This window comes from Canis aureus, chromosome 13 (assembly GCF_053574225.1).
Source record: "Canis aureus isolate CA01 chromosome 13, VMU_Caureus_v.1.0, whole genome shotgun sequence".
NCBI lineage: Eukaryota > Metazoa > Chordata > Mammalia > Carnivora > Canidae > Canis > Canis aureus.
The window spans coordinates 49326678-49398766 of NC_135623.1; the positions used below are offsets into that span (position 1 = coordinate 49326678).

General features: G+C 39.2%; 1 protein-coding gene across 1 annotated transcript; it reads left to right on the top strand.

Moving 5' to 3' along the window:
* Window positions 1–18912: 18912 nt before the first annotated feature.
* On the top strand, window positions 18913–59410 carry SMARCA5 (SNF2 related chromatin remodeling ATPase 5). The gene is made up of 24 exons (XM_077846152.1): window positions 18913–19552; window positions 22987–23061; window positions 27954–28120; window positions 32056–32156; window positions 34300–34400; window positions 35133–35312; window positions 36422–36577; window positions 36668–36799; window positions 38259–38327; window positions 41168–41277; window positions 43431–43657; window positions 45661–45782; window positions 45866–46018; window positions 47376–47508; window positions 50316–50464; window positions 50661–50780; window positions 51609–51719; window positions 52047–52160; window positions 52560–52682; window positions 53434–53566; window positions 54386–54504; window positions 54913–55125; window positions 57320–57427; window positions 58150–59410. The coding sequence occupies exons 1-24, from the start codon at window positions 19376–19378 to the stop codon at window positions 58213–58215; spliced, it is 3159 nt and encodes a 1052-aa protein (XP_077702278.1). The 5' UTR covers window positions 18913–19375; the 3' UTR covers window positions 58216–59410.
* Window positions 59411–72089: the final 12679 nt, after the last annotated feature.

Genomic DNA, 72089 nt, shown 5'->3' on the forward strand with positions numbered 1-72089 from the left:
ACTGGGATCTGGGGAGGGGATAGGATGTCACGGATTTGACCCCGACTGGGGTCCGGGAGGGGATGGGACATCGCGACCAACCACACCTGGGGTCCCCAAGGAAGAGGGTATGTCGTGGCAGACCCCACCTGGTTTCCCCGAGACAGGATGTCCTGGTAGACCCAAATCGGGGTCCCGGGAGGGGACAGGACATCGCATCTGGTCCCACCAGGGGTCCTGAGAGGGGACAGGATGTCATGGCCAACCCCCACCAGGGTTCCAGGAGAGGACTGGAAGTTGTGGTTGACTTTGACCGGGGTTCCAGGAGGGGACGGGACATCCTGGCCAATCCCAACCAGGGCTCCAGTAGGGGATGGGACGTCCTGGCAGACCCTGACTGAGGCCCCAGGAGGGGACAGGACATTGCATCTGGTCCCACCAGGGGTCCTGAGAGGAGACTGGACATCGCGGCCAACCCTGACCAGGGCCCGGGGACTGGATGTTGCGGCCGACCCCGACTGAGGTCCCGGAAGGGGTCGGGATGTCATGGCCAACACAACCGGGGTCCCCAGAGAGGAGGGGACATAGCGGTCAAACCCACCCAGAAGGGATGAGACATCCCAGCCAACCCAGAAAGGGTGCTGGGCGTGGACTGGACTTCATGTCCAACCCCGATCGGGGTCCTGGAAGGAGACAAGACGTCGTGACTGACACCACCCGTGGACCTGGGAGAGGACAGGATGACACGACCAACACTGACTGGGTTCCCTGGAGGAGGGCATATCACAGCCGAACCTGTCCAGTGTCCATGGAGACGACAGGATGTCATGGCTGACACCGACTGGGGTCCCAGGTGGGATGAGACGGCATGGCTGATGCTGACTGGGGTGCTTGGAGAGGAGGGGATGTTGCAGCTGACCCTGCCAGGAGTCGCGGGAGGGGTCAGGACGTCATGCCCAACCCCAAACGGGGTCCCAGGAGGGGACGGGATGGGACATCGCAGTCCATTTTTCCCAGGGTCCCCAGAGAAAAGGGGACATCGCGGACGACATTGCCCATGATCTGAGGGGAGGAGGGGGTGTCGCGGCCGACCACGACTGGGTTCCCGAGAGGGGATGGGATTTCGTGCCCAACCCTACTCAGGTGCCCGAGGAGGAGGGTATATCGCAGCCGACCCTGACTGGGGTCCTGGGAGGGGTCGGGAGTTTACAGCTGACCGCGCCCGGGGTCCTGGGAAGGAACAGGTCGACGCAAACAACCCCGACCAAGGTCCCAGGAGGGGTTGAGCCATCATGACCAACCCCAACCGTGGTCCCTGGAAGGGTCAGGATGTTATGGCCAACACCGACTGGGGCCCAGTAGGGGACAGGATGTCGCAGCAGACCCTGACCAGGGTCCCTGGAAAGGAGTTGACCTCACGGCCCACCCCACCCAGGGTCCCCAGAGAGGAAAGGAATTCGCAGCCTACCCTGCCCGGGGTCCCTGGAGAGGGGGGGATGTCATGGCTGACCCTGAATGGGGACCCTGGAGAGGAAGGGACGTCATCACAGGTGACCCTGCCAGGGTGATGTCGTATCTGGCATGCCTGGGGCCCCCAGAGAGGAGGAGATGTCATGGCTGACCACGACTGGTGTCCCTGGAGAGGAGGGGACAGTGTGGCCGACACAGACCAGGATCCCGGGAAAGGAGGTGACAGTGCAACTGACACTCCCTGGGGTCTGGAGAGGGGAGGGGATAGTGCAGGACACTGCCCAGGGTCCAGGGAGAGGAGGGGACAGCACAGCTGACATTCCCCTGGGTCCTGTGAAGGAGGGACCACAAGGCCGACACTGTCCAATGTCCCAGAGAGGAGGGGACAGCATGCCAAGAATTTCCAAGGTCAAGAGGAGGGAACAATTCATCCCACACTGCCTGGGTTCCTGGGAGAAGAGGGGACAACACAGCCAACACTCCCAGGTGTCCTGGGAGGAGGAGACAGCACGTTCAACACTCCCCTGGGTCCCGGGAGAAGAGGGGACATTGCTTCTGACACTACCTGTGGTCCTGGGAGAAGAGTGACAGCGCAGCTGACATAGCACAGTGTCCTGATAGAGGAGGGGACAGCCTGACTGACACTTTCTGGTGTCCTGGGAAAGGAGGGGACATCACAGGTGACACTGCCTTGTGTACCTGAAGTGGAGGGGACAGTGCTCATGATATGTCCGGTATCCTGGGATAGGAGGGGACAGTGCTTGACACTGACTGGTGTCCCCAGAGAGGAGGGGACAACATGGCTGACACTGGTGTCCCAGGAGAGGAATGGACAACACAGTGACAGTGTCCAGTGTCCTTGTAGAGGAAGGGACAGTGTGACTAACACTGTTCAGTGTCCCGGGAAAGAAGGGGACAATGATGCCTACACTACCCTATATGCCCAGAGAGGAGGTTCCTGCGCAGCTGACACTACACAGTGTCCTGTGATAGGAATGACAACACTGCTCGGTGTCCCCGAAATGGAGGGGAGAGCAAGGCCGACACAGTCCGGTGCCCCAGGATAGGAGGGAACAGCACAGCAGACACTGACTGGTGTCCTCAGAGAGGAGGGAACAGCACAACCAACACTAACCGATGTCCCCAGAGAGGAGGAGACAGCATGGCCAACACTGATCGGTATCCCTGGAGAGAAGGGGACGGCATGGCAGACACAGACAGCGTCCCCGTAGAGGAGGGGACTGCATGGCCGACATTGATGGGGTCCATGTAATGGACTAGACAGCGCTGCTGACTCTGCCTGGGGTCCCAGGGAAGAGGGGACAGTGTGTTACACTGCACAGGCTTCCAGGAGAGGAGAGGACAGCATGGTTGACACTACCCAGTGTCATGTGACAGGAGGTGACAGCACTGGCAACGGTGCCTGTTGTTGCAGAAGTGGAGTGGACAAGATGGCCAACACTGCTTGGTGTCCCCAGGAACTAGGGAACAGCACAGCCGACATGAGCAGTGTCCCTGGAGAGGACAGGACAGTGCGCCCGGCACTGTCTGGTGACCCGGCAGAGGAGGGGACAGCGTGCTCAACACTTGCAGGAGTCCCGAGAAAGGAGGGGACAGCGCGGCCAACACTGCCCAAGGTTCTGGGAGAGAAGTTGACAGCGCAGCAGACACTCCCGGGGGTCCCAGGAGAGGACGGTACGGCAGAGCCAACACTGCCTGGGGATCTGGGAGAGGAGAGGACAGCGTGGCTGACACTACCCAGTGTCACATGACAGGAGGTGACAGTGCAGAAGACATTGCCCATTGTTCCTGAAGTGGAGGGGACAGCACGGATGGCCAGAAGGCTTGCGTCTCGGTGTTCAGGGCAGCACCTTTCCATGGCACCTCCTCGCCTAGCGTGAAGCTAGCTTCTAACTCCCATAGGTGAGAGGCTAGTTGTAAGCTATAGTTGAAGATTTTCTTCGAAGAGTTGAGGGGAGTACCTGTCCCAAGGGACCCAGCAGCTACTGTGGACATACCTTCTAACATAACTTCTAACTTAGAGTCTTGTCAGTGGCTCCTTGCAAGGAGCGCTTGTTTCACAGTGTGCGGTAGGCGACATTGCCCGCGAGTGTCTACCAGTGTATTTATTCTAGGTTCCAGGACTGGTAGGTGAGAGCGTAGAGCAAAGCTGCTCTCCAGGAACGCTGGTTGCTCACGGTTCACTCCATGGTATCTCCACGGGCCCTCCACTCCTGTGGGCCTGGCTTGTACCTCCCATGGATGAGAGGCAAGCGACAAGCTGCAGGCACTGAATGCTTGTGTTTCCGAGTTCAGTACAGCGCCTTTCCATGGCACTCACTGGCCTAGTGGAGCTGGCTTCTAACTCCCATAGGCGAGAGGCTAGTTGAAAGCTGCATTCAAGGGATACTGCTTTCTTAGAGGAGAGTGCAGAGCCTATCCTTTGGGCCTCCACACCTACTGTGGATATAATTTCTAACTCCTTTATGTTAGAGGCTCGTCAGAAGCTGCATGCAAGAAAGCTTATTTCTCAGAGTGCCGTAGGGCACATTACCCTCGAGTCTCACAACGTGCTTTTGACCTAGGTTCTAAATCCTGTAGGTGATACGGTCGTGGGAAGCTGCTCTTCAGGAATGCTGTTTGGTCACAGTTCACTATAGAGCACATTCATGGGCTCTCTACTCCTATGGAGCTAGCTTCTACATCCCATGGGTGACAGGCTAGTGACAAGCTGCAGACCTGGAATGCTTGTGTCTCTGTGTTCAGTACAGCGCCTTTGCATGGCACCTCCTCACCTAGATTGGAGCTGGCTTCTAATTCCCATATTTGAGAGCCTCGTTGAAAGCTGCGTTCAAGGAATCCTTCTAAGAGTTGAGCACAGGGCCTCTCCCTCGGGGCTCCACACCTACTGTGGACATAGCTTCCAACTGCCCTATGGTAGAGTCCTGTCGGAAGCTATCTCTAGGAAACGCCTGCATCTCCGAGCGCAGCCACCCGCGTTTCCTGCAAGCCTCCCCACGTGCTGTTGACCTAGGTTCTAAGGCCTGTCGGTGAGGTGAGAGGGTAGTCGAAGCTGCTCCGCAGGAGCGCTGGCTGCTCACAGTTCACTACATAGCATTTCCATGGGCCTCCACTCCCGTGCAGCTAGCTCGTACCTCCTGGGGCTCAGTGGCTAAGGGCAGGCTGCAGGCCCGAATGCTTGTCTCAGAGGTCAGCACAGAGCCTTTCCATTCCACATCCTCACCTACAGTAGAGGCAGCTTCTAACTCCGATACTTTAGGTACTAGTTTAAAATTACGTCCAAGGAATGCTTCTTTCTGAGAGTTGAGCAAAGGGCCTGTCCCTTGGGCCTCCACACATACTGTGGAAATAGCTTCTAACTTCCTTGGTTAGAAGCTAGTCAGAAGCTGACTGCAAGGAACGCTTGTTTCTCAGGTCCTGAGAGAGGAGGGGACAGCACGGCCGGCGCTGCCCAGTATTCTGGTAGAGACAGCACACCATCGTCGACAATGCACGGTGTCTTGGGATGATTGGCATCATGACTTACCCTGTACAGTGTCGTGGGAGAGGAGGGGACAGCACTGCTGAGACTGGCCAGTGTCCTGGGAGTGTAGGGGACAGCACGACCGACAATGCCTGGTGTCTTGGGAGAGTAGGGGACAGCATGGGCGACACTGCCCAGTGTACTGAGAGAGGAAGGGATCCCTCAGCTGACACTGCCCATTGTCCTTTTAGGAGTGTGGACAGCATGGCTGTCACTACCCAGTGTCCAGGGAGAGAAAGGGACAGCAGAGGAGACACTGCCCGTTGTCCTAGAGAGGAGAGGACAGCATGGCTGACATTGCCTGGGGTCCCGAGAGAGGATGGGACAGCAAGGTCGACACTGCTGCTTTCCTGGGAGAGGAGGAGACAGCACAGCTGACGCTGACCAGTGTCCTGGGAGAAGAGGGGACAGTGTGGCTGACACTCCCTGGGGTCCTGGGAGAGGAGGGGAAAGCACGGCTGACACTGCTCAGGGTCTCAAGAGATGAGGGGACAGCAGGGCCGACACTGCTCAGGGTCCTGGGAGAGGAGAACCATCACGGCCGACATTGCACAGGGTCCCAGGAGAGGAAGGGACAGCACGGCTGACACTCCTGGGTGTTCAGGGAGAGGTGGGGACTTCGTGGTCGACACAGACCAGGGTCCCGGAAGAGGAGGGGACAGGAGGCTGACACTAACCGGTATCCCATGACAGGAGGTGACAGTACAGACAACACTCCCCAGTGCCCCTGAAATGGAGGAGAGAGACCAGGCAACAATCTCCAGTGTCCCGAGAGAGGAGGGGACAGTGCAGCCAACACTGACTGGTGTCCCCAGAGAGGAAGGTAGAGTGTGGCTGGCTGTCCTTGTCCTGTGGTAGGAGGGGACAGTGTGAACAGTACTCCCCGGGCTCCTGGGAGAGGAGGGGACAGCGTGGCCAACACTACCCAATGTCCCGTGATAGGAGGTGACAGCGCAGTTGAAACTGCCCAGTGTTCCATGACAGGAGGTGACAGCGTGGAAGACACTGCCTGGTATCCACGAAGTGGATGGGACAGCAGGGCTGACACTGTCTGGTGTCCCAGGAGAGGAGGGGAGAGCACAGCCCCCACTACTGGTGTCCGTGGAGAGAAGGGGACAGCATGCATGACACTGTGGTGTCCTGGGAGAGGAGGGGACACCGCCACCACTACTGACCACTGTCCCCAGAGAGAAGAAAACGGCACGGACAACACTCTCCGGTGTTCCAGAAGTGGAGGAAATAGCCCGGATGACACTGCCCGGGGTTATGGGAGAGGAAGGGACAGCACGGCCAACAGTGCTCAGTGTCCAAGGAGGGAAGGGGACAGTGCGGCCGATACGCCAGGGGTTCTGGGTGAGGAGGGGACAGCGCGGCTGATACTACCCAGTGTCCCGTGACAGGAGGTGACAGTGTGAACCACATTGTCCGGTGACCCCTTAGTGGAGGGGAGAGCATGGTTGACACTCTCTGGGGTCCCGGGAGACTAGATTACAGCCCGACTGACACTGCACAGGGTCCCGAGAGAGGGGATAGCATGGCCAACACTCCCAGGGGTCCAGGGAGAGGTGGGGACATTGCAGCCCACACTTACCATATCCCCTGAGAGAAAGGGACAGCCTGTTTGACACTGTGTAGTGTCTGGGAGAGGATGGGACAGCACTGCCGCCACTGACTGGTGTCCATCGAGAAAAGGGGACAGCGTAGATAACATTCCCTGGGGTCCCGGGAGTGGATGGGACAATGCAGCTGACACTGACCACTGTCCCCGGAAAGGAGGGGACAGGGCAGCCAACATTGTCCAGTTTCCATCATAGGAGGGGACAGCATGGCCGACATTGCCTAACGTCCTGGCAGAGGAGGGGAGAGCACGGTCCAGGGAAAGGAGAGGAAAGCGTGGCAGACACTGCTTGGTGTCCCAGGAGGGGAAGGGACACTGCCTGGTGTGCCAGGAGAGGAGGGTACTGCACAGCTGACACTACCCAGTGTCCCAAGATAGGTGGTGACCACACGGATGACACTGCCCATGGTCCCAGGAGAGGAGGGGAAAGCGCGGCAGACACTGACCAGTTTCCCCAGAGAGGAGCGGTAAAGCATGGCCAAGAATGCCTGGGGTCCCAAGTGGGGAGGGGACAATGCATCCAACACTGCCCGTGGTCCCAAGATAAGAGGGGATAGCACTTCTGACACAGCCCTGAGTCCCGGGAGAGGAGGGGACAGCATGGCTGACACTAATCAGTGTCCCGTGACTGGAGGGGACTGTGCGGATGACACTCCCCAGTGTCCCATGACAGGAGTTGACAACATGGACGATATTGCCTGGTGTCCCCGAAGTGGATGGGACAGCGCAGCTGACACTGTCCAGTGTCCCGGGAGAGGAGAGGACAGTGTGGCCAACACTCCCCGGGGGCCTGCAAGAAAGGGATAGCACGGTGACACTTCCCCAGGTCACGGGAGATGGCGTCCTAGGAGGGGAAGGGACAGCACAGCCGACACTTCCAGTATGCCGTGGAGGAGGGGACTATGCAGCTGACACTACCCGGTGTCCCGTGATAGGAGGTGAAAGCGTGGACAACAATCCCCAGTGTTCCTGAATTGGAGGAGAGAGTGCGGCCAACACTATCTGGCGTCGCAGGAGAGGAAGGGACAACACGGCTGAACCCGAACAGGTGTCCTTAGAGGAGGTACGGCGCGGCTGACACAGTCAGATGTCCCAGGAGAGGAGGGGATAGCATGGACAGACTGGTCTCTCCGGAGAGGAGCGCAGCAGAGAATGCCCTGGGTCCAGGGATAAGAGGGAACAATGCATCCAACAATGCCTGGGGGCCCAGGAGAAGAGACAGCACGGCCAACACTCCTGGGTGTCCCGGGAGGAGGAGACAGTGCCGTCGACACTGTCCTGCGTCACTGGAGAGGACGGGACTGCATGGATGATAGTACCCAGTGTCCCGTGACAGGAGGTGACAAAGAAGATAACACTACCTGGTGTCCCTGAAGTGGAGGAGATATAGTGGCTGACACTCCTGGGTGTCCAGTGAGAGGAGGGGACAGTGTGGCCGACACTGCCTGGGTCCCGGGAGAAGAGGGGACGGCGCAGATGACACCGCCCGGTGTACTCAAATTGGAGGGGCAGCATGGCCGACACTGTCCAGTGTTCCAGGAGAGGAAGGGACAGCGCGGCAGACACTGCCCTGTATGCTGGTGAAAGAGGACACTATGCAGCTGACACTACCCAGTGTCCCGTGATTGGAGGTGACAGAATGGACGACAGTCCTGGCATTCCTAAATGGGAGGGGAGAGTGCGGCCGACACTGGTGTTCTGGGAGAGGAGGGGACAGCACTACCAATACTGACCGGTGTCCTGAAGTGGAGGGGACAGCGCGGCCGACACAGTCCGTTGTTCTGGGAGAGGAGGGTACAGCGCAGCTGACAATGACCAGTGTCCCCGGAAAGGAGGGGACAGTGCGGCCAACGCTGCCCAGTATCTCGGAGGAGGAGAGACAGCACGAATGACACTAACCAGCGTCACGTGACAGGAGGTGACAGTGCAGACGACTCTACCTGGTGTCCCCGAAGTGGAGGGGAAAGCACAGCCGACACTGAGCAGTGTCCCGGGAAAGGAGGTGACAGCACGGCCGACACTGAGCGGTGTCCCTGCAGAGGAAAGGGCAGTGCAACCGACACTGTCCAGTGTCCCGGGAGAGGAGGGGACAGCACATCAGACACTCTCCGGGGTCCTGGGGGAAAAGAGACAGTGCAGATGACACTGCCTGGTGTCCCCAAAGTTGAGGATGCAGTGCCGCTAACACTACCATTTTCCCGGGAGAGAAAGGTACAGCATGGCTGACACTGCCCGGTGTCCTGGGAAAGAAGACAGAGCGGCCGACACTGCCCTGTGTCCCAGGAGAGAAGGGGATAGCTCGGCTGACACTACCCAGTGCCCCATGATATGCACAGACAACATGTGTTGGTGTCCCTGAAGTGGAGGGGACAGTGCGGCTGACACTGCCCATGGTTCCATGACAGGAGGTGACAGCGAGGCTGACACTGCCCATTTACCCCGAAGTGGAGGGGACAGCGAGGTGGACACTGCCTGGGGTCCCAGAAGAGGAAGGGATAATGTGGCTGACACTACCCAGTGTCCCATGACAGTAGGTGAAAGCGAGAACGACCCTACCTGGTGTCTCCGAAGTGGAGGTGACAGCGCAAAAGACACTGCTGGGGTCCCTGGAGGACGGGAAAGCACAGCTGACACTGCCCAGGGTGCTGAGAGGAGAGGACAGCAGAGCCTACACTGTGTACTGTCCTGGGAAAGGGGGGACAGCACAGCTGACACTGACCATTGTCCCTGGAGAGGAGGGGAAACCAGGGCTGACACTGTCTGGTGTCCCAGGAGAGGAGTGGACAGCGAGCTGACACTTACCAGCGTCCCCTGAGAGGAGGGGACAGCATGGTTGACTCTGACCAGTGTCCCCAGAGAGTATGGGACAGCGAGGCTGATACTGCCCGTGGTCCTGGGAGAGAAGGGGACAGCGTGGCTGACACTACCCAGTGTCCTATGACAGGAGGTTACAGCGTGGTGGACTCTGCCCTGTGTCTCCGAAGTGAGATTACTGTACGGCTGACGCTGTCTACTGTTCCCGGAGAGAAGGGGACAGAGCGGACAACACTGGCTGATGTCCCCGGAGAGTTAGGATAGAGTGGCAGACACTGGCCATTGTCCCCAGAGAGGTGGGGACAGCGTGGCTGACACTGACTGGTGTCCCCAGAGAGGAGGGGACAGCATGGCTGACACTGCCCGTGGTCCCATAAGAGGAGGGGACAGTGTGGCAGACACTGACCGGTGTTGTGGAGGGGAGGAGACAGTGCGGCTGTCACTGCCCGGGGTCCCAGAAGAGGAGGGCATAATGTGGCTGACACTACTCAGTGTCCTATGACAGTAGGTGAAAGTGAGGACGACCTTGCCTGGTGTCCCCGAAGTGGAGGCGACAGCACAGATGACACTGCCCGGTGTCAATGAAGTGGAGTGTACAGTGGCCAACGATGTATGGCATCCCAGGAGAGGAGAAGACAGCATGGTCAACACTAACTGCTGTCCTCAGAGAGGAAGGGACAGCACAGCAGACACTGATCAGTGTCCTCTGAGGAGGGGACAGCATGGTCAACTCTGACCAGTGTCCCCAGAGAGGAGGGGACAAGACAGCCAAAACTGTCCATGATCCCAGGAAAGGAGGGGACAGTGAAGCTCACACTACCCATTGTCCCGAGACAGGTGATGACAGCGTGGACAACACTGCCCAGTGTTCCTGAAGTGGAGGGTACAGTGCAGATGACACGGCCCAGTGTCCCATGACAGGAGGTGACAGTACAGACTAAACTGCCCGGTGTCCCTGAAGTGGAGAGGACAGCACATAAGACACTGTCCAGAGTTCATGACAGGAGGTAACAGCATGGCCAGAACTGTCTTCTGTCCCAGGAGATGACAGTGGGACTGACACTGACTGGGGTATTGGGAGAGGAATGTACAGAACGGCTGACACTGCCCAGTTTCCCATGACAGGAGGTGACAGCACAGATGACACTACCCAGTGTCCTTGAAGTAGAGGACAGCACAGCCGAACTGCCCTGGGTCCAAGGAGAGGAGGGGACAGTGTGGCAGAAACCAACTGGTGTCGCCAGAGAGGAGGGGACAGCACGGCTGACTCTGCCCGGGGTCCCAGGAGAGGAGAGGAGAGCACGGGTGACACTACCCAGTATCCTGTGACAGGAGGTGACATCGTGGATGACACTGCTTGGTGTCTCCGAAATGGAGGAGACAGCATGGCCGATACCGTGTGGTGTCTGGGAGAGGGGGGACAGCATGGCTATCACTGTCCAGTTTTCCCAGAGAAGAGGGGACAGCCGGCTAACACTGTCCGGTGTCCTGGGAGAGGAGGGTACAGCGCTACTGACACTACACAGTGTCCTGTGACAGGAGATGACAGCGTGGCTGACACTGACTTGTCCACAGAGAGGAGGGGAAAGTGCGGCCAACACTGTTCAGTGTCCTGGGAGAGGAGTGGCTGACACTGGCCACTGACCCGGAGATGAGGAGACAGTGTGGCTGACACTTCCCGGGGTCTGCTAAGTGGAGGGGACAGCGCGGCCAACACTGTCTAGAGGGTAATCCTCTTGGTTATGAGTATATTAAGTTCTGTATGTTAGAAGATGCTCAGTCCCAAATTTCTGTAAACCAGAAAGACTTGTAGAGTCCCCAACATTGACCACCAAAACATAAATGAGATAAAAGAGGGGGACAAATGGGAATGGGGAATCTCACAGAATGAACCGGCACAGCATACCACTTGGTTCTGGGTGCGTGCTGGTTATGTTTTAGAAGGTATAAACTTCTGCCATTGTAGAGCAAAATGAGGCAGAGAAAACAGAAAACAGAAAACAACAACAACAAAAAAACCTATTTGGTATATCTCCCAAAATTAAGTTGAGTATGTTGAAGGGTATCTAGAAGTGGAAAATATATCTAGGACATGTAGTTGTAGAAATATGAAAGTCAAAAAAGGTAGAAACTTAAAAATCAAGAGGTGGTAAAATATCGTAGTTAAGATGGGAAAAGAGAAAAAAATTTGAAAATTTAAAGTCTGATATAAAAATGAGGTATACTGGAAAAAGGAAGAAAAAAATAGGAGGGGTACCCTCTGGTCTATATACTATATATCCCTCAGACTTCCCCTGGAGGTTTCCAGTGCTGCTTGGTCAAGAACTTGCTCTTCCTATTGGGACTTAAGATAAAAAGCTTCTGCACAGCAAAAGAAACAGTCAACAAAACTCAAAGACAACCTACAGAATGGGAGAAGATATTTGCAAATGACACATCAGATAAAGGGCTAGTTTCCAAGATCTATAAAGAACTTCTTAAACTCAACACCAAAGAAACAAACAATCCAATCATGAAATGGGCAAAAGACATGAACAGAAATCTCACAGAGGAAGACATAGACATGGCCAACTTGCACATGAGAAAATGCTCTGCATCACTTGCCATCAGGGAAATACAAATCAAAACCACAATGAGATACCACCTCACCCCAGTGAGAATGGGGCAAATTAACAAGGCAGGAAACCACAAATGTTGGAGAGGATGCGGAGAAAAGGGAACCCTCTTACACTGTTGGTGGGAATGTGAACTGGTGCAGCCACTCTGAAAAACTGTGTGGAGGTTCCTCAAACAGTTAAAAATAGACCTGCCCTACGACCCAGCAATTGCACTGCTGGGGATTTACCCCAAAGATATAGATGCAATGAAACGCCAGGACACCTGCACCCCAATGTTCATAGCAGCAAGGTCCACAACAGCCAAACTCGGTGTCCACCAAAAGATGGATGGATAAAGTAGATGTGGTCTATATCTACAATGGGATATTACTCAGCCATTAGAAAGGATGAATACTCACCATTTGCTTTAATGTGGATGGAACTGGAGGGTATTATGCTGAGTGAATAAGTCAATCAGAGAAGGACAAACATCAATATAGAATATAAGAAATAGTGAAAGGGTTTATAAGGGAAAGGAAGGGAACTGAGTGGGAAATATTATAGAGGGAGACAAACCATGAGAGACTCCTAACTGGGAAACAACCAAAGGATTGCAACAGGGGAAGTGGGTGGGGGGATGGGATAGCTGGGTGAGGGGCACTGAAGGGCACTTGATGGGATGAGAACTGGGTGTTATACTCTATGTTGACAAATTGAATTTAAATTAAAAAATTAAAAAAAATCCAGTTACAATTAATATAACTGATTGAGAGTATACTTAGGAGCCATAGTTTCAGAGAAATAAAATTGTGCTTTTGTTTTTCAAGGAAAAAAGTAGTCTTTTCCAAAAATAGCCATTCTCAGTGTTTTTTTGGTCTATAAACTCTGCACTACATTTCCACCAGCAGTGTCTGGTTCAGTTTCTCTTTATTCTCAGCAGTATTTGATGTTATCATTCTTTTATATTTTAGCCATTCTGTTGGGTGTGAGATACTATCTCATTGTGGTTTTAATTTGCATTTTTCTAATGGCTAATGTTGAATATCTTTTCCTGATTTGCCATCTGTATATCTTCTTCAATGAAATGTCTCTTTACTTCTTTTCCCTGTGTTCTTCTTTTTTAAAAAATTCTTTTTATTGGAGTTCAATTTGCCAGCATATAGCATAACACCCAGTGCTCATCCCGCCAAGTGCCCCCCTCAGTGCCCATCACCCAGTCACCCCATCCCCTGACCACCTCCCTTTCCACTACTCCTTGTTCATTTCCCAGAGTAAAGTGTCTCTCATGTTTTGTCACCCTCACTGATGTGTTCTTCTAAATTGTTTTTTCACTTGTTGAATTTTGAGAGTTCTTTATATATTGTAGATATCCATCCTTTGTCTATATGTGTTCTGCAAATATATTCTCCTACTCTGTAGCTTGTCTTCTCATCTTCTTGATGGTTTTTCACAAGAGCAAGTATTTTTAATTTTGTGATTCAGTTTATCAATTTTTCCTTACATTGACCATGCTTTTGGTTTCAAAGTTTAGGAACTCTATGCTTAGGTCTAGGTCCTTAGCATTTTCTCCTTTTTTTTTTTTTCTAGAAGTTTTATAGTTTTCTGTTTTACATTGAATTCATTATTCATTTTGAGCTACTTTTTGTACAAACTGTGACATCTTTGTTTCTGTTTTTTTTTTTTTATTTCCTGATAGATGTTTCTCCAGAACCATTTGTTAGAAAGCCTATTTGAACTGAATCCACATATTTATTGGTAAGTTTTAGAAATACAGTTGATTTGTGAATGTCTATCTTGTATCTTGAAACTTGCATAACTCACTTATTAGGCACTGAAATGTTTTATGTAGATTTCTTGGGATTTTTATGTAGATAATCATGTCATCTGCAAATAGAGACATTTTTATTTTTCCTTTCCAGCTCCATATTGAATATCAGTGATGTGAGCAGAATTCTTGCCTACTTCTGATCTTAGAGGGAAAACAGTCAAGTCTCATTAAGCATAATGTTAGCTATAGGTATTGTGAATGTTCTTCATCAAGTAAGTGGAGGAAGTTTCCCTCTTTTTTTTTAATGAGATTTTTTATCAGGAATGGGTGTTGAAATTTTGTCAAATGCCTTTTCTGTATCAACTGATATAATTGAGTGAGTTTTATATGCATATAACATTGGTTGACTTTCAAATAGCCCACCAGTCTTGCATCTCTGGAATAAATGGTATTTTGTCAGGGTACATGCTTTTTAAAATATATTTCATAACTGCATTTGCTAGTATTTTATTAAACATTATTGTGTCTATATTCATCAGGGATATTGATTTTTTATAGTGTCTTTGTTTGATTGGTTATAGTAATGTCATAAAATAAATTGGAAAGCGTACCCTCTTCTATATTCTGAAGGAGTTTATGTAGAATTGGTATAGAATTGTGCAAAAAAATTTGGTGGAGTTCTCTAGGACATTATCTAGGCGTAGACATTTGTTTTGGGGAGCTATTGAGTTATAAATTTTATTTCCTAAATAGCTATGGTTCTATTTAAATTGTCAATTTCATATTATCTAAATTATGATAGCTTGTATTTTTCAAGAAAATGGTTTGTTTCATTTAAGTTGTCAAATTTATGTTTGTAGTATTCCCTTGTTATCCTTTTTATGTTTTCAGAAACTATAGCAGAACTTCTGTTTCATTCTTAATATTAGTGACTTGTCTGCTTACTTTGTCAATTTTCCTAGAAGTTTGTCAATTTTATCTTTTCAAAGGACTAGTTCTTTGTTTTATTTTCTCTAAATTTTTCTGATTTTAATTTCATTGACTTCTGCTTCTGCCTTTATTATTTTGCTTACTTTGGTTTTACTTTGCTCCTCTATTTCTAGGTTTCTGGGATGAAGGCTTAGATTTGAGACTATTCCCTTTCCTTAAATGTAAGTACTTACTGCTGTAGTTTCCCTCTTAGCACGTTATCTGTGTTCCACAAATTTTGATATATTGTGTTTTTATTCAGTTCAATTTACTTTTTCTCTTAAGGCCTCCTCTGAAACCCATGGATTATTTAGAAGTGTGTTGTTTAGTCTGGAAATATTCCTTGCAACTTTTGACTACTGATTTCTAGCTCAATTCTACTGTGGGAGAAGAACATGCTTTGTAGAATTCCAATTTTTAAAAATTTGTTGTGGCTTGCTTTATGGTCTACCTTATATTTTCTATGAGTTCTTGAAAAAACATGTATTATTTTATTAAATGGAGTGTTCTGTAAATGTCGAGCAGATTCTGTCGGTTGACAGTGTCATCGAGTTCTTCTATATCCTTAATTTTCTGCCTAATTTTTCTATCAGTTATTGAGAGATGCTGTAGTCTTCACCTATAATTGTAGATTTCTTCTCATTTCAGTTCTTTCCGTTTTTGCTTTGCATATTTTGCAGCTGTGTCATTCGCTGCATGCTCATTTAGAATCGTTATACCTTCTTGGTAGATTAACATTCTCTCTTTGTAAGTTTTTTTACTTTGGAGTCTCCTTTACCTATAATGATATAGCCACCCCTGCTTTCTTTTGAATAATGTTTGTGGCACATATTTTTCCATCTTTTTATTTTCAAACTTTGTATCGAAGGAATCCCAAATTTCTTAACCATAGCTTTGGCCATCGCTAATTCTTTTGAAAATATTTCAGGAGTGGTGGTAGCTAAAATTTAACTTTGGATAATAATGTTTGGGTTCCTAGGAGTATTTTACCTAGAACCAACTAAATAAAGAAGAAAATATTTTTCATGAGTGGGAAGGAAATGCACAGAGAATTTGAATTTTTGACTTGTGTATATTAAAGAAAAGGCAACTTTAAATGATTACATAAATACACGTATAAACACCCAACAGATACAAAGTCACCACCTGATGTAAGCTGGTGACCAAATATAAGGGTAATATATTTAAACTTTGTTTATTCTTTAAGAGTTTAATGTTTTTGTTTAACTGAAATGCTCTTACATGGCAAAAGACTCATGCAGAAGAATTCTGAAAATGATACATACAAGATGTGATCATTGGTATCTACTGTTGGAAATCTCCATTCACAGATTCTCACAAACTTAATACTCTTGTATTGTTTTCATGCAGTAACAGCCTTTATTTTCCTAGGCTTTCATAAAATAAAATAAGTGTGTGATTAAGGGAGGCTCAGCATTCCTACTTTGTTCTTGATAAACTTCCTTAACTCCTTTCCCAGGGCACTTGTGTGGCTAGGTTGGCTGTATCTGCCTTCGGCTCAGGTCATGATCCCAGAGTCCTAGGATCAAGCCCCATTTCAGGCTCCCAGCTCAGTGGGGAACTCGCTTCTCCCTCTCCCTCTGCCATTCTCCCTGCTTGAACTTGCTTGCTCTCTCTCTCAATTAAATAAAATCTTTTTAAAAAATTAACTCCTTTCCCTCATCATTCAAGGCCAAAATGCTGAGAATTCTGGATTTAGGCATTTTTTGTCCTCTGGCAACATCTCTCTGTTCTACTCTCCAGCACAGCACATGCTGTTCCTGCACACTAAATCTAACAGAGGAAATTTCAAGTGTAAACAACATGTATTTGCATATTTGAGATGGAATACTAATATGTTTTTACATTGTAACATTCTATTTCTTGGAACATGTCTAAAGCAGCAATTTTTTTCTAGGATTTTCTTGAAATCATTCCTTTTACCTTTCTCTTTATTAAAAATATTATTCTTCCTCCAACAGGACTGATTCTTAGGCTTATGATTCCTCAGGATTAGAATACGAAATATTTGAACACAGAGCTCACTCCATGTCAGATACCGTATTAAACACACTGCATGCACAATCTCTTTAATTTTTATGATGTCATTATGAGATTATTACCCCAATAGAAAATTGAGATAATAAAAATACAAGAACACTGATTTCAAAGAAGTTGAAAGATAACTTGCCTGCATTCATGCAGCTACTAAGTTCTTGAGCCTGTGCTGGAATCCATGCTTGCCTGACTCTGGGGTTACTCTCCTACCACTACACTAATCCTATACTACACTATCAATGCCAGAACTAGCTATTAATTTAACCTATTAGTCTCTGAAGAAAAATAGGTCTTTGTGGTTTGGCCACCATGTAAGTACTATATACCTAACTTACTAATATCCCAGTAGCTCAATTGCCCAGCATCCTGCATTTTCTGCAGCTTCTCTTGCTGCTTCTAGACCCTGCTCAAAATTTGTTTCTCTTTTCCTCATGTTGGATTAGTGGATTCAAACATTGTTTTCTCTTCTTTCTTCTGTATCTCTCCTCTATTTTTAAGATTCCTATACAGATTTTATATGCTTGTATGAGAAACTCACAGTATAAACGCACGTTAAAAGACAACTGCCATTTTAAAGGCAGTTTTATTTATTGCTTTTCTTGCTATTTATTGGTTCCCTTAAATAATCCTCAGACTTTTCTTTAAAAAAAGATTTATTTATTCATACAGATACAAAGAGAGAGGCAGAGACATAGGCAGAAGGAGAAAGCCCCCTGCAGGAAGCCGGATGTGGGACTCGATTGCAGGACCCTGGGGTCATGCCCTGAGCCAAAAGCAAACACTGAGCCACACAGGCATTCCAGTAATACTTAGACTTAAGAACCTTTCATTTACATACTTACATATATTTTTAGGGTTTCCAAAACAGGGCCCAAGATATGTATTATTATAGAGTGGAGAAATATTCCAAATATTAAATGTTATATTCTTCCTACTTAACAATGTCAATATTAAATACATTTTTATCAAACAATTATTTATTGTGTGTATATGTCAGATACCACCCTGGACACTAACTTTTACCCTGATACCTGAACTTTTTTAGGTAAAAGAACATTTTTTAATATTAAAAATAAATTTTCTCAATATAATAATATAAAAATTCATTTAAAAAATAAAAAATACAAACACAAAAGAGTTAGGACATATACACCACCACTTTCAATACTTTTATGAATATCCTTTCAAATTTTATCTATATTTTTGAACTGTTAAAATTTTTTTTCAATTGACACTATGTAATGAACATTCTTGTACTTTAAAAAAAATTTTTAGATTATTTTTTTAAAATTTTATTTATTTATGATAGTCACACAGAGAGAGAGAGAGAGACAGAGGCAGAGACACAGGCAGAGGGAGAAGCAGGCTCCATGCACCGGGAGCCCGACGTGGGATTCGATCCCGGGTCTCCAGGATCGCGCCCTGGGCCAAAGGCAGGCGCCAAACCGCTGCGCCACCCAGGGATCCCCTACCTGCAACATTTCTTAATGAAAGAAGGTACTTTTTATTGAATATTTGGTGGTTGAGGAAAACACAACCCACCGCCTCTCTTCCTTGGTTACTCGTTTCTCACGTGGCCACGTGCATAGTTCTTTTTTTACTTTTAGCATGTAAATTTGGAGGAAATACAGTCCAACTTGTATCGAAGTACAAGAAATTTAGAAATGATGAATATAGCTACCATGGGAAGACGAAAGAAAAATCACACAAACTTTTCATGAGACAACGAGAAAGACGTCATTTGGGATAACCGTAACGTCACCGCCATGGCGTCACGCCTATAAGCGGAGGCGATAAAGTGTTAAACTCCGCGCACAGCAGCGTTCCATGCGCGGCGCGAAGTTCCGGCGAGTTCTCAGACGGTGCCATCCGCCCCCGCCAAGCCCGGGGGCGAGCGCGGACGAGCACGGCCGTTAGACCCCGCGTTTGCGTCACGCCTCGGAGCGACGCCCAAACCTACGTCTTCAAACACTGCCCCGAGGCCACGCCCACTCCTCGCCCTGGAGGCCGCTGGGAGCCCTCCGGGGGCGTGGCCAAAGGTGAGGCGAGGGAACGCGCAGGCGCACTCAGAACCTAGTCAATCAGCCAACTATTAATCTCGCGAGGGTTGAAAGTCGGTGGCGTAGGTAGTTGTCCTGGATGCTGGTGAGATAGATGATTTTTTTCCCCGAGGAAGAAAAGGGGGCGGCGAAGCTAGTTCCCGGCGTCGGTCTCTCTTTCGCTTTCCTTTCCCCTAACTCCAACCCTCCGCCCTCCCGTAAATCAACCCGCCTTCCCTGACCTCGGTGACCCAGGCGGCCCCGCCCACTCTTGTCGACGTGATTCCCGCCGTGAGGTAAGCGCCGCTCGAATCCCGAGCCCCGCGGAAGAGGAGGCGGACGCAAGGGGGAGGCTGCGGGCCCGGTTCCGGCTGGTAGGAGAGCCGCGGCGCCAGGGGGCATTCGGGTGGCCCTCTCGCTCCTCCGTCAGCTCGTTGCGACGTAACCACCCAGGCCCGGGCCTTCTCATCTCTGCCGAGCCGGGCCTCTGGCAGCAGCGGGTGACGCACACGGAACATCATGTCGTCCGCGGCGGAGCCTCCGCCACCCCCGCCTCCCGAGAGCGCGCCTTCCAAGCCTGCAGCCCCGGCCGCCAGCAGCGTGAGCAACAGCAGCAACAAAGGCGGCCCGGAGGGCGTCGCGGCCCAGGCGACTCCCTCTGCGGCTGGCTCCGGCCCCGCGGACTCCGAGATGGAGGTGAGAGTGGCTTGTGGCGCGGGGCGAGGGCGCAGTGGGGAGGGGGAGCCGGTTCCCTCGCCCGGATTTCAGGGATCGCACGCAGAGCCGTTTTCCACCCCTCCTGCATCCAAACTCGGCCTCGGACCCTTGGGATCCGAAGTGATTAACCCTGCGCCCTTGTGCTTAACCTCCCCACGCCGACTCCGATGGATTTCTGGCACTTCATGTTTACATTATTTGTCTCCAGCGAATCTTGCCAAATTCTCCAACGCTGTTATTAAACACATGTTATTGATTACCGAGGCCGAGAAGGACCTACCCGGTTTTTGTTTTCTGTGGGGTTTTTTTTTTTTTTTTTTTCGGTAAACTCCCATAATTCCCTCCCCCATCTCTGATTCTAGCTTTTAGTTTCCACTAAACTTGCGGGAAGGTAGGGAGAGATGCCCCTTAGTGGCGAGGGAAGGATGCGCGGGGTAGGAAGGCATTTAAAAGCGGTGCGTCCGAGGGCCCAGACCTTGTTTTTCTTCATCCCAGGCCTTGTGGGGGCGGTATCCGTTTTGGGCAGAAACAATGGCTTGAGCTGGAAGGCCGAGTGCGCAGTGGGGATAAGCGGGGCGCAGCTGCTCCCATGGAGGGAGACGAGGCTCCTCCCAGGCACTGTTCCTTTGGGAGGGAAAGCGACCAAGGCAGCAGCAGCAGCTGTCTTGGACCCCCATCTAATTTGAGTCAGGGGATGGATGGGTGAATGGTGAATTAATGACAATGGGGCTGTTGGCTTTCAAGTTCAGCGCAATTCCTCTTTTTGGGCCTTGGCCTTCCTTCCACCCTCCTCCCCCAACCCCCCCCCCCTCCCCCGAAAATTGGTACTGCTCGCTAGTCGAGCCTCCCTTCCAGAGCTAGGGTTGGCCAGGGGATGGTGACAGCGCTGCGGGGGTGGAAAGTTTGGGGAGCTGCCAGGCGGGTCTCTTGGGCATGCTCCAAGACTTTGTGATGTCTGGGAACAAAGTAATTGCTTGCTCCTTCCAAATTTTATTCTTGGCCTTCGGTCTGTTTTGAGTTATTTTATAGTCACGGCCTACAGATTTCTGGGATTTTTTCCATCCTTAGGTAGGAGTGAAGGTAATACTGCTCTGAAAAGGATCCTTGATGCAGAATTAACACGATACGTAAATGGAAGTGCAGTTTATCATTGGAGCATTTGGCGTACCAAAGTTTTACTTGGGCACCAAAGGTCTAATCTAGGGTGACGTAACATCACGTTAATAGTTTGAGAGAATTTTGTGGTGAGGGTAGGTTTTAGTGCAGTAGGACATTGATATTCTGTATTTTTAAGTGATTTGATTTTAGCTTCAAATTCTTATCAAGTGTTGCTTATTTTTCTTAAGGTTTTAAATGGTTGTTTTGAATTACCAGGACTGTTTAACTTGAATTCTTGCTTCGTGGTGTATGTAAGTGGGTTTGAAAATCTTTGACACTGAAAGCAATTGTGTGTAAATAGACAATTCTCTGCAAAAGGGTGTCCATAGTTTTCATCAGCCTCTCAAAAGGGTCTGTCGTTCAAATTCTGCAATAACAACCAGTATCTCACTGGAGAGGTTAAATATTAGAAAGCAGAGTATTTTAAAGCCTAAACTGCCTTTCAGTTGCTACTTTAAAATTTAAGTGGAATTAAAGTTTTAAGTATGGATATTGATGTCATAACAAGTACCAAATGAAGTCCAGGCCATATTTATTTGCCAAATAAAGAAATTGAGTCTTTTGATAAGTAGAATGTCTGATAGAACCCAGGTCTGGCTCTGAAATGGACCCATTTCCCACATATTTTACCCTGTCATATTCTTACAAGAAGTAGGTTCGAGAATTTTATTTCTTGAGGAATGACTTATTTTTGCTTTTTTGAAATAGGAACATGGGTAATTTCATTTTTTAAATCAATTTCTTCATTTACTAGTTTTAGTCTTGATTTTGTTTCTCTTCGTGTTGATTTAAAACAATTTTTTTTAAGTAAATGTACCTTTAGTCATTTTCTTAACTGAACTTGGTTGGAAATCATTGAAGTTCAGTGATAAAAACTAGGTTTGAGTCTATATATTTAATGTATCTGGCAATCCTAAATTAAATGCCTTTTTTTTTTGTTTAAAAGTAGAATTTAACGTGGATTTTTTTTTTCAAAATTAGAAAATAAATGAAGTCTTGGCCTTTACAAATTTTTTTCTGACAAGGCTGACCTTCCCAGGAATATTAGCTAGCTTTCTTTGTATGCAGTGAAATTTTCATTTTTTGCTTGGTACTGATAAGGGAGTAATTTCGTTTTTTGTTTACTATGATTTTTTTTTTTTGGCAACATGGATGGAACCTGTTTTTTAATCTTTGTTGGTTAGACTGGTATTTCAGTACACTGTATGCCAACAGACTAGACTGATAGGTACATTGTATATCAATAATCATCTGACCTGGAATCCAAATCTTTTTTTTTTTTTTTTTTTAACTATGAAAGAAATAATGACTATTGTTGGAAAACGTATTTTTTTTAAGGGTATATTTTGACCTTTCATGATATCCAGTACCATTTTGTGAAGTAAACTAGTAGAAGGCTTTATCATTTCTATTTGTGGACACCAGACATTTGTGATGAGCCTAAAGGTAACATAGGTGCCTAAAGATCTTAGCAATGAAGTTAGACTAGAATATAGATAATTTGACCTTTCAATTCTGGTACTGTACCTGCTCCAGTTCCCCAGTTTTTTAATCAGTGGTAGCTTTATTATAGTACATATTGCCAAGCACAGTTTTGTACGTTGTTAATGAAAATTATACTTTTACTAACTGTTCTTAGTTGTTTCTTTGACAGATGAATAGAACTTTGCAGAGTAGTTGTTGCTGTTTTTTGTTTGTGGTCGTTTGAATGTCAGGGTGAATAAATTTGCGAGAAAGGATATTTATTACTAATTTAGGAATCAGATTGTAGTTAGGGAGTATTCGATTTAGGATGTATGATAATTTTTTTGTTTTTTTTCCAGAAGATGGAAATCAGAGTGAGTAATGATAATTTCTAGGTATATATTTGGCAGAACCCAGTAGATATTGCAGTTTTATGAGTAGAAGGGAACATAATTTCTATGTCATCTAATTTGGTTTTATAATATTTATTGAATGAAAAATAGATTTATTGAAATTTATTTTATTATTATTCTAGGATGATGTAGATAATAGTGTTGTGTTTTAATCTTGCAATAGTCCTGCAGTTCAAATACTTGGGTTAAATAGGTTGTTGTCATCGTGGCATTTAATTTCATCAAGATATCCTATCTGGTTATACTAAAGCCATGTAAGTATCTAGCAAGTTTGGAGTAGGAATGTATTACTCAGATTGTGTTTTAAGTAGAAATTAGTTTAATAATAGTATGTTAACTAATTTTGAAGAACAATCCATGATTTTTCCCTCCTCCCAGGAAGTATTTGATGATGCATCTCCTGGAAAGCAGAAAGAAATTCAAGAACCAGATCCTACCTATGAAGAAAAAATGGTATGCTTTAGGTATATGAATAGAGTCTATAATAAACTTTTCATTAGGTGGTGACATGGACCAAACTTCTGCATTTAATTTTTATCATTGAAGCACTGATATCCAATTGAAATAGGTGTAACATGGGATACTGTAATTTTTGTTATTTGCCTATGTAAAGCAAATTTAGAAGTATTACATGAACACGCAAATAGTATTATGTTAATATAAGGGATATGTTACTCTCCTTTATTTTGAGATTTATTGTCAGGGAGTGAGGAGAGTAAAAAACCAGAGAAGTAGTTATTCAGGGTATATTCTGCATCGATCTATCATTCTGTTTCACTGGGTACAAAGACAGTAATACATGCTCCTTGCCCACAGCTTTTTTACAATATGGGTGAGATCTTTACAAAACAGCATATGATACTCTACTTGAATCCTCAAAGACAGTGAATCACATTTCATACCTTAGGAAACTTGTAGCATGACTTAACGATAACCTATGAAGAGCTTTAAGCTTAAGTTCAGATTCAGTAATAATAATGGCTAATAGCAAATGCTTACTATGTACTAAGCCCTATTCTGAATGCTTTATATGGCTTAAACTCATTTAATTATACTGAAATCTTATTTTATTTTTTAAAAATATTTTTTAAAGATTTATTTATTTATTTATGATAGAGAGAGAGAGAGAGAGAGAGGCAGAGACACAGGAGGAGGGAGAAGCAGGCTCCATGCCGGGAGCTCCACACGGGACTCGATCCCAGGAACTCCAGGATCTTGGCAGGCGCTAAACCGCTGAGCCACCCAGGGATCCTGAAATCTTATTTTAACATGTTAAATAATAATACTACCATACAATACAACACAGTATATATGCTCTTTAAGAGTAAAAACAGTGTCTTAATCTTACTGTCTTCACCTAGAACAATATCTGGCACATAGTATATTTTAAGAACTATTTTTTGAAACGTACTTTTTCTTCAACCTTTGACTTTCTCTTCAAGATCAGTAAATATTTTTTGAATCTCTTAGTTTCAAAATCCTAAAAATACTTAGGAACACATGTATATATGGATACATAATGTACATGATACACATAAAAATATGTAAAACATAAATGATATATTTTAATTTCAGTATAATATACAGTGAGCTTCAGATGAGCTTCAGATGTACAGTACAGTTATTCACTAATTCTCTGCATTATTTTGTCTGCCTCTGCTAACTACCAGTTCTCTATATTTAAAAGTCTGTTTTTTCTCTTGTTTCTTAAATTCCACATGTGAGTGAAATCATAAGGTATTTTTTCTTTTTATTTCACTTAGCTTCTTAGATCTATCCATGTTGTAATGGAAAGATTTCATGAAATGACATTTTTATATATATATATATATATTTTATATATGATTTCTATTATATTTTATATATGTGTATATCTGTAATTGTTCCACATCTTTTCTTTGCTGTCAGACTTAAAGATATATTTGCCAGCTCTGCTTTTCCCATTCATTTCCTCAAATCCATCACAATGGATGTTCTGTCACTAATACTGTACTAGTGAATCTAATTTCCCATTTATAGCTTAATTTTACTTTCATTCATCTCACTTTTGTCTGATATCGTTGACCACTCCTCAGAATTTTTGCTTGCCTTGTGAGAGCTTTTTTCCCTTGTTGATACCCTATTGACAGTTCCTTTGTCCTTTATCACATCCTAAACATTTCTTGAACAGTTCAATCCTTATCATTGGTTTTCTTTTTCTTTTTTCTTTTTTTAAGATTTTATCTTTAAGTAATCTGTATATTCAGCATGGGGCTCAAACAACCGCAAGATCAAGAGTAACGTGCTCGCTCCACTAGCTGAGCCAGCCAGGAGACCCTATCACTGGTTTTCTTTAAACTGAATTCTCAGCATTTATCTCTAGCCCAGATGCTTCCAGCCATTGTATTTTCATTTGTTTGTTGGACATTTAAGTCTTTCTTAGGAATATCTAAAATTGCATTTATTCTATCTCATACATCTACATTTACTGATAGTGACAGTTCTTCTTAATTTATACCCAAGCTGTCCATGATGGTACTTCATTTTAATAGTCTTGGAAGTTTAACCTCATAATTCCTCTTTTTTCTCCATTGACCTATTCAGTATTCTTTTATTGCATGGGTTATTTTGTTTGCGTCTGTATCTGTTTCCTTATAATGATCTGGCCTCTTCCAAATCTCTCCATATATTTCTTTGAAGTTTTTCAGTCTCCTAGTTATTTCCTTGACTAACACTTTTCTTTTAAGCAAGCTCCTTTATCATCTGCTAGTTCCTAACCATAGGTAAGTCTCAGTATCCATTCTTCATTCTTGGTTCCAAAGGATGCTGAATACTCTTTGAGAAAACTAAATAATAGTGTTGATTGGTATCAGAATAAATTTATGGTTTATGGTTTTTACTCCCTTAGACTTTCAGTATTTATTGTGCAACAACCCATTTAGTTATTTAAAAACTTTACCACTCTGATTAAGTTTTCTATTTCATTTCTGCCATCCTGATTTTTCAGGCTTCTTCTACAGTTACAGGCCTTTAATTTATTTCCCTTCTATTTTCAAATATGTATGGCCTGTACTGCCCTGTGTCATTTCCTCCTGTTTGAAAGAAAGAAGCTGATTTTAAGCTATTGATTTTAATCTATTTGATTTTATGATTTATGTCCTTCAGGTTCCTAATCTTACTGTTTCTACTTTTTAAGGATGTTTTCTCTTTTCTCTTTAAGATCTCAAATCATTTTTATTTTAATATTCTCATTCTCAGCCAAGGTCTTTGCTTATTTTTCCTTAACCCTTTCCACAGTTCCACTAAAAGGTTAGTCTGTAAATGTTGTTCTGAACTCCTTGGTTCTTTGCAACCATTACCACTTTGAAATGAATGAGTTGTGAGAATTTTGAAGTCACTGACTTTTGTGTAGAACTGTGATGAAATTTATACTTAATTCCTTAAGGCAGTAGTTCGAAATTTGATCATATAGAAGGTCTTGGATATTTTTGCTCTGAGGGGTCATGAAGCACACTTTGAAAACTTAAAACACCTAGAGCCACTAAAGGTTTTTAAACATTAGAGACATGTGATAAGATCTAAGAACAGGAGAGGGGCATATCCCCCTCTGTGTTGAAACATTATGTCTTAGGATTTTCCCGGTTATCCCTGTTAAAATTTTAGTGCTATTCCCAGTTCTTTTTACTCTGCTTTATTTTCTGAACATTTATCACCTTCTGACAATCTCATAATCCCTTAGGTTGATATTGGATTATAAGGGGGGAGGGTGCTTTCTTTGGTAGATACACAAAACTAGTTGTTGAACTGAATGGCTATTTAAGAAGTTAATATTGATTGAAAACTTTTGAAAGAAGTGAAAAATACTTAGTGATTTTTGAATACTGCAGAATAGGTTTTACCTTAAAATGTCTAACTCTGACCTATCTGAATTACTTTCCAGAGTTTATTCGATTCCAAATATAATTACAGTAATTGAATAGATTTTTTTCATCCTTAACATCTTCTAGTTGCTTGTTCTTATTTTATTTATATATGCATTGAAAAGTGAAATAGTGCAAAATACACGTAAGTATCACAATACTTTAAAATAGTTTGTAATCTTCAAAAACAAAAAAGTGAAGCATGTCTTCTACAGGAAATTATCATGGGGAAGTATGTTGATTTCAAGGATCTTAAGTTTTTTTGGTTTAAATTCTTCCATTAGTGTGATAATAAGGAACATTTCAAAGTGGCAGATGTTAGTCATGAAAGGATGAAATAGTATTAACTGCATTGGGTTAATGAATATTTCATGAACAATAGGTTTTTTAAAAATTTTTATTTATTTATTTGAGAGAGAGAAAGCATGAGGAGGGGGAGGGAGAGGAAGAAGTGGATTCCCTGATGAGCAGGGAGCCTGACACGGGGCTCAGTCCCAGGACCCCAGGATCATGACCTAAGCTGAAGGCAGATACTTAACTGACTGAACCATCCAGGTGGTTCCCTCATCCTCCCTTTTAAAGTAAGCTCTCTGCCAGATGTGGGGCTCGAACTCATGACTGAGATCAAGAGTCATGTGCCCTACCCAACTGAACTAGCCAGGTGCTCTTTAATAATTGTTTTTTAACCTGATACCTTTTAAAAATTTGGCACAGCTTCACTGATAAATGACCAATGTATTTTTCCCATTTCTGAATAAATTCACTTGTATTTTTTTAAAAAAATTAAAAAATTTTTTTTTAAAAATTTATTTATGATAGTCACAGAGAGGGGGAGAGAGAGAGAGAGAGAGAGAGAGAGAGAGAGAGAGGCAGAGACATAGGCAGAGGGAGAAGCAGGCTCCATGCACCGGGAGCCCGACGTGGGATTCGATCCTGGGTCTCCAGGATCACGCCCTGGGCCAGAGGCAGGCGCTAAACCGCTGCGCCACCCAGGGATCCCTAAATTCACTTGCATTAAATAATTTTTTGGTCAACTATATTGATGAATAATTGACCCAGTGCAGTTTTAAGTATAAATCAGTGAGTTTTGGCAGATTGATGCAATCAACCACCTTATAGTCTTGATGTAGAACAGTTGTATCATCCCCTGAAAAGTTTGCTCTCATCTTTATTCCCTTGACACTTCAGATCTGCTTTCTGTCACTAGCTATAATTTCATGTAAGTGGAATCACAATATGTAGTCTTTCGGCATTTGGCTTCTTTCACTCAGTATAATGCCTTGCCTTTTTTTTTTTTTTTCTTTTCATTTAGTGCTTTTGAAACTTGCCTATGTTACATGTCTCAACAGTTCCTTTTTTATTGCTGAGTTCATTGTATAAAGGCATGCTGAAACTTTGGACTCTGAAATTGTATTAATATTTTGATAAAATGTTTTATTTTTTCAGCAAACTGATCGAGCAAATAGATTTGAGTATTTATTAAAGCAGACAGAGCTGTTTGCACATTTCATCCAGCCTGCTGCTCAGAAGACTCCAACCTCACCTTTGAAGATGAAACCAGGGCGCCCACGAATAAAAAAGGATGAGAAACAAAACTTGCTATCAGTTGGCGAGTGAGTAATAGTTTATACTTCAGAGTTGACACATTAATTTTTGATAATATTCATTAGAAGCATAAAATCACTTCATTAAAAAAAATGTTTTAGGGCTGTTATTTATTTGGCCCCAGTTAGCTTGATGGGATGTAGCCATACTTGTATAAATTATTGTAATGCTTTAGCTCTTACGGCATTTTACTGTTTATGGAATTCAGATGTTATCCATTCCTTGTAGAAGAAACAAATGCAGAGTTTAAGCAGCCTATTTTAACATCCCATAGGAGTAATTAGAATAATCCAAGCTTGACTTTAAGTCTGCTTTGGGGTATGCTGTAGGCATAAACCACATACATGCATCAAGGGGATCACTTTTATCTGAAGTCTTTGGTTGTTGAACAGAATGTTGTGATGATTTATGCCGTAGCAGTTTGTCTCAAATTTGTATTACTTCGTTGTTCTGCAGATTGAATTGTCAAGTTGTATGGTGCCTTTAGGTGGTTGTTTAAAATGTGTAAAGTAACTTACATGTTCAGTTTATAAATACTTTCTTGGAATTTTTGTACTGATTGGTTAATTAAGGTGTTTAATTAGTTATAACTAATAGATTTGATATTAACAGCTTTTGGATAATCTCAGTTTCCTGAAATGACCTCGTAATTCCCAAAGTGAAAAATGAAAAATAATCCATAATTAAATCCACTAGATTATCTAAGAGAGGAGATTATAGACTGTTATCAACAATGTTAAATTTACCATACAGTTTATAGAAACATGAAAACATGAGCTGTACCTTGAAGGAATTTTCATCAAAAGCATAAACACAGTACCTTAATCTTACTGGGCTATTCTACTCCTCTAATATATCTTATTCCTTATCCATTGTGTGTCACCTGTTTGTTTTAATACGTATGAAACTTCATAAGAGAGACATTTGCACTTCAGATGTATTTAAATTGTTCAGACTTGAGAAGTGTGCAGCTATTTTCATTTATTTTTTATTTAAAATTAAAAAAAATTTTTTTGAGAGCATGTGAACAGGGGGAGAGGCAGTGGGAGGGAGGGAGAGAATCTCAAGTAGGCTCCACACCCAGAGCCCTACATGAGCTTGGATCTCAGGACCCTAAGATCTCTACCTGAGCCAGAGTCAAGAGTAGGCTAAACTACCCAGGTGCCCCTTGCAGCTATTTATGCTTTGGAAATGACAAATACTGTAATGTGTATTTTTATGGTATAGGTAGTTACTATACCTATAAGGTAAAAGAAACACTTTTTTTTTTTTTTTTAATTTATTTATGATACGCATACAGTGAGAGAGAGAGAGGCAGAGACATAGGCAGAGGGAGAAGCAGGCTCCATGCACCGGGAGCCTGATGTGGGATTCGATCCCGGGTCTCCAGGATTGTGCCCTGGGCCAAAGGCAGGCGCTAAACCGCTGCGCCACCCAGGGATCCCAAAAGAAACACTTTTATTGAGATCATATAACATAAAGATATTCTGTAGTAAATGTATAATAAATTGTTTAGCTTGGTCTTAGCTAGTGTTATTGAGGAAAAGAAGTCTTGGTTTAGAGATTTCTTCTCTATCCTTCAAGCCCTTTTAAGTGGAAAGTTAGCTTATGCAAAGTCATTAGGGTGATGGTACTATCCTTAAGTATACAGTCTATATATTTTTCTCTTCCATAGTTACGGTCAACAGACCCTTAACTTGAAGTAATGAGCACATTCCAGCTTTTATCTTTTATCTTCAGTTTTATAACTAATAATCAACTATCTTGATAATAATAGATAATAATAATAGACTGTGATATATTTTTTTAAAGATTTTATTTATTTATCCATGAGAGACAGAGAGAAGTTCAGAGACACAGGCAGAGGGAGAAGCAGTCTCCCTGTGGGGAGCCCGATGTGGGACTCAATCCCAGGACCCCAGGATCATGACCTGAGCCAAAGGCAGATGCTTAACCCCTGAGCCACCCAGGTGTCCTAGACTGTGAGATTTTATTTTTAAAAAAGTTCTTTCCTAGTTTGTGGAGAATAAATTATTATTGAGGATATATTTTTGTACTCAGTGTCATAGGATTAGAATGCAGAGAAGGACAAGGAATACTAAGACATTCTAATTTGAACCATATAAAACAAGCAAGAATGCTCTTGAATATATTTCCTGCTTTGGTCTGAGTTTTTAAGAAATGCATCTTTAAGAAGACTGATTATCATCTTCCATCAAGCATGTAGTTTTGATGGAAATCAAGCTATAAATTAGATTTACTGTTTTCTAATTTAAATGAAAATATTTGTTGAAAATATAAAGGTACAAAATTAGAAGCTTCAGAATTAGAGAGTAAGTACTTTTATTAACCTGAGCCCTTTATAGACTATTAAATTTGGCAATATTAAAACTGCAGAAAATTAATTTTTTAAGGCGGTATATCCCAACTTTCTTGGGATGTAGAATCTGGGCATTTCTAAAAAGCTATGAGTAATTCTGATAAATCCCTGGCTAAGAGTCATTGGTTAACCACTAAATCTCCAGTCTGCATATTCTGCAGCTTTTGGTGAAAGTTGTAGTTTTTACTTATTTTAAAACGTAATATATTCTTAATAGAAGCATGGTTGACACACAATGTTACATTAATTTCAGGTGTACAACAGAAATTCCACAACTCTGTACATTATGCTTATGCTCACCATGGTGAAAGTTGTAGTGTATTGGATTCTTAAAAAAATTTTATTTGTATTTGAGTATAGTTGATATACAGTGCTATGTTAGTTTTAGATGTACAGCTTAGTGATTGGACAAGTTTATACATTATCTTGTGTTCATCACAAGTATAGCTATCATCTATTTTCTTATGTTGATATTACAGTATTATTGATTCTATTCCTATGCTCTGCTCTTTATTCCTGTGACTTATTTGTTCCATAACTGGAGGCCTCTCTCTATCTCCCTCTCCCATCATCTATCTGCCCAGCACCCCAACCTTTCCCCTCTGGCAGCTGTTCTTTCTTTGTGTTTATAGTTCTGATTCTGCTTTTTGTTTATTATTTTACTATTTTATTTTTTTTAGATTTCATTTACCAGTGAAGTCATATGGTATTTGTCTTTCTCAGTCTGACTTCTTTCATTTAGCATAACACCCTCTAGGTCTATCCATGTTGTCTCAAATGGCACAATCTCAACCTTTTGAAAGTTGTAATTTTTAAGGGTTGCCTGGGTGGCACAGTCAGTTGAGCGTCTGACTGTTGGGTTTCAGCTCAGGTCATGATCTCTTAGGGTCTTTAGATTGAGCCCTGCATTGGGCTCTGAACTCAGTGGAATCTGGTTAAGTTTCTCACTCTCTTCCTTTGCTCTTGCACCCTCCCCCCACCCGGCTCACTTTCTCAAATATAAAAAGAAGTCATAGTTTTTAAAATGAGACTCCTGGAACTATTTTCTGGCAAAAATACTTTAAAAGGTAACTTTAAATTACAAACTTTGGAACACCTGGGTAGCTCAGCGGTTGAGCACCTGCATTTGGCTCAGGGCGTGATCCTGGAGTCCTGGGATCAAGTCCCTCATAGGGCTTCCTGCAGGGAGCCTGCTTCTCCCTGTGCCTATGTCTCTGCCTTTGTCTCTGCCTCTGTCTCTGCCTCTGTCTCTGTGTCTCTCATGAATAAATAACTAAAATCTTTAAATAAATAAATTACAAACTTTGAGAGTTTTCTGTGTAGTTCCTCAAAGTGACATTACCTCAAGTGTTAGTCTATTTTTAATAATTGTATGTATATCTTAGAAATCCATGTAAAACATTTCAGGTTTAAATTTACTAATCCTGCTGTCCTACTTTTCTAGTATTAAATGCCTAATAAAAATTGTGGAATCTTTGTTGGCCACTTGACAATTACGTTGAAATAGTAGCTAGTACTTAAAGGTAAAGTGCTAATCAATTGATTTAATCTTGAACTTGACAGCTACAGACATCGTAGAACAGAGCAAGAGGAAGATGAAGAACTATTAACAGAAAGCTCTAAAGCAACCAATGTTTGCACTCGATTTGAAGACTCTCCATCATGTATGTTATATACATATATAACTGATTTTTTAAAAATCCTCTTTTAAGACATCCTTTGGTTAATGTTTTGGATCTGTCTTGGCTGTAATTTATAAAGGGAATTTTTAGTAATCTTTTGAAATTTATTGATTGTGAAATCAGATTTTTTTTTGATGAAAATCATAGTGTTAATATACTATAATATAGTGGTGCTGTATTTCAAAGGTGCATAAAAGGCCACTGTGCTTATTATTATTGCCTGAATGTATATGTAAACCTAGGAATGATTTTTGCCTTATATTTGTCCCAGTTAAGAAAACTTCATGTGTAAAAGAAAGCACTTCATGAAGGCTTTTGTTAACTAATGTCAGGATTTTGTATTAGTTTTTGAGATTTTTTTTTTCTGAAACCTTTGTTACTGGTTTTCCGAAAGAAAACTTGGTTAACCAGATTTTTAAGTTTTACTTATATATAATCTTGATAGTTTAGTGGCACATTTGTCTTTACTGAAGCCTAACATTTTTTTTCTGATCTTCCTCTGTCTTACTTGATAATTGATTTGTGTGATGGTAGTGGTTGTGAACAACAACAATTTAGGATAGTCAACATTGGACATACAATTTGGACTTGTTATTTAACTATAACTTTAACTCATAATAAGTTGAGCTTTAGACAAGATAGGATCTGGTTAGAAATTCCGCAGTCTTGGATGCCTGGGTGGCTCAGCGGTTTGGTGCCTGCCTTTGGCCTGTGGCGCCTACCTTCAGCCCAGGGCGTGATTCTGGAGACCCGGGATCCAGTACCGCATCAGGCTCCCTGCATGGAGCCTGCTTCTCTCTCTCTCTGCCTCTCTCTCTGCCTGTGTCTCTGTCTCTCTCTCTGTATCTCTCATGAATAAATAAATAAAATCTTAAAAAAAAAAAATTCAGTCTGTTTACAAAGTTTGTATCTTCCAATGTTTTTTGGCTATGAGTACTCAGTTACCATTTCTTTTCATGAAGTTAGAAACTAGAGCCAGATATATGGTACAGATGGTGAAGGAAATTTGAATTATTTGGATTATGTCTTTCTCACAGTCCTTGTTGTAACTAGTTTACCAGCATTGGCTAGCTTTTTATTTTAAAACAGTGTTTTTTGAAAGGTGATGAGGTACAGATGTGCATGTTAAAAAAAAAAAATCTAGTGATTGTGATGTGTATATACTTCGTAATTATTCTGGGGTGAGAAATGTGTAGTAAAACCCAAAAGAGATACTGTCTCCTTATATAGAGGGACCTTTTGAAAAAGTAACTTATGAAGGTAAAGGGAAAACAATCTCTATATATCTTGTCTTATTTCCCCTTTGTTAGGAGGAAAACTAAATCCCCAGAGAATGTTTGGTTATCATGGAAGGTTTAAACACTTGGTGTAGAAACACTTGTGGGGGCCCTTGGGTGGCTCGTCTGTTAAGTGTTTGCTTTCAGCTCATCATAGAGTCTTGGGATCAAGCCCCATGTCCGGCTCCCTGCTTGGTGGGGAGTCTGCTTCTCCCTCTCCCTCTGCCCTGCTTGTACTCTCTGTCTCTTTCTCAAATAAATTTAAAAAATCTTTTTAAAAAAACCAAACCCGGGCAGCCCTGGTGGCTCAGCGGTTTAGCGCCGCCTTCAGCCCAGGCTGTGATCCTGGAGATCCAGGATCGAGTCCCACATCGGGCTTCCTGCATGGAGCCTGCTTCTTTCTCTGCCTGTGTCTCTGCCGCTATCTCTCTCTCTCTCTCTCTCTCTCTCTCTCTATGTCTCTCGCGTATAAATAAAATCTTTAAAAAAAACACAACCAAACCCACTTGTGATAACATTAAAAAAGATACAAAGAGGCAAGGGAGTCTCTAGGACCAGTATATGGTAACATAGGAACTGAGTGATTGGGGTAGGCACTCTGATGCTTCACAATCATGGTTTTTGTTTCTTTGTTTTCTTTCTGCACTTGGTTATTGTCCTTATCCAATTGCTCCTTCTCTGCTCCAGATCACAGCAGCTACCTCTAATGACTTGGAAATTGAAGACAGAAAAGTCAGGGTTAACCTGTGTGGGTTCAAGTTAAACCTTTGAATATCAAATGAAGTGGACTGCCTTATATATTCCTTGTGTCTTTAAAATGTGCATTGTGTTTTTTCTTTTATCCTTAGATGTAAAATGGGGTAAACTGAGAGATTATCAGGTCCGAGGATTAAATTGGCTCATTTCTTTGTATGAGAATGGCATCAATGGTATCCTTGCAGATGAAATGGTATGTGTTTGGTAGTTTTTTGGAAGGCTATGCTTTGTAATTTAAAGTATTTTGTACCATGGAATTTTATAAAAGTTAAGATAATGTGACATCATTTTTGTTGATTATAATGCAGAACTGTTAGTAAACTAATCCTCTGTTGTCAAACTTGGTTTAGTCCCGTAAGCAGAATCTATACTTAAGTTGTGAGGAATTACTATTTATGAAAGTATAATAAAAGTAATACATTTTGACAAACCTGCTTTTGGTAGACTCTTGTAATAAAATGTTTTGGCTATTTCCCTCCACTTCTGTAAAGTATAGGTTAATTGACTGATTTTTCATCAGTAATTATTTTCTTAAGGGTGGCAGCTTGTACAGTTCTGTCACAAAACATTTATCTCTTATTACTAGTTTTGTAGTGAGTGTTTCAAAGTTTCCTCATGGCTATAGTGCTGAAACATATAATTGCTTGAAGAAACTATGGAGTCAAATGGGTCTTAATTCTAGCCCTTCTGCATGACTTTGGGAAAGTCATTTAAACTTCTGTGCCTTATGGGGATAATTAGTAGTACATCTTTATAGGCGAAGATTAAAAAACATAACACAGCTAAACTCAACACATACCAAGTTCTTGCCATTTGTTAGCTATTATAAACAAATAGCTTTTCTTTTAAATGTTTTTGTATATCAGGAAATATAAATATGGATGTGTTTGTTTTGTTTGTTATTGCTTTGTGGTTATTCTTTCAGGGCCTGGGAAAAACTCTTCAAACAATTTCTCTTCTTGGGTACATGAAACACTATAGAAACATTCCTGGTCCTCATATGGTTTTGGTTCCTAAGTCTACATTACACAACTGGATGAGTGAATTCAAGAGATGGGTACCAACACTTAGATCTGTTTGTTTGATAGGAGATAAAGAACAAAGAGTAAGCTTTTCATGTTTTATTATTTTTTTGAAATTAAAAGAATTTGAATTTAGGTTTGGGGGAGGGGGTAATAACTAGAGGAAGGATAAAAGAGAAGGCCAGTAATAAACTTGGTCTTCACAAATATTAATAATGTACGTATGTAATATTGTGTTGATGGTGAAGAATCCTACTGGGGAAAAAGTGTTATAGACTATAGGATGCCATATGGGTATAGTTTGTTTCTTTTACTTTGGAATTGGTTGTATAAAATCAAAGGCTGTGTTCTCATTCTAGAAGCAACATTCTTATTTTTAAAAGAAATTTTGAGTTTATGAATTGGTTGGAAATTTGAGGAGCCAGATTTTTTTAGATTGATGTACATAATGCTAATTCATAGTCATAGTAGTTTTTAAAGATGAACTGAGTCAATTATAGTATTTTGGTGAGTTGGTATGGCATTTATTGAAATAAGTTAAAATATTGGTCAGTTGACGTTTTTTGGAAGGAAATAATAGAAATAATACTGTTTTGATTAAAATGTACTATTTTGAAAAATAATGTACTTAGTTTTGTTTTCTCTTCATTGAGCTATCAGTGATGATTCTAGGTTTCTTTTTTCCTTTTCTAGATAACTTTGCATAATTCAAGTTAACCAAGTTGCTTTTTATGTTTAGGAGCCCAATTTAAACCACTTTTTGCTTTAGTTTCTTGACGTGTAAAATAAGAATAGTAATAGCAAAGTCTTACTAGTTCTGTAAATGTGAAAGGAATGAAAATGTTTACTGCAAACAATCCTGGAGTCTTTATTCTATGGCAGAAACCACCCTCCTCTTTCTAACCCCTTTCCTGAGAATTTCAGGGTCTGGTGGAAATGAAGAGAGATATTTAAATTAGTTAATTGAATTTTGCACTGATCAATTTAGTCAATTATTTTTTATTAAATGGCTCTGACATTTAGAAATGATTAATGAAGTTAGTTTGAGCTGATTCTAAATGCTTGCATTCTATAGATAACTGTCCCTCTTTAATATTTTCCATCCTGTTTTATGTATTAGATTATTTGTCATCAATGTGTTTAATTTGTAGTTTACTTTTGCATGATGTAATTTTTTTCTCTTGCTACACAGGCTGCCTTTGTGAGAGATGTATTATTGCCAGGAGAATGGGATGTATGTGTAACATCTTATGAAATGCTTATAAAAGAGAAATCTGTTTTCAAAAAATTTAATTGGCGGTACTTAGTTATAGATGAAGCTCACAGAATCAAAAATGAAAAATCCAAGGTAATTTGGCAGTTGGAAGTGACATCATTAATACCTTTTAGAATTTCATCAATATGTAGAATATTCTAATGATGAATTTGGTTCTTTCAGTTGTCAGAAATAGTGAGGGAATTCAAGACTACAAATCGACTGTTATTAACTGGAACACCTCTTCAAAACAACCTGCATGAGCTCTGGTCACTTCTTAATTTTTTGTTGCCAGATGTCTTTAATTCAGCAGATGTAAGTATGTCTTACTGTCTTCTGGTTGGAATATTAATGTTTCTGTTTAATGCTATACATTTTTATAATAAAATTGGCCTTTCAGCACTGCTTGAGATAATTTTTAATTTTTCACTTATATGTAGTCTGGTGTAACCTGCCAAGTTTTTTATGCATCCTGAGAGTTTATTTTTGTGCCTTTCGACTTCAGTATCATTTTATAAGTCATTTTCTTTGGAGTGTTACTAATTCACATACCAAATAGGTAGTCATGTTGGTCTGAATTTCTGCAGCTGTAAGAGGACTGTTTGTGTTCTTAAGGTGCTGTTTAGGTTATTTCCCAAGTGAATTTATGAACTTCACGTAGCTTGTGTTTCTCCAGGGTGGTAAAATTTGGTAAAATCTGTCTAGCCATCTTTTTTTATGGTCTAACAAACATAGAACCTAATCTTTACCTTTTAATAGATTTGCACTGATAAAAATGGTTAAATAGATATTCAAACTATCATTTGTACCTAAGAATGTAACATGTATCTTAAGAGTCTGTGCTATTAGTAATTACAGTGTTTTTTTGCTGAACCAGAGTTCATTTTTGAACTTTGTTTTCGTGGTACGGGGTGGGGAGAAGGAGAGAAAGAGAGAGCATGCATATGTGTGTCTGGCTTTTGAAGAGTTCAGTAAGTTCCAAAACAGTTAATTTTGGTTTTTGTGTTAAGGGTCATTTTATTTTATTTTATTTTATTTTATTTTTATTTTTATTTTTTTTTGTTAAGGGTCATTTTAAAAGAATAGAGAAATTTCTGTTTTTGGAAGACATTAATCTATCTCAGGAAAATACTTTAGTTCTGCTTTTATGTATTTTGATGTTTTTATTTTAGAGATTTTTCTTAATACATTGATACTTTCATTTGTTTTAGTAATCTGTGAAAGCTTTGTTCCAGTTAACATAATTAATTCTAAGATTATGTTTACTAACAAAGCACAAATATATAGCAGATGTGTTGAAGAGGTAAGAATATGAAAGTTATTCTTGTTCAGATCCTACCCAAATGCTCATGCTGGTAATTTAAATTTAATTAAAATTGACACTGCTCTGGAAACTGTTTGAGTAGTCTGAGTGGCCTTGGTGAACAAACTAAAGTGATTTTAATATTTTAGCTTCTCTAAAGATATTTTGCAAGAATATTCTCTAATTCTATAGAACTTCCTTTCCAGCTATCTTTTTCAGTGTGAAACTTGTTATCTTGATGTTTTTGAGAAAAATGTTTAGGAGGTAATTTGATCTTAGGGTAGTTCTAAAATGAATTGCTAACAATGACACATGAAAAATATGGGATTGAACCAAATGATTTTTGCAGTTTACATCTCAAATACTAAACTAATTCTAGAATTCATTATTACAGCTAGGATAAATAGGGTATTTATAGTTAATGCTTGTAGTTCATATTTCTGATCTTCATTTTTTTGACCTTTAATCTAGGACTTTGATTCATGGTTTGATACAAATAATTGCCTTGGGGATCAAAAGCTAGTTGAGAGGCTTCATATGGTAAGTATATTGGAATAAGGTCAAAGCATTTTTTTTTTTTAAGATTTTATTTATTTATTCATGACACACAGAGAGAGAGAGAGAGGCAGAAACACAGGCAGAGGGAGAAGCAAGCTCCATGTGGGGAGCCTGACGTGGGACTTGATCCCGGGTCTCCAGGCTTTGAGGCCCTGCCCTCAAAGCATATTTCAAATGGGAAAAAATGATAGAAGTTTAAATTAGTGGATTATTTTCTGTTAACAAAAATGTATTGACTAGAATTAGATCTATTTGAATCTTGTCACTTAACTGTTTAATCTTACAATGGGGGCTAGGGGGTTACGAAGTATGGTGCTTTTAGTGTTAGAACCTAGGATGAAATTCTAACTTAATGGAAAAAGTAGTCCAAAAATAAGAGATTTGGTTCTCAAAGGCTAAAGAGATCCCATCTTTTGTTCTTAAATTCTGCAACTGTGTATATAAGCAACTGCTAATGGTACATCGTGAGCAGCATTGGTAAATTTTTGCTGTAATACATACATAGCTTTGTTACTTCTTACTGAAGATTCACAAGTGCAAGTTGGTAAGTGGATATATTTCTCAAATAGAACCCAGATTATGATGGCTTGACTAGCAGAATAAAGCCAGACAAGAAACTTCCATGTATCTCATCTTTAATAATTATGGCATTCTAAGATAGAACTTTGCAGTGAGTCTTGAAATGCTTACACTTTTTTCTTGCTGCATTATAAACAAAGGAAACAGGTCTTATATTTGTATCTCTAGCACAATGCCTAGTTCATAGTAGATATTTGAACTGAGGAAAAATTAAGTCTTAATGTTCAGATACTTGTTTCTGTATAAATTAATTATAATGTACTTTAAAATTCTTATGTACTGAAATTTTATTATGTTAAATATTTGAAGGTGATTATCTGTTAGACATGTTTGTTTATAATTAGGTGGCATTTAAACACGTAAGCATTCAATTTAGAGTATGGAGCATTTGTGTAGACTTTGTTTTAATAAGTAGGTACATGTATGTGAAGCAAACTACAACAATTCCACATAACAGAATCAGCCACTATAGGCATCACTATTTTGTTCAGACAGTAGTATGAAAATGCATATAATCGGGGAGAAGAGGTCTGGTAGCTACCTTTTTGTTCTCTGTCTTTAAACCTCCACCTGTGCTGTGGTCTCATGATGAAAGAAAATATTGAGTATCAGCATAGGTATACTTAGGAATGAGATCATTTTTACTTAATGTATCAGTTATCTAATATTGCAAAATACCTCTTCTGCCAAAAACAAAACAAAACAAAAAAACCCTTAGTATCTGTTTTAGTAACCCAAGAATTTATGGATTGGCTGAGTGGTTCCTTCACTAATTTTACTTGTACAATTACCTGGACTATTCTGGAAGAGGGCCAGTGGGCTAAGATTATACTAGCTTCCTTACATGATGACATTAGAGAAGTATTGCTGATTATTTTTCTCACCGGTTTTTTATTTGTGATTATATTTTTATAAGCTAGTGTAAACAGAACATAGGAAGAAACAAATCTTTAGTTTTGTAGATACTCTTGAGTTTAATGAAAATGAGCTACCTACAACATGGATAGGTTTTATAAACATGCTGTATGAAAGAAACAAGATGAAATGAGTATATGTTAGTATAATTCTATGTATGTTAAGTTAAAAATAATACTTAAAACTAATCTATGATGTTAAAGTGTAAGGGGGCATAGTGACTGGGAAGGTTGCAAGAAGGATTTTTGGAGTATTTTTAGGTGAGATAGTTGATTACGTGGGTATGTTTACTTGATTGAAATTTACTGAATTGTATAGTCATGATTTGTATACTTTATGCTTTACTTCCAGAAGAAGGGTAATAAATTATTAAGTTTTTATTTTCATTTCAGTATACTTAGCATACAGTGTTATATCACTATTAGGTATATAATGCAACTTTCATACATCACCCAGCACTCATCACAAGGGTAGTCCTTAATCCCCATCATCTATTTCACCTTATCTCCCCACCTACCAAAAGGGTAATACTAAAATCTCTAACCATAAAAATATTTTAACGTGGACCTAGCTTTAAGTACTGTTAGTCTTCATGAAAGTACAGTATTATGCCTCAGCCCCCTGGTCCCTTATCTGCAGGTAATACATTCCAAGACTTCTAGTGGGTGCCTAAAACCAAGATAGTACCGAACCCTGTATACACTGTTTTTTCTTATATATATATCTGATAGTTTAATTTTTTTCCTTTATGATAGTTTAACTTATAAATTAGGCAAGGTAAGAGATTAACAGCAATAATTATAAAATACAATAATTGTTCTGTAGCATATGTTATATAAATATGGTCTCTCAAAATACCTTATTGTACTGTACTCATCCTTCTTGTGATGATGTGTGAGATGATAAAATGCCTATATCATGAGATGAAGTAAGGTGAATAATGTAGGCATTATGCCATAGTGTTAGTCTACTGTTGACCTTACGATATGTTAGGGGGAGGATCATGTTTCCAGATTATGGTTGATACTGGTAACTGAAGCCATAGATAAGGGAGGATGATAACTAGTTTTAAACCTGAAAGCCAGTGAATGGTGAAAGCATCAAAACGTACTGTTTTTAGTATTTTATTACAATATAGTAAGTATATATTCATTATATGTATTGAACAAGTAATGATCCTGTATTACCCTTCAGGAACTCAGAAATAATAAATTATATTTGAAAGGGAGAAATTCTAGAAATATATAAATTTCCATGTATTTAATAAACAATTTTGAGATCCTGAAATAGTAGTCATAAGATCATTGGCATTTCTTTTTTGTCTTAAGGTTTTGCGTCCATTTCTCCTTCGTCGAATTAAAGCTGATGTTGAAAAGAGTTTGCCTCCAAAGAAGGAAGTAAAAATCTATGTGGGTCTCAGCAAAATGCAAAGGGAATGGTAGGTATTCTTAGACATTTTAAAAGTCACTATTGATTCTTCACTAACTTTCATTTATATTTTATTTTTCTGATTGTGTCTGCAAGGAATTAATTGGCTGTCTGCCCTGTTGAGCTCAGCCTGAAAAGTTTTCGGTCATATAATTTAGGACTTGTTAATCAAATTTATAATACAAAGCCTTAAAACTATTAGTTTACAGAATCAGGCTGGGAGATTTGTGAATCCAAGGATTAAACTTGGCATTTAATTAAACAGGGATGTGTGTTTGTGTGTGTGTGTGTGTGTGTGTGTGTGTTTATACCTAAGTTTGGGTTTTTTAAAAAGGGGTGACTCAGATGTAGACATGATGTTAACTTGGTGGTTCATAAATACTGGATGTGAATCAGTGCTAATCTGATGAAGATGGAGAATATAGAGATAGAAAATTTAGGTGCTTTCTTTTAACCCATAAAGCTATTATTTTATTTTCTTTTTTTTTTTTTTTTTTTAAATTTTTATTTATTTATGATAGTCACAGAGAGAGAGAGAGAGAGAGAGGCAGAGACACAGGCAGAGGGAGAAGCAGGCTCCATGCACCGGGAGCCTGATGTGGGATTCGATCCGGGGTCTCCAGGATCGCGCCCTGGGCCAAAGGCAGGCGCCAAACCGCTGCGCCACCCAGGGATCCCCATAAAGCTATTATTTTATATATATAAAAGGCTCTGTTCTGAGTGGATGTTTTAATTTAGGCAAGATAAAATGTCCTTTTGTGGATTTGTGGTGGTAATACAAGGTAGCTATTTTTTAACACCTCTCTAGGGCATAATAAAGATGTTGAAAACCTTGTAAGTTTCTTTTTCTTCCTTTCTTTTTTTTTTTTTTTTTTTTTTACAGATAGAAAGGTCACCATGAATCAACAGTGTGAAATGGTTGTAGTAAAAGATAGCACTTTAGCACATGTTAAAATACATGTTGTGTTCAAAGGAGAGAAATAAATAGCCACCTTATTCTTTATTGGATACACTACATTTCAAGTGTATTTAATTCCATACTTGATAAATGTCTGCAAGCGGCTGGAGTTGTTGGTAGAAGTATAGAAAGAATAGAATGTAAAGAAATGGGCACATCATCTGAGGAAGAGATGACCACTGTAGACTTTTCAAAGACTTTATAAGGTAGCAAAGCTATTATTAGGCTTGTCTTGTATGGCTCTAAATAACAAAACTATGACATGAATCAGTGTTAAGAGAAATATTTTTTAGTTAAATATTAGTAAACTTCATATCAGAATTGTATAGAAAGGGTTGCCTTGAATAATACTTTATGCTTCATAACTGGAGTTGTTATGCTTGGATTGCTTAGGTTATTGAAGTTACTCTGTTCAGAGGATTCAAGGTCATGAAATTTTTGTATTTACATAGATTGGTCTTTCCTGCAGAATGTTTACATTCTTGATGTGCATTCAAAGCTTTTTATAATCCATTCTTAGTCTATGACTGTAGCTTTACTGCCTTCATATCCCCCCACCAATTTACTTTTATTTGTATTTAAATCACATTGTATTCATTTTATTCTCATCCTCATGCCTTACCCTATCATGATTCCTCCTCCCTCATTAGATCTTCATGTTCTCACCCAAATTCTACACTAGTTACATTGAATAATAATTAAATACTATTGGCACTCCATTGGAAAAGACTACAAATTAAAATTATGTTTAAAACTTCCTTGGGGTGCCTGGCTGGCTTAGTACAGCTTGGGACTCTTGATCTTGAGGTTGTAAGTTAAGCCCCATGTTAAGTTTAGTGATTACTTAAAAATAAAAAATTAAAAAAATATGTGACTTAGGTTTTAAGTTTTGCTTAATTATTTAAAAACATGTTCTACTGCTTTGTTTTAATTCATCCCAGGGAAGCATACTATTTTGGACCTCAAGGTCCAAAGTGTAAGTGTAAACATTAGAACAGTGGGGGAATAAAGAAAAACAGGGAAAAAGAAAGATGTTATAATGCATGGTAATTCCTAACCACTTCTTAGAAGTTGATGGGTTCTTTATAGGTATTTTTGAGTTAAGGTATTTTGAGTTAAGGTAAGGGAGGTAATTAAATGTGAAAGTAACAGGGAAAGTAACCGGGCACATTTGAGCCCTTTTAAAACATTTTTCTTCTCGATAGGTATACTCGGATATTAATGAAGGATATAGATATATTAAACTCTGCAGGGAAGATGGACAAAATGAGGTTATTGAACATCCTGATGCAGTTGAGGAAATGCTGTAATCATCCATATCTCTTTGATGGAGCTGAACCTGGTCCACCTTATACAACTGATATGCATTTAGTGACCAACAGTGGCAAGATGGTGGTGTTAGACAAGCTGCTCCCTAAATTAAAAGAACAAGGTAAGTACGTTACTGATATCAAATTGAGAAGTGATGAAAACTGTTTTACATTTTAATGTAAAATAAAGGATCAATACAATTTAAAATTACTGATCTGGCAAGTTGAAGTATGGGAGGGCATCGAGAAACTTCTATTCTCATTACCCAAACTTCATTTCTCTCCTCAATTTTAGGCTTATACATCTTTTTAGCGATCAGTAGTTAGGGCAGTTACACTCCTAGATTTTGGGGGAGAGTTCTCACTTTATATATATATAAAGCATATATATATATATGCTTTCCCAGATTTATAAGCTTTTTTTTTAAAGTGCCAAGAATACCCTTTCCACACATAGTTCCCAGATCCTTTGGTAAACAGTGTTGTGTTCATGGTATTTGTTTTTTATTATTTATGTGGAATTTTTAATTATTTAAATAATTAAATTTAAAAAATAAGGTTAACAGTAATTACTAAATATGTGCATGGACCCAAAGCAGGTTTGTTTATAACATGGTGACTTTTTGTGTGAAAATGAGTACGTCTGTAGTATATATAGAGTTATAGTTAAAATACATGAGTATAGAATGAAATGATTATGATGCCAGCTTCAGTCATTATAAATTCATGGCAAAACTTGTTTATATCTATACCACACTTCTTTTCCTCTTCTGGATTATTTTGAAGTAAGTCCCAGACATCAAAGCATTTCATTCACAAATTATTAATTCTGTGATATTGAAATAATATAGTCAGATTTCAGATTTTTCCATTTGTGTTTTTCCAATGTGTTTTGTTAAGAATGACTTTGTAGGGCAGCCCCGGTGGTGCAGTGGTTTAGCGCCGCCTGCAGCCCAGGGTGTGATCCTGGAGACCTGAGATTGAGTCCCACGTTAGGCTCTCTGTATGATGCCTGCTTCTCCCTCTGCCTGTGTCTCTGCCTCTCTCTCTCTCTCTGTTTCTATGAATAAATAAAATAAAATCTTAAAAAAAAAAAAGAATGACTTTGTACCTGTCACCTCTCTAGGATACTAAAAATTAAAAATCTTCTAAGAGTTGTCAGTGAATTGGTTTACTTTTTTCTTTTTTGCTTCTGTGCCTTTTTTGTGGAAATACGTTGTATAAAATGCTTTCTTTGAAAACTAAATAGTAAAGGATTGACTTGGAAAGGAATAGCAAGAACTTGGTAGAAATACTCCAATATTAAAGAAAGCTGTATTAAACTCTGGAAGGAGAATGGAGACTATTGAGCATCCTTAGGTTTTCCAGGTATAAGAAGGTGAGATACCAGCAGATTATCAGCTTCAGTTTATAAGACAAGATAATTTCATAATCCTTACTTTTTTATGATGACTTCTTGGTCTTCTATATTCTACTGTGAAGGCATTGCTTAGTTGGCTGAAGAAATGGAGGCAGTTTAATAACTAGAATCATGGCATAGGTAAAAGATGACCATTTAGATGTGAGGCCACACTTACATTATGGTCCTTCCATTATTACCAAGTCTGGAATTAGGTCTTCAGAACTAGAAGGAGATGGGTTTTGGGTGTGTGTTAGGGGACGTTCAGGGCCATGCACATGGGAGAATTGTGGTGGAAGTGGTGGTGGAAGGTTATTTTTAAATCCATGTGGAATAAAAAGGATTATTCTCTCAGCCTTGGGACAGACCCAGGTCAGGACAGTATACCCTTTTCCATTGATCTTAGTGTGTTGTACAGATATTACATTACCCTTTCCATTTGTGCCACGGAGGGAAAAATGTGGAGAATGACTGACTTAGATAAATAATGCATATATTTTTTTCTTTTTTTTTTTTTAAGATTTCATTTTTATTTATTCATGAGAGAGAGGCAGAGACACAGGCAGAAGGAGAAGCAGACTGTATATATATTTTTTCTTATAACCAACTAGGTAACTTAGAGTTAAGGGGAACTGGTTAGTCTTAGTTTTGGTTAGCCTTAAATTTTTAAATACTTTTTTTTAACTTTTGAAGCTTCTGAAAATGGGCTGTTCTATTTGTTAACAGGTTCACGAGTACTAATCTTCAGTCAGATGACAAGGGTATTGGACATTTTGGAGGATTACTGCATGTGGAGAAATTATGAATACTGTAGATTGGATGGGCAAACACCCCATGATGAGAGACAAGTGAGTAAGATCCAGGGAGGGAAGATAAAAAAATTTAACAGATAAAATAATTGCCTGACATTTGTTTCTTTTTATACCTATAGGAGTCCATCAATGCATACAATGAACCAAACAGCACAAAGTTTGTTTTCATGTTAAGTACACGTGCCGGTGGTCTTGGCATTAATCTTGCTACTGCTGATGTGGTAATTTTGTATGATTCAGATTGGAATCCCCAAGTAGATCTCCAGGCTATGGTAAGAGATAATAGTTAAATATATTCTTAATATTTTCTTAAAGCTTAATTTCGTTAGAGCATACTAATGGTCTGCAAATTTCAGTGACAACCCAGTAGAATTTTTTTCTCTGACTTAATCATTCAGGGAGGGTGTTTTATAGGTAATCTTTCATCTAAAGCAAGATATCTCTCTCTTACAGCTTTGCCATATCTTGGAGTATAGCTATGTCCAGTGTATCCTGATGCCCCAAGTGGGGGGGATAGAGAGAGTTGAGGATTGCCTAAGAAATTTTTTTATGGTTCAGATCCTAAAGTGTCCCCACATTCATTGCCAGCACTCAATCAGTGTAACTGGGTGCAAGGGAATTGGTAAATGATAGTATAGTTGTGCCTTGGGAGGAAAGGGAAACCAGTTTGGTGAGCTATAGATCTACCATGTTAGATGCTTAAAATTTATGCCCATGTGTAGAAGTTCTTTGGCTAGAACAGGAGGATCATTCTTAGATTGAGAAAATGTATGATCTGCGGATTAATATGGAAACTTATAAATTCTTAAGTTTGATACTTGACACATGGTATTTGTGACCATAACGCAGGTGTTGGTTGCTTATAAGAGTAGCTGAGGAAAATTGATCAATTAGACATAGGGATGTTTTGTAAGAATGTGTTTTGTGAACTTGATAGAAGTTAAACAAACGGAATTCAAATTAATTTGACTACTTGTATGTAGTTATTTGAAAACTAGGATTTTTATATTGTTTGTGGAGTTCTTTTTTCATGTTACTTCTTTCCCTAATAGCAATGAAGTTTGATGTATGATTTAGGTGGGAAAACAATTTGAATTTAAAACTAAGAAAAAAAGATTTAAACAATTTTTTATCATCCACCTTAAAATTTATAATTTTATCTGTCTTATCTGGAGATGTGTGAATTTTATTTATTATTTATTTACTTTTAAGATTTTATTTATTTGAGAGAGAGTAGGGGGAGGAGCAGAGGAAGAGGGACAAGCCAACTCCATGCCAAGTGTGGAGGCTGACTTGGGGCTTGATCTCACAAACCTGGCATCATGACCTGAGCCAAAATCAAGAGTTGGATGCTCAGCGGATTGAGCCACCGAGGCACTCTTAGAAACCTGTGACTTCTATATCAGTATAACCTAGAAGTTTTCCTTGTGAAATAATCAATTAATTTGATTGAAACAGAGAAGCTGCAAGGATTTGAGAAATATTAATCTAATAAAAATCTATTTTTAGAATAGTTTTGTTACATTAAAAACTTTCACACCTGAGAATATTTTAGTTTTCCGTTTTGGTATACACAATCAAGTATTGTGTAATTTTTAACTATTCAAAATAACATGGTAATTTGCCTAGGACCGAGCACATAGAATTGGACAAACCAAGACAGTCAGAGTGTTCCGCTTCATAACTGATAACACTGTGGAAGAAAGAATAGTGGAACGTGCTGAGATGAAACTCAGACTGGATTCAATAGTCATTCAACAAGGTGAGTCTTAGAATTGTAAAAAAAAAATTACCAAGTTGTATTGACAAATGTTTTTTTCCTAGATTTTCTGGAGGTTCTTATTATTGACCATCTGTGGGATCAAGCTAGCGGCATGAACAATATTTATATTCCAGAAAATAGTAAGCTTTAGTTTTTCATAAGAGGATGGGTTTAGGCTGAGGAAGATTGAGGTTTGCATTTGGCTTTGCCAGTTAGGTCTTTTATAAACCTTTTGAGCCTATTTCCTCATCTGTTAAATGGGAATAAAGGGAATTGAAGTTCAGGATTTTTAAGGATTAAAGGGGATAATGTATATAAAACACCCAGCATTCAGTGTGGTACATACTAAATATAGCTGTGGTAAGTATCATTTATATGTACTGAAAAGCACTCTATTAATTATTCTGGGGTAAAATGAAGACATAAAGATGAAACTCAAAGAATCTGATGTTATATTTTGTTTTCTAGTCTACACCTGTTTACTTAACAGCACCAGGTTCCAGGCATTGATTGGTCTTAGTGCTGAGAATAAAATGGCGAAAGATTGCAATGCATGTGTCCCTACTTTCATGGAGTTAATTTGTAATTTAGTGAGAGGGATGCTCAGAATAAATGTTTATGTAAATAGGACTAGAGCTTGAGAGTGGGATTTTATTTTGGGTTGATTGAAGGGAACTAAATTCTCATGCCAGATTAGCTTTTAAGGAAGACATTTATGTTTTCATGAAGCTTTATTATAATAAGGTTGGTGATGGGGTGTAAAGTATTTATTAAAGTATAAATAAAGTATTTATTCCAGTAAAATGGAAAAATAGAAAAAAAACCCTTCAATTACCTCAGGGTCATATAGGTTTCTTTCATTCTCAAATTTGCATTTTGAGCATGTTCTTTTATCTGTCTATAAAGAGAGACTGTTAATATTGTTTGCTGATGATTCCATATTGTGTGTCTTCATTTTGTGAACTGCCTTTTAATTTCTGTGTAAAGGAATGTTGCATTTCTTTTATATCCTCTTAATGCCAACCATAGTGTTAATCACACCTCTGAATATGTGAAGACAATAAATGATGGCTTATTATTAGTTTTATTAATAATTGTTTATTAAGTGCTTACTTTGTGCCATGCAAGGTGCTAAATACTTTGTATCCATTATCTCATTTAGTCTTCTTGCAATTTTGAGGTTGGCATAAGAAGTAGAGGCAAGTCACTTATATACCATTCATGTAACTAAGAAGTGACTTATCTAGGACCAAGAAGTATATTAACTATTAGAGTGAAGTGTTTACATGCGAAAGTCTTTGGAACTTGCCAAACAGTAAGGTTTCTCCTGGATAATGTAATGGCGAGTTCTTCTCCCTCTCATATTCATCCATGTTTTTAGAAAAACACCGGCCTTATAGTATTTTTAATTATTTTTATCTGTGAAACATTTTTGAAAAATGAAAATTATAATCAACTTAGAAAAACTAAGTTTTTTTACTTAGGTTTTTGGTTTTATTGGGGGTACAAATTTTGTATATGTGCTGCTGAAGTGAGCATGGGGGTGGGGCTTAAATTTTAGAGCAAAATTTTGTGCTAATAGCTCTGTAGGCATTAGTCAAAGAGCAAGCCTCAGGTGTATCTCTTTGTATTACTGTCTTGCAGAGTAAGAGATGTAATTAAAAATAATGAGAAATCATAGAACTGCTTTCTGTCTGACCAGCTCCCCCTCTGTCCAATGGGGAAGTAGTTTCAGTAAGACAGACCATTTTGTTAGTAGTGAGGTAGCTTTCAAATCAAGAAACATGTTCTGTAGATACATCCTAACTTTGAAATTCATAGATGTTGGTGGATTCTGTTAGGGATGCAAAGCTGTGATACACAAGCATTTAAGATCCAAGAGAACAATTTGATCTTTATCCATACTCCTTTATTACAAGTTGATTGGAATACAAAAAGTGAAGCTTTGTGTAAGTGAAAATATTTCTTGATATTTTTGTTTTTGATGCTTGTGTTTTCGAAAACACAAATTATAGGGTTGACCTATAATTCCTACCAATTGAAGATCTTAGTTTTCTTATGTTAAATTTCTTCTGTGATCAAAATAAGCTTTGAAGAGTTTCAGTTCTTTAGATTAGGAAATTTAATTTATTTAGTCCCTAGATAAAGTTTGGCAATATGAAGGTTTTTTTTTTTTTTTTTTTTTTTTACACGTTACCTTTTTTTCCCCCCACTTCACTTTTCGAAGAAAAAGCTGATTGGGGAGTACTAGTATTAATGTCTTTCTGCTTATCAGAACTTCTTGTGATTATGATTTGATCTCTTGATATTTAAAAAAAAACTTGCTAATTGTGATTTTCAAATATTCCAGCATGATACTATTCAGCCCATATAAGAATACTTTTTATTGGGCAGCCCCGGTGGTGCAGCGGTTTGGCGCCGCCTGCAGCCTGGGGTGTGATCCTGGAGACCCGGGATCGAGTCCCACGTCGGGCTTCCTGCATGGAGCCTGCTTCTCCCTCTGCCTGTGTCTCTGCCTCTCTCTCGTTCTCTCTGAATGAATGAATAAATAAAATCTTTTTTTTAAAAAAAAGAATACTTTTTATTGAGATATGGTATGCAGTAGGTTTCATTATGTAACGATGGATTAACAGGATATTTCAAAGTTTACAACTAAGAGTGGCATATTTTTATGTGAGAATCAGAATTATCGGCAGTGAATAAACATGATTAATATTTGAGGCAAAATACATGGTATTACATCTAACATTTAAAATTCCAAGTTTCAAAACAACCTTAACATTATACAACATTTTTTTTTTTTCCAGGAAGACTTGTGGATCAGAATCTGAACAAAATTGGGAAAGATGAAATGCTTCAAATGATTAGACATGGGGCAACACATGTATTTGCTTCAAAAGAAAGTGAGATTACTGATGAGGATATTGATGGTATCTTGGAAAGAGGTGCAAAGAAGGTGAGGTGTAGATTAAATGATTATGTTTTTAATATAAAATCTTTTAAATCAGAACTGTTTGAGGAAATACGTATGTGAGCCATAAAAAGGAGTTTTTGTGTACTGCAGAGCCTAACTTATTTTGACTACAGTTCTCAAGGTTTTTTTTTGTTTTGTTTTTAATTCTCAATATAATAAAGTGGTTTTTTACCCCTAGACTGCAGAGATGAATGAAAAGCTCTCCAAAATGGGTGAAAGCTCACTTAGAAACTTTACAATGGATACAGAGTCGAGTGTTTATAACTTTGAAGGAGAGGATTATAGAGAAAAACAAAAGGTAACTTGAGAAAGCTATTTTGGTTACTTGAAGGCCTTACTTTACTTAAAACTTGCGATTTTAAGTGTTAGCTGTAACACCTTGTAAATTTGTCTCCAAGCAGTCATTTTTATATATTCACATCTAAATTATTTTCATTTTTACATGTAATATCAAATTTTCAGTTAGTAATCTCTGAAATGTTTTAAAAGCTTATGTAATGAGGCTTACTATATACACTGTTAGAGTTGAAATATATTGTAGGGGTGATTATAATTTAGAATCTTTGAAAACAAATAATTGGCAGAATTAACATAACCTTACTAGATTTTTTTTAAAAGACATAATTGGCTGGTAGTGATTAAAGGGGAAAAACTTCGTAATTTCTTAAGTAATATTTGTTAATATATAGTGAAATTAGAAAATACAAGTTGGAAGAAAAATAGTTCTACTCAATGTTTTTTCTGTTAACATTTAAGCTTTGTATATCCTCTGGATTTGTTCTAGGCTAAATACATATCTATATTTTTCTCCTAATTTGAGTTATAGCATTTTCTGTAGGTCTGGTCCTTCCTCCTCCTCACCAGATAAAATGTTCTCCATTTGGTCAAGAAATACTTAAGTATATCTTTGCTATTCACCATGTACTGTGCAGTGTATTAATTACATAGTTTTGAGCAAAGTATAGTCCCTTATCCTTGAAGAGCCAATGGTCCAGGATTTTATGAATATCTTGCCACTTACAAATAACAGTTGTAATGATGTATACACAGTATGAATTGCATTCATCTAAGATTTGTGACTGTAAACAGTCAAAGTTGGTGATCTGCATTGTTTCCTGTATGCTAGATTGCATTCACAGAGTGGATTGAACCACCTAAACGAGAAAGAAAAGCCAACTATGCTGTCGATGCCTATTTTAGGGAAGCTCTTCGTGTCAGCGAACCTAAAGCACCCAAGGTGAGTTGATGGAGCAATAAAATATCCAAAAATACTAGAATTGTAAATATTTTTCTTATATTCTTAATATTAAAGTTAGATTGAGAATTAAAATCTTCTGTGGCTTCTTACAGTGTATTTCCATCAGTTTTCATTAAAAAGTTTTCTTAAAAATTAGTTGTAAGTATATGCATTTAAAGTTTGATTAATGTTCACTATTAATGATAAATTCAGTTGCTTGGAGAATTAGCCATCATAAGTTTTGAGAGAGGAAGTTACAATTAAAATCAAAGCAAAACCTTTTTTTTTTATGGGTAATACTGTGTTTTGTTTTGTTTTTTTCTCTAGGCTCCTCGGCCTCCAAAACAACCTAATGTTCAGGATTTCCAGTTCTTTCCTCCACGTTTATTTGAATTATTGGAAAAAGAAATTCTGTATTACAGAAAAACAATTGGGTACAAGGTAATGGAAATAACATTTTGTTCATAACTAACCTGGTTTTGTTCTTAATTTAGTAAATGGAGGGTATATCAAGTTTTTTTTTTTTTTTTCTTTCACGGTTGGATTAAAACTTGTAAAACGTTATTTGGTTGGTTAAGAATTTAGGGCAGCCCCGGTGGCGCAGCGGTTTGGCTCCACCTGCAGCCCAGGGTGTGATCCTGGAGACCCGGGATCGAGTCCCACATCGGGCTCCTTGCATGGAGCCTGCTTCTCCCTCTGCCTGTGTCTCTGCCTCTCTCTCTCTCTCTGTGTCTCTCATGAATAAATAAATAAAATTAAAATCTTTAAAAAAAAAAAAAAGAATTCATCACATACTTTCTAAAATCTACTGATGGATGATATGAACAAATATTTTTTTAGGTGCCTCGAAATCCTGACCTACCAAATGCAGCACAGGCACAAAAAGAAGAACAGCTTAAAATTGATGAAGCTGAACCCCTTAATGACGAAGAGTTAGAGGAAAAAGAGAAACTTCTAACACAGGTATATATAGTCTTTATTCAACATAAAATTTAGTGTAACCATTACTTTGTAAGGGTACTATGCTTAGGTATGTTGGGGTACACAGAGAAGTACATGTTTTGTCTTTCAAAAAGTAAGTAATTGAAGATGATAAAGCATGAGCCATATGGGTGTATGCTACAGTTTGATTGTCACTAGTTGTTGAAGTAGAGAAAGAGTATAGATTTGCGCAAGCCTTACAGTGGATACGTTTTTTATTACGTTTCTTCCAGTATTCATTTTCTTTTCCTGTGAATCTTCCACATTGGTACTAAGTTACTGTTCTCAATTACAAGTCTCTATTTGGTACTTTTTTGTTTAACAACCTTTAGGGTTTAATCAGGATCTTTTAGAATCTGGCCTTAACGTACTTTTGAAGCTTTATTTTTCTTCCACTTTCCCAATTGTTATTTCTTTGCTCTTTAGTGTATGTTTATTGCTCTTTGCAAACTCCTGCTTATCCTTCAAAATACCGCAAAATCACTTTCTCACAAAATCTCTTTTTCACAAAGCATTCCTCTCTTCCACTCAGATTTAATTGCTTGGTTATGTAAACAATATGTGATATATTGCTAAAAATACAGATCTATGTGTATGAAAAATTACCACTTTAACTTAAAATCTAGGAGTAATTGAAAATTTTCTAATACTTCAGACATACTCGTAAGTGAAATAGCATTTTACCCATGTTCACTCTGCTGTTATTATATGTTTTGTTTCCATTGCTTTGAAGGGATTTACCAATTGGAATAAGAGAGATTTTAACCAGTTTATCAAAGCTAATGAGAAGTGGGGTCGTGATGATATTGAAAATATAGCAAGAGAAGTAGAAGGGAAAACTCCAGAAGAAGTTATTGAATACTCAGGTAATTTTTAAATCATTTTAATAGATTAAAAAATATTCTCAGGTTTTTGGAGTGCTATTTGGGGAGTTCAGGTTTTATTATTCTGAGTTCTGTTTTGATAAGCTAAATTTTGCCACAAGTTTTAGGGCTGTATTTTTTTTGTGTTTTTAAAAAACTGAGTTGGAAAGAAAATGTCCTCTTTTTTAAAATGGCATAGTTTTTTTTGTTTTTTTTTTTCCACCCCAGCTAACTGGCTATTGCCAAGAAAATAAGAATAGGTCATTGAATAATTATGCTTTCATTTTATTTTTCTCCACAACTTCTTAAGCACTATGTGCCATTGTTTCCTGAAATCACTTGAATTGTCAAGTGAAGAGGTGTAGTGTGCTGCAGTGAGTGTGCTTAGAATTCAAGAATAATAGAAATTTAAGAGTTGAGAGATACTTTTTTTTTTTTAAAGACTTATTTATTTATTTATTTATGATAGAGAGAGAGAGAGAGAGAGGCAGAGACACAGGAGGAATGAGAAGCAGGCTCCATGCCAGGAGCCCGACGCGGGACCCGATCCCGGGACTCCAGGATCGCGCCCTGGGCCAAAGGCAGGCGCCAAAGCGCTGAGCCACCCAGGGATCCCCCGAGTTGGGAGATACTTAAATCATCCAGTTGATCTCATTTTTTTATAGTTGAGAAATTAAATAATCGACTTATTTTGTAGTATTAGATGTGAGAAAAATGAAAACATTTCTTAATCCTTAGCAAATTAGAGTATTTATGATAAATTATTTATGTTTCTCCTCCTCCTTCCACCTGTCTCATCTGTCCAACTTTTATTCTTACCAGCTGTATTCTGGGAAAGATGCAATGAACTCCAGGACATAGAGAAGATTATGGCTCAGATCGAAAGGGGAGAGGCAAGAATTCAAAGAAGAATTAGTATTAAAAAAGCACTTGACACGAAGGTACAGTCTGTATTAATAAATATAGAACTTCTGAGAATATGTGAGTTAAAGGAACTTTTTAAAAGGAAATGAAATGATTTAAAACAAAGATTTTGTTCAAAGAACAGTATTCAAGTGTTATAGTTATTCTCAACAGAATTTACCTTAGTATACTTCAGTTGAAATATCTGGGTCAGAGTCTCTATGATTAGCTCTTTCCTACAAAGTCTGAGCCTGTATCTCTCTCTAGAATAATAAAGATTATAAAGTTGTTTCACAGCAAAGGTTATATAATGCAGTTGAAGTGCCTTTGGATAGAAAATTCTGATTTGGAATGGAACATATTTAGCTAATTTTATTAAGGCTAAGTTTGAAATATAGATTATACAGGATTTATATTTTATATAATATAAAATCTGACTTTGATAGATTGGACGGTACAAAGCACCTTTTCATCAGCTGAGAATATCATATGGTACTAACAAAGGAAAAAACTATACTGAAGAAGAGGATCGTTTTCTAATCTGTATGCTTCACAAACTTGGATTTGACAAAGAAAATGTTTATGATGAATTACGACAGTGTATTCGCAACTCTCCTCAGTTCAGATTTGACTGGTTTCTTAAGTCTAGAACTGCAATGGTGAGTGCCTGGGCCTTTTTGTGTAATGTAGCACAGTTTAGAGTAAGTATTGCTTAATATTCTTTAAGGTAAGTAAGGTAACTTAACTAAGAGTAAATTGTGGTTCCACTCCAGCTTTGGGGGGTATATTTTTGTTACAGTATCATGAGTTCAGTCAGTTCCTTAGAAAACAGTTCTCATCTACAGTTAAAAATTTAATATCGCAGATCACGTACAAAATTTATTGGTGGTTCCATCCTTCTTTAATATCACATATCTTTTAACATCACTACGTAGGATAAGGACTGGTTTTTTCATTTTAATCAGGTTCTAAATAGGAAATATCACCATCAGTTTCACCTTATGAATGTGATGATCATAATTTAAGATTTGCATTTTTCAGATAATTTTGATTTTCTTAAATGAACACATTTCTATAAGGAAAGAACTCATATTCAGGCATTTGCCTTTCTGAATGTGTTGAGTCTGGATTATTTTATTTTATTTTTTTATTTTTTATTTTTTTGGATTATTTTAAAATAGCTTGTAGTAAAGCACTTTTTGTATGGTTTAATGGTAGGTTTTGTTTCCATTCTCAATACTAGGCTGTTTGTGATAAGCAAGTTCCATTCCTAATGACCAAAAGTTATAATTCAGGAAAGTTTAGCCTCCATGAATTGCTCTTTTTATTACGCATTTTACCACTTCGGAGGTTTTAACTTCCATCTTGTGTTCTTTAGGGTGATAGTACCAAAAATATTCTATGGTCTTTATTTGGGATATATTAGGATAAGCAGAGTTTAAACATCTTTATATAGTGAGATTTCTCTAAGTTTATTTAAAGTATGTTGTTACTCTTCAAGATGGGGGACTGTGCACAGTCTTTTCATATTTGACCACTGAAGGATTATTTTTCACTAAACATTAACAGTGGCTACTCTCTTGTGTATTCTTGTTTGGGAAATGTTGCACTATAAAGACATTATAAATAAAATTTGAGGAAAGACCAATTCCTATAGCTTTATCTTTTTTTTTTTTTTAATATTTTATTTGTTTATTCATGAGAGACGGGGGGGGGGGGGAGAGAGAGAGAGAGAGAGAGAAGCAGAGACAGAGGCTGAAGGAGAAGCAGGCTTCTCTGCAAGGAGGCGGATGAGGGAATCAATCCTGGATCCTGGGATCATGCCCTGAGCCAAAGGCAGATGCTCAACTGCTGAGCCATCCAGGTGTCCCCCTATAGTTCTGTCTTTTGTCTTTAAGTGGGAACAATTCATACAGTTAATAAGAAACAAAATGCACTATCATGTTGATTTACCAGTACAGTACAAACCAGTACCCAAAGCTGTTATTTCCAAACATGTTTCATTTTAGAGCACACATAAAATATGAGATTATATATGTGCATGGCCCCTTCTGATGAACACTTAAGGCATAATCCTTGCCTGAGATCACATCTGTAACATTGTGGCATGTATGCCTCAGTACATTTGTTAGGTATAGAATTTTGATGTAGTGTATTACCTTTTATCTATATTATGTTGCAAATATTTCCAAACGTTGTATGGTGTATTCTGTAACCGTATTTTAAAATGATTTTGTTGTAGTTTGCATAGGTCATTTTTTTTTTTTTTTTTTTTTTACAAGAAAACCATTTTGCTTACTAAGTCAGCAATGATGCAAATGTACTTCTCTTTTCTTCAGGGTCATATGCTAATGCAGCACTACACTTTATACAGCCTCCACAAAGGATTTCAGTTGACTAGAGAGAGATGATGTAGATATCATCATAAACTTTTACATGGCTATTTTTCCAAAATTGGAAAAATTCTAGTTAAGGGAAAGATGACACTTTACACTTCTTAGTAAAGCTCTGGTTCCTTTAGTTTTGGATCTATAGGATAGTTCTCAGGTATAGGTACTAAGTAGCAATGTGGCATATATTATGTTAATTTTCACTGGTTGAATTTCTTTGGGAAAGAAGGATTTATGAAGATGAAAACAGTGTGATTTTAAAGAATGTAAAAACATCGATATCTTGATTTTCATAGAATGGATTGTAATCAGTTCTTTTGGCTGTTCTAGATTTTATCTTTGGGGAATGTATGAGTAATTCTATATTATACAATTAAAACGTTATCATTTTAAAACCTTGGTATCCTGAAAACTTGTAGATGGATATACATGTTTACCATATAAATTTATATTTACAATTCAGGAGCTCCAGAGGAGGTGTAATACCTTAATTACCTTGATTGAAAGAGAAAACATGGAACTAGAAGAAAAGGAGAAGGCAGAGAAAAAGAAGAGAGGACCAAAACCTTCAGTAAGTATTCATGAAGATATATTTTCTTTGTAAGAATTTGAACATTATGTAGCTATCAGTAATGTGTTTGTCTTTATGTTATGAATTGTTCTTAAAAGTATAAATTTGATTGCGTTGTGTAGGGAATACATTACGATGGTATTCCGTAATTTGGAGATTCTTGAAAATCTGGGGAAGATATGTCTTATGAATGCCATGAGCCTACAGTTGACCTTGAGAGTACAAGGTGTAATTTTAGAATATGTAAAGAAATATTAGGAAAGCAATGGTTTTACAACCTTTACTGCAAACTTTTAAGGTTTGGTTTATGTCCCAGTGATATTCTTAGCAATGTTAACACAGATATTTTAAGAGAATTAAAAAAAGGTCATCTTTTTATTTAGTAATAATTTAGAAAGTCATGAATAAACGAATGCCTGAGTAATGTCTGGTATTTATGTAAAACCTCATTAAAATAATTTAGTACTGCTTTCTTTTGGTATCAAGGCATGTTATTGTTTGGTGTATTGGTTTACTGTTGTGTATTGCAAATTATTTAATTGGCATTAAAATTTTTGTGTTCATTAAGTGAGTAGACAAGATTTTGGAGAATTAAGATTATTCTGGGTAAGAAAGTCTAATACTTATTACTATGTAGCAGTTGTTAAAGTAAAAAAGAGTCCACGTATTTTATCTTTAATATTAGTCTTGTGATTAAAAGGAATCTTTCTGTTCATTTGTAGACACAGAAACGTAAAATGGATGGAGCACCTGATGGTCGAGGAAGAAAAAAGAAGCTGAAACTATGAATACATATTTGTTTCATAATCACTAACTTTAAACCAGTAGTTCTTTAATTTACGGGTCTTCATAAGATGTACTGTACAATACTCAATTGTTATGTCATTCAAAGACATCAGGTTCATCTGTTTACTAAGCTAGAAACATAGTATGTAGTTTCACTTTTTTAAATGCAACAGCTGTGCTGAAATTTTTTTTATCATTAACACTTGAAGTAATAAAACAGGCTTCATTTATTAATAAATGTTTCATTTGATTTATTTTTCTATTATAGTTCCATTTGTGAAGATTGTGATTTTTTGTTTTATCAGCTATAATTTCTACACCCAGAGCTTAAAAAACAAGCAAACAACTAAAAAAAATTGCACAAATAATATTTGTCCTTTGGTCTTCACTTAGTTGTGTAATTGTTTTAATTCACTTTGCCTTTGCAGAAATTTGGGTATCTTTGTAGTGCTATATAGAGTCTCATCTGGGAAGATTATGTAAATTGCATTCTCCTTGATTATTATATGGGTAGAATGAAACAAAAGGCAAGACAAATTATCATTAAATTCTATGCATATATCTGTTACGCTTTCTGTTTCTGTAGTTGGTTCTGAGGTGTGAATATGCCCTATTCTGTTGGAAGACTGGCTGTTTAGTTGTATAGCCAAAGACATTTAGTATTTTCTGGTTCCGTAAAGTGTTATTGTACCATTTTGTAAAAGGAATATTAATTTTAATTGTTTGGTAAATGTTTTGACAAATTACCTTCTTGAAGCAGCCACAACTTAGAAAGATAATGTCAAAACTAAGGTGATTTTTTTTTTAAAGACCAGTCAAAATAAGGTATGGATTTGTCATACTGTTAAATTGAAATTGGTAACAGAATGTATGTCCCCTTCCAGTTTGCCTTTTTTGAGTTTTTAGAGTAATTGAAAATTTTATATTTTAAAATAATTTTTAAGTGTGAATGGCAAGATTGAGTATAATAACCGGTTTTTATTTTCTATGGACAGACTTGATAAACTGGAGACCCTAAAGCCGGATTACCCAAATTGTAGTGTCAGGTTTTTAGCTGTACCAGAGGCCTTTATGTGCTACACATAATTTGTATAAAGTTTTATATGTGCAAATTGGGTACATAAACAGTTCTCCATTTTTCTAAGGGAATGCAATAAATGTAGCATCGTGAATAAATATAACTTTTATAATCCTTAAGTGGTCTTTTCTTTCCATTTTTTTTTCTCATTTGATTTTTTATTTTTTTCCTTAGAACATTATCTCATTCCCTTAGATTTCTTCTAAAATTTCTATTACTTGTCAATTGTCTGCCCACACATAATTGAGACTTTATTTATAATGCTGATTTCTAAAGTATTACTAATACTGCTTACTTTTCCAAACTGTGGAATCGTGGCTGTGTTAAGCAAAATCCAGTGTTTATGGCAAGTTGGAATTTGAGCTTCCTTTTCTGCTTCCCCTAAATGACATCATTTTAACCTTGGATTCTGGAAATAATTGAGTCCAGTGTATGCAAAATTTGAGGAATAGGGAGTACTCTTAAGGGTGGTAGCCTAATTTTAGAAGAAACACTTGGAAAAACAAGGCTGAAGAAAACTGGAAGTCACCAAAGCAATGTTTTCAAGAGGTGGGGAAAGTAAAAAAAGCCATAGAGTGGAAATGTGTTAAAGAAATCAAGCTTAGCCCTTGAAAGCTCAGGGACTCGAAAGGGAAAGGGAAACAGTTAAAAAAGCAGGAAAGAAAAACAATATCCAAATTTTGCATTGTAATTAGCCAATGTATTTCTTTTCCACATGTCAATTAGGATATTATTGCATATTTAAGAAAAAAGCCATGATTCTAATGATACTGCTAGTTAAGGAAAAATTAGCCAAAAGTAACTTTTTTTTTCAAAAGTAGCTTTTTAAAAGAGGAAAAATGGTAGAGAAGATAGACTCAAAATTGGAAACCGATTTCGTTGATACCTCCTCCTCAACTGAAAATAGAGGATATCCATCAATATGTAGCATGCTATTTGAAGCCAACCTAGAAGAGACTAGGTAGTTTACATGGGTGGCCAGGGTCACAATAATCCATTACCCAGAATATTTCATTTAAATTTAGTAAGGTACTATATTAGTTGTTGGAAAGGTTATAATTTATTGGGAAGATATCCAGGTAAAACTAGTAAAATAATCATTACTTTCAACTTCAGTATTTTAAATAGTAAGTAGAACCTTAGGGAAAAGAGATAATGGAAGCTTTCCCAATGGCACACCTTTTAAAAATCCAGTACATTTCAAATTTATATAGTAGACTTAGAGTGTGGTTATTTTTATAGCACTACTTGCATATGCTCATGATGGTGTTAGTTTTACTTAGGAAATCTGAACTAAACAGCCCTAATTGGGAATTTATGAACCTCTAAATGTCTTCACAGGATAGAGTTTAGTGTGATGGATATATGAGAAATAGCAATATTTTGATAAGTTTTTGGGTATCTAACATTTAACCAATTAACCTACCAATTTGGTGATTTCAAGTTTTTCCCCAAATAGAATTACACTCTTTAAATATTACAAAGGTAAAAATATACCATTTTTTAAGAAAAATGCTTTTATGCCCTTAGAGTAATAGTTCAGTTGTAATAACATTTTAAGGAATATTTATAAATTGCATTTCTGAGGAATTGTCAGCCTTCGACACCTTTGTTAGTGTTTTTGTGGGGCAATTCAGTGAGCAGTCTCAAGCTGAGACAGTTTGAAGAGGTTGAATCAAGTACAAAATGGTGGACTTGCTTTAGGCATAAATGTAGTCTATGACCTGATTCCTGGGACCATTTTCCAGGAAGAAGCAGCTCTTTATAAAAATAGTGTAACCCATTTTAGTATAAAGGCATACCTCAGATAATGAGGGTTCAGTTCCAGACCACTGCAATAAAGTGAATATTGCCATAAAGTGAGTCAAGTGGCTATGTTGGTTTCCCAATGCATACAAAAGACCTTTATACACTAAAGTGTAATAGCATGGTTTTAAAACGGCAATGCACATACCTTAATACCTTATTGCTAAAAATGCTAACGATCTGAGTTTTCAGCAAGTTGTAATCTCTGCTGTGGGAGGGTCTTGCTCCCATGTTGATGGCTGCTGACTGCTCAGAGTGGTGGTTGCTGAAGGTCAGGGTGGCTGTGGCAATTTCTTAAAGTTTGCCACATGAAAGATTTCTCTGTAACAGGTGATGCTGTTTGATAGCATTTTATTCACAGAATATCTTTCAAAAGTGTTGTCTTCTCAAACTCTGCTGCTGAGTTTATCAACTAAGTTGATGAAATGTCATTTCAACGGTCTTCACAGCATCCTCATCAGGAGTAGATTCCATGTAAAGCCACTGTCTTTGCTCACTCAGAAGCAAACCTTAAAAGTTTTATTAAGAGATTGCAGCAGCTTAGTCATATCTTCAGATTCCACTTCTAGTATGTTTTTTCTTCACCCCATCTGTAATTCCTTTCTCTACTGAAGTGTTGAACCCTTCAAAATCATAGAAGAGGGTTGTACTCAACATCTTCCAAACTCCCATTAATGGTGATACCTTGACCACTTCTCATTAATCACGAAGGTTTTCAGTGGCATCTAAAATGGTGAATCCTTTCCAAAAGGTTTTCAATGTACTTCACCTAGATCTATCAGAGGAATCACTGTGCCAACTATAGCCTTATGGAATGTATTTCTTAATTAAAAGATTTGAAAGAATGAGTCCTGGGTCTATGGGTTGCAAAAACTGATGCTGTTAGCAGCCGTGAAAGCAATATTCATCTTGTCCATCTCCATCAGAGCCTTGGGTGCATTGTCAATGACCAGTAATATTTTGAAATAACTTTTTTTTTTTTTTCTGAGCAGGTCTCAAGAGTAGGCTTAAAATAATCAGTAAACCATGTTGTAAACAGATATGCTATCATCCAGGCTTTGTTCCATTTATAGAGCGCAGAGCACATTTAGCGTAATTCCGAGGGGCCCTAGGATTTCAAGAATGGTCAGTGAACGTTGGTTTCAACTCCCAAGTCACCAACTGCATTACCCCCCACCAAGAAAGCCTGGAGAGAAATGAAGAGTCAGAATACTTGTGGTACTTACCCATTAGTTGTGTCCTCTTACATGGGCATGGTGTCCCAAAACAATTATAAAATTCACAGGTCACCATAACAAGTATAATGAAGCTTGATATACTGTGAAAATTAACCAAAATATGAATCAGAGACATGGAGCAAGCAAATGTTGTTGGAGAAGGGGCACTGGTAGACTTGCTCCATTCAGGGTTGCCACAGACCTTCATTTAAAAAGGAAAAAAGGGGGGGTGCAGTATCTGCGAAGTACAATAAAATGAGGTATGACTGCATCTGGATCCAAAATACTGGTGCATACGCCCCACACTTAGATTTGTGGCAATCAAGTTTTAGGTGGTCACTGATCATGGTGTTTTTTTTAAATTTTTTTATTGGAGTTTCATTTGCCAACATATAGCATAACACCCAATGCTCATCCTGCCAAGTGCCCCCCTCAGTGCCCATCACCCAATCACCCCAACCCCCCGCCCACTTCCCCTTCCACTACCCCTTGTTCATTTCCCAGAGTTAGGTGTCTCATGTTTTGTCACCGTCACTGATATTTTCACTCATTTTCTCTCCTTTCCCTTTATTCCCCTTCACTAATTATTATATTCCCCAAATGAGTCAGACCATATAATGTTTGTCCTTTTCCGATTGACTTACTTCACTCAGCATAATACCCTCCAGGTCCCTCCATGTCAAAGCAAATGGTGGGTATTTGTCGTTTCTAATGGCTGAGGAATATTCCATTGTATACATAAACCACATCTTCTTTATCCATTCATCTTTCGATGGACACCGAGGCTCCTTCCACAATTGGCTATTGTGGCCATTGCTGCTATAAACATCGGGGTGCAGGTGTCCCGGCATTTCACTGCATCTGAATCTTTGGGGTAAATCCCCAACAGTGCAATTGCTGGGTCGTAGGGCAGGTCTATTTTTAACTCTTTGAGGAACCTCCACACAGTTTTCCAGAGTGGCTGCACCAGTTCACATTCCCACCAACAGTGCAAGAGGGTTCCCCTTTCTCCACATCTTCTCCAACATTTGTGGTTTCCTGTCTTGTTAATTCCCCCATTCTCACTGGTGTGAGGTGGTATCTCATTGTGGTTTTGATTTCACTGGTGACTTTGACAGCAGAAGTGGTGGGGGCCGCATTCTAATGCCCTCACCATGTACACCTCTCCTTTCCTGAAACCACTTTTCTGCTTAGGTCTCTGGCATCACTCAGCATTTTAAGTTTCACTTGAAAAAGTATCAACCTGAATCTGATGTATTTTGAAAATTACGATCACAGTAATCTTTGGATGTAACAGTGATTAGGTGGTTTTTGAACCTTTAGAACCATTTTATTAGAAATGTAGAATCTAAAGCCTCATGTCAGGGGCACCTGGCTGGCTCAATTGGAGGAGTGTAGGACTTGATCTTGGGGTAGTGATTTTTTTTTTAAGATTTATTTATTTATTTATTTATGATAGAGAGAGAGAGAGAGAGAGAGGCAGAGACACAGGCAGAGGGAGAAGCAGGCTCCATGCCGGGAGCCCGATGCAGGACTCGATTCCAGGATCCAGGACTTCAGGATCGCGCCCTGGGCCAAAGGCAGGCGCTAAACCGCTGAGCCACCCAGGGATCCCCTTGGGGTAGTGATCTTGAGCCCCATGTTGGGTACAGAGATTATTTTTTAAAGACTTTATTTTTATTTTTATTTATTTTTTATTTTTATTTTATTTATTTATGATAGTCACAGAGAGAGAGAGAGAGGCAGAGACACAGGCAGAGGGAGAAGCAGGCTCCATGCACCGGGAGCCTGACGTGGGATTCGATCCCGGGTCTCCAGGATCGCGCCCTGGGCCAAAGGCAGGCGCCAAACCGCTGCGCCACCCAGGGATCCCCTTGGGGTAGTGATCTTGAGCCCCATGTTGGGTACAGAGATTATTTTTTAAAGACTTTATTTTTAATAAATAAAGATAAATTACGTCCTGCCAGATGGGCTGAATTAGAATTTGCATTTTAATAAGATCCTCAGAGGTCATTCATATATATGCACAGGAAAATTTGAAAAATACTGCTTTAAAAACATTTTGCCAAAGCAAAATAAAATGTGATCTTAATAGCTGTTCAACAGATACTTTGATGTCATGTTAGTATAAAGGTAACATGGATTTTTTTTAGTTTAGGTGAGGAAAATCACTTAATGCTATGTCAAAGAAAATCCTTTTATCTTAAATTTTGGAGATGCAGATAGTTTTACCAGGAATTTTTCTGGTGAGTTTCAATATACTTGCATTTAAGTCATTACATCCCAAATATATATATATTTTTTAAGATTTTATTTATTCACACACACACACACACACACACACAGAGACAGAGACAGAGACAGAGACACAGGTAGAGGGAGAAGCAGACTCCATGCAGGGAGACTGACGTGGGACTCAATTCCAGGCTGAAGGCGGCACTAAACCGCTGAGCCACCTGGGCTGCCCCATCCCAAATATGTTAGAGTAGTGTTACTCCACTGTGTGGTCTGAGGACTAGCAGCAGTGACAGCAGCGGGGAGCTCGTTAAAAATATAGATTCTCAGATCACCCTCTACTGAATTGAATCTCTGTGTATGGGGTCTCGAAATTTAAGTCTTAAACTTTTCAGGCAATTCTATAGTCTGTACTGAAGTTTGAGATGCACTGTATTAGCACCTCTCAAAACACCTCTTGGTTGCCTTTAAATGGAATAAATTATCAAACTTGTGATCGTGACTTGCATTGTCTTATTCAAATTTATAAATCTAGTCATGAGACCACGAAAGGAATAATGCCGAGCATGTAGGTAATTCAATGAATGACATCCGAGCAACCTCATTCTTGTAGTGAATGCAAGGCGCTCATGGAGCCCTGTGCCACCTCTCCTTATACGTATGGTGTACAAATGATGGTTAGAGAATTAGGCTTGCTGACAATGACTTGGATGAGTGGGTCATCTCTTTCATAGGAAGGACAATTTTTAACATCAGAACATGTAAAAGTAATTCTCAGCACATTTGTCTTGCTATATATTAAGACTTAAACTTTTAAATGGTTAATCTGGTTCAAAGTCAGAAAAGTAGGCTCAATATTGATGTGCAGACAACCAAATTTGCTTCCCAGGTATGGTCCAGCTCCACTTGAAGGACCACAGAGAAGGTCCTTCACATTTCAGCAGACAGTAGAGATTTCTGGGGAGTCATCATGACTATATAATGGAGTTACTGTCTGATTGCTCAAAACTTTGCTTACAGAGGGTCAGATTTCTCATCTGAGGCATGTTTCTGAGCAGAAAGGAAGTCCATAGTCTGAGGCTACTCAGTAATAAGAGACAAATTACACCCTCTAAAATGGATATGGTGCTGCTTAGGGTATCCATACTTCTAGTTTGTAGACCCATTTGCTCATGAGCCTTGTCAGCTGGGAATTAGTTTGGAGTAAAGATGACTCATTTAGAGTGGACTCATTCATTTAGAATGGTTCAGGGTGATATATGTTGAATATTAGTGCCCCTGTTTTTATCAGCACCTACATTTTGAGAACATGTCGGGAACCCAGGATGGGCTGTTCCACTGGGTTTTAAGGTTTTGCCCCAGCAAAAAGAAAATATGGACGGACTCCTCTTTCCAAAAGCTGTTTGCATGCTCTCCTGGTTGGACAGTGTAAATTCTGTGGATATACTTTCTCCCAGTTGTCGCCTTTCAAGCAAACCAAAATCTGCTCTGAGGAAGTTTACCAAGTATGAGAAGTGATAGGGGCAGGGAGGTTGGAGGCTATTGTTGCCATGTGAGTTACTGGACATACAACTGAAAGAAGGCAGCAGAGGACTGGATGAAAGCTTCGGATCCTGGCCATTTCCCTAGAGGAAGTGCTTCCTTGTGGCTGAGCACCAAGATCTGCATTGTGAAGTTTTCTAATTTGAGTCTCTGGGGATAACTTTTACCTTAGAAGATGACATGAGATATTTGGTATTAGGTGGTTTTTTGTTGTTGTTGTTTTTTGGCATTAGCTTTTAAACACTAGTATTAAAAAGTGAATGCTCCATAAGTTTCTCTCTGACTCAAGTGCAAATTTTTGATCTCTGAAGAATCACCATTAAATACAGCTCATGAAACTGGGCTCAACATACCTAATTGGCCAGCCATGTTGTCTGTTGGTAGCAATAATATACCCTGTCAGTCTCCCTTTACCCTAAGGTAGTATGTTACTGACCATAAAGTGGATGTTAACATATAAACAAGAATCACATCACCAGGATATTGAACCTGTGGAGGAGGGAGGGTAAGCAACCATATTTCTTATGTTCTGGAGTATTTCTGTTCTATGTACAGAAACACATCTATCTGTTTCTGTACATAGAACACCTTTTCCATATTGCAATATTGTACTAGGTCATCCATATATTACCCTAGATCCTTGAACCTGGAAGAAAATACACAAGTCTGAGGTCATGGTGACCACAGGGGAAAAGTCTGAGCAGATAAGAGTTGTGTGCTAAAGTGTATTCGTGAATTTGGCATAGATTTTCTTTTTTAGATGCAATAGTGATTGCAAGTGTTGAAGAATGAAAAATGAAAATCATAAAGATTTAAAGGAGGGATGCCCATGTGGCTCAGCCGCTGAGCGTCTGCCTTTGGCTCAGGTTGTGATCCCAGGGTCCTGGGATTGAGTCCCACACTGAGCTCCCTGATGGGAGCTTTTTTCTCCTATTGTCTATGTATCTGCCTCTTTTACTGTGTCTCTCACTAATAAATAAATAAAATCTTTAAAAAAAAGACTTAAAAGAGACATTTTCCAGATTTTTTTCAAGAGCAGCCAATACATCTGATGATGAATATAAAGTTCTCCTAGAAATTCCTCATAAAACTCGAATACTATAAAAGTTATTGAGATAGAGGATGTCATCACTGGCTCTAAGTTTTGTTTTTTAAACAGATTATTTATCCCAAACAAATGAGGACTTTTCAAAGTCTTTTTACTGAAAGTGATATTCTTGTGCCTAAGTTCATACTGACTAAAGGTTGTTTTGTGTGTGTGTGTGTGTGTGTTTACACTAAATTTAGATAAAATTTAGAAGGATACATGGCCAATGATAGTACATTCTTAGATACAACTTCTGTGGTATTTTAAATCAGAAATAGTATTGGGAGGAGTTTCATCACTCATGACAATTCTGATAATTAGTAGTAGCCACTTGGATATTTGGGGGTTGCAGCAAGAAAGGGAGAACATAGATGATGGACATGTTTGTCTTACGTTTGGAAAGAAAATGATATTTCATGGTTACATGGACCATGTATTTGCCCCCCGCTAGGCTAGAGACTATGGATTTATGTAACTGATATGACTAAAACTCTAAATTGTACCTTAGATATAGAAGGGCCTTAACTTTCAGAAAAGATCACATCAGTTTCTTCCTCAAAACCCAGGGATCCATCAGACATCCAGAGCTCCTTGATGCTCAGAGAAGAGGAATCTCTGGGCATCAAGACCAATTTAGCTGCAAGTGGGTCACTGACTTAATAGGCAGGAGAAAGAGAGACAGTTATGTAACGAAACCCAGGTAATGCAAAATAGAGTTCAGTTTTATAAATCTGAAATGAGTTAGTAAGCAATGTAGATTTTCTACTCTCATAAACAAAGCTTGTCAAGCAACACTATGAAAGTGATAGTCATGTCTGTAAACTACAAGGTCATTGGATCTAACACCACCATGTTAAGTTATCTGAAAATTCTTTTTTTTTTTATATCTGAAAATTCTTAGTGTAAGTTAGAAAACATAGATATATTCTCTGATATACATTAATCTGTAATACATGGCTTCTTAAAGAATAAGCTCTTTCCCAAAGTATGAGTGCTAGTATTCCTATATTGATCCAGGATTTTCTGAGCATCTAATAAGGTCAAAGGTACTTTTCTAGTTATTGGAGACAACAGTAAGGAAGACAAAGCAAATGTTTGGTCTCGTGTTTTGGAAAGCAGTGTGGATCCAAACTCCTTTTAATATCCTTGCATAAAAATTTAGGCTTGGGAATAAGTGAGCAAGATAGGCACAAACTCCCATGGAGTTTATATCAAACCCAGGGAGACAAAGGATTTATATAAAAGAATTTCTCAACCTCAGTTCCATTGTCATTTTGGGCCGAGTAATTTATTGCAGGGCCTGTCCTGTGCTAGGTGTTGAGCAGCATCACTGGCCTCTACCCACTAGATGCCAGTAACACTCTCCCTAGTGTGACAATCAAAAATGTCTCCAGACATTGCCAAATGTCCTCCTGGGAATAAAATCATTCCTGAATGAAAGCCACTGATATATAACATCTTCATGAGGTAGTAAATGCTATGAAGAAAAGTAAAGCAGGGTTTAAAAGACTAGAGAATAATGATGGATAGACAAGGGTTCTTCTAGACAGGTGGTTTTCTGAGGAGGGTCCATTTAAGCAGAGGCATAAAGTGAGGGAATGGTCTTTGTATAAATCACTGGATGAAGTCTGCAGGCAAAGGAAACAGCAAGTGTAAAGACTGAGGTCAGAGGAGGCTAGAATTATGGAGAAACAGCAAGCCAGACCTTTGTGGCTACAAAGGAATAAGCCAGGGGAAGAGTGAAGTTGAGACTGAAGGGATGGAGGCTAGATAGCGTAAGGTTTTGTAGGATATGGTGGGAGATTGTGTTTTCATTCTGAGTGATATGAAAAACAATCGAACAATTTTGATTAAAAAGAGCGGTATGAATTATCTGTCATTCTTGAACCAAATTTTATAGATATTTTGGAATGATTCAATTTTGAAGACTAAGTGTAATTTATATTTTTCTCAAGACATATTTATACCTTCTCAAATTACTAAGATTGCAATTACTGCAATGCCTTAAATATTAAAATGGTGATTAAGGACAACTTATATATGCTTAATTGTACTTCTAGCAAAATAAAGTGCTGGTAGCTACTATAAACTATAAAATACTCTTTTGAAAACAACTTGACATACTTAAAACTGAATGTATTCTGGGTTATACACTTTCAAAAGTCACTGAAACACACCAAAAAGCTGCACTATACTTCATAAAGCAGAGAGATGCAACCCCTGGGCGTAGAGTGCTTTGAACATTATTAACATAGGCCAATTATATGAACTGATATGTATTTAGTTATAGAAGTTATCTGTGGCTTAGGTACATTTCTGACTCTCAGCTTTTAAAAATGTAAAATACCACTTTTTTACCTCAATTTTTTTGGAAAACCAAAGTTCATTTATTTTTCTACTTATTTTTAGCCTTAAGAATTCCTTTGAGAGGTTGTGCTATATGTCAAATCAATTGGTTTGTGGCAGAACATGTGTGGGCTAAACACTCTTAAAAATATAGGGATTAAAGGAGAGTTTTAAACAAGTGAATGGATAATCCAATATGAACTAATAAAATTCAAACTAAGGAAATGCTGGAAGGTATGTAGTAACCTAGTAGAAACCTTGAAATATATAGCTGTTACCAAAATATCCTTACCTGTGAGAACCTGATGTCAAGAACAAAGGTGACAGGATCCTTCAGGTAACAGATAATAGGTTTGGAATCAGTGATACATGGAACTAACTTCACTGTGTACATCCTAGAGTAATCATGGATCTGTTAAGGTTTTATTAAATAGGATTTTCAGCATTAGCTCAACTGTGATTATCAGAAGAGATTATGCCATGAGAACCAATACTGTAGTGAGAATAAGACAAATGATAGGATTCTAAATGGGAAAAAAAGTGGGATAACTTATTAGTACACATAAAATACAGGTGAGCATCATTTCGGAAGTGGACTGGCACCTTACTTTCTCTGGCGACATAGGGATCCTTTTAGTCTGGATAGATCCCTGAGCTCTGATGACAGACTTCATCTGGGAGTATGGAGGCTAATGAGAGGACCAAGGAAGGAGGTGGTTGCCTCTAATTCTATGGCACCCGAGGTGGATTGGTCTTATCTCTAGGACATCATTGTTGCAGAGCCTGTATCTCCAGTACAAGAAAGTCTCTTGGAATTTAACTAAAGCCAGTGGATTTATATTAACAAAAAGGGCTTAAATTAGTGCTTGCAAAGTCCGATCAATTATGCATGTATTTTTCTTGCTATGGCATATCAGCTTTTTTGATGCTATATTTTACACATTTTTCTTTATTACTCTTCATCACTGAAGAACCCAGGATTTGAATGCTATACTTGATAATGATAGGAACTTCGTTCTTATCCCAGACCAAATCCTGTCCTGAAAACTGAATTCACTGGGAAATCAGAGGAAATTCCAGTGCCGTGCTGCTCTATGGAAGGTTGGGTCTACTCCTTCAGGAGGCTCAGAGTGAAGGAGTTATCAGGATGGTGTGTAGGTATCACTTGAGAGGACAGAAAGGTGCCGAGTTGTTGGGAAAAGGATAGAGTCTAGACAATAGCAGCATCTTTTTAAGGGCTTGGTTACAGTGAGCATCACTGTTACTCATCAGACACACTCTGGTTTCAAAAAGTCTACAGAAATCCAGCAAAGAAGCAGCATTGCTTCTATAGACCATTGATATTTCTCTATGGCTGATATTTGAATGTTTGTCAAAGCTTCTCATACAGAGGGCAACTTATTTGGGTCAGGTGGTGCTGTTGTCTAGAAGCAAGGCTTACTTGATTAGACATTCCAGCTGCCCTTGGAAGCAAATCTGTATCCCGAAATTTACATCAGCCTGCTTTTCTCATTGATGTGCACACTGATTGGGAGCGCAGTGCCCAAGAAGAGGTGAAAAGAGGAATATTGTTGATATAGGTTTACTGTGAAGAGGAAAGATTCTTACCAGCTTGCCTTTATGAGTAGATTGGTGATCAGCACACTTTGACTCTTTTCTAGGAGCTGGCTAGGGACCATTTGGTCATCCTGATTTTGCAAGGATTAACTTAACTCTTTTTTATTTTGGATTCCTTTTAATCCTAGGACATGAGTATGTTTACTTCTTAGTAGGTTTTCTGATTGTAAAAAGGTTTTTTCCTCTGGATCTCAGGTCTGGATACTTACTAACAGGAAAAGATGCTCCTCAAGAGAAACACCTTCTTGCCATTTTAAATGCCAGGCAACGCACAAAGAAAGGGGTTAAGGAAGTATTTCCTGGTTACATTATAAGTAAGTCACATAAGGTAATTTTCAAAGCTTTTTGTGTCTGATATTAGTTCTCTCTAGATCTGTCTGACCTGCTGCTTATTTGCCCCAAAGGTGAACACAGGGAAGCTCTGGACTCATGATAATGCACATGGGTACATCTCAGCCTCACCTGATCTGGAATATTCACTTATATCTGTTTGGCTTTTACACTTGAGCCCATCAGAACAGTGAACAGTTGACCCTTGAACAACATGGATTTGAATAACATGGGTCCACTTAAATGTGGATTTTTTTCAATCTAGCACATACTATATTTTCTCTTTTTTTTTTAACTTTTTAAATCTAGCTTGTATGTATTATATACTAGAGTACTCTTACAACAAAGTAACACACAAGACAGGTGTTAATCGACTGCTATCAGTAGGGCTTTGGTTACTGGTTTCAATACCTCATCTTTTGACCGTTCCTCATTTTTGAGGAAATTGGGATGATGATCACTAGTTGCTTGTTTCTAGGGGCCCCTCTTACCTGAAGTGGGGCAACTGGTGAAGCTTTTTTCCAAGTTGGTTTCTTGGCAAGTTTTTTCCTGTTTTTCCCAGTATTTTTGTTTTTCCGGTTTATTGGGGTTGCTAGGAACCATTTAATTTTTGTTAAT

What these genes read in the sequence shown, in the direction of transcription:
- SMARCA5 (XM_077846152.1), top strand. Translation starts at nt 19,376, where the DNA reads ATGTCGTCCGCGGCGGAGCCTCCGCCACCCCCGCCTCCCGAGAGCGCG. An exon ending in ATTTGAAGACTCTCCATCAT is followed by an intron (nt 32,157 to 34,299) that starts GTATGTTATATA and finishes TTTTATCCTTAG; the next exon opens with ATGTAAAATGGGGTAAACTG. An exon ending in GCGAACCTAAAGCACCCAAG is followed by an intron (nt 51,720 to 52,046) that starts GTGAGTTGATGG and finishes TTTTTTCTCTAG; the next exon opens with GCTCCTCGGCCTCCAAAACA.